Here is a 60948-nt window from a genome sequence, read left to right as displayed (position 1 = left end):
GGTTAATTGAATACTACATGTTTTCCTGTATTAATAAATTGTATTTGTACTACATAGTAAAATAAGAAAAATCAACATAGACTCAATCTTCAATATTATAAAATAATCTTAATGAATTCTAACAACAGTACTCCAATATTGATAGTTAATGAAAAAGTACGAAATATTGTTCAAATTTAAACATAATGATTTGCAACAACAAAAGTTATATTTTGTTTTTATACGTATTGATTTGTACATGTATTTGTATTTTCGCTTGTTTGGTATATTATTGCACCAAATGCATTTTTGACAACTGACTTATGGCCCATCCTGTAGATAGTCACACAAGTACAATGAAAAATAGGCCTGTCATTTATGTCTAGCGATTAATCAATAACAAGTTTTTAACACATTTCATTATGGTAGGTTTAGTGCGTTCTTGAGCTCTACGACAGACAGCGCTATTATTAGAGGAAACATGAAATGACTGTTACTATCAATAACTCTCTGATAACATCTGTTGATTATTCAGTCTGCCCACTATGCTGACAATTAAAACTGGGAAGGGGGATATGTTGTCTTTGCAGTTTTGGTTCTTTTTTGTTTTACTCATATTACTCAAATAGTGGCGTTTGTTGGTTTAGATGTTTCTTCCAATTCAATAGTCGATGTATCGAACGGTTGATTTCCATGATGATATTACGAGTGTGGCTCCTCTTCTTTGTGCATATATTTCAAACATATTCAATGTGGCCGTTCAATAGTCGCAAAAGTAAGTAAGCCACAGAAAAAAATTGTATACTTTAATCTTAAGAAACAATAGTCATTCTGAATTGTATTTTCTTATTTTATTTTATTTATATTTATAAATATAATATATATTTATAATATTTGTATTATCTTATTTTCTTCAACTTTGCCGATTGTGAAAACATGTAAAACTCAATGGCTATAAAAGCAAAATATAAATGTTGTTGTTGCAAAATCATTATTTTTAAATTGAACAAAATTTCGTATTTTTTATTAATTATCAATATTGGACGACGATTGTTAAAATTAATTAAGATTATGTTATAATATTGAAGATTGGCCTATGTTGATATTCCAAAATTTAATGACTACATTGAAAATCAAAATAATGATAGCTTTATATTCTGATATAGTGAGAATATCTTCTGCAAAATACGATAAGAAAATACATTATAAAATAATCTTAATGAATTGTAAAAATTGTGCTCTAATATTAGTGATTAATACCAAACTTTTTTGTACACTTTCGATCAATATTGGTTTTGTTGTAATTATCAATGTATTGATTATATTAAGATTATGTAATAAATATTACGAGACACTTTTTAGTTTAAGACATTTTTAGTCAGAAAATTTGATAACAAGGACAAAGTTAAAAAAAAGAAAAATTTGAACACTGCTTTAAAAATTGTAAAACACATTTGCAATCATATTCCATAAAATAATAAATGCAATGGAACCAAAATACATTTTTAAAAGAGTCTAGTTCACTATTTGCAAGGCACTAAATGTAATTTTGTAAGGACATTTTATTTAAAATTAAAGATACAAAACGAGTAGTTTTACAGTGATGAAATTTACAATTACTGGATATATTGCGTACGGTATATCGCTATCAAGAGAGTGTTGTCAGTAAAGTCTGTGTACTTTATGTTTGACCTTAACAATGACAACGCATGGTTACAAGCGAAACAAGTGATACGTGTTTATAATGCCATTTGGTATGTACCAATGTTTATGTATGATATTTATTTAAATTTGACAGAGACAAAACGAGTAGTTTGACTGTGATAGAATGTATAATTACTGGATATATTGTGTATATCGCTATCAAGAGAGTGTTGTCAGTAAAGTCTATGTACTTTATGTTTGACCTTAACAATGACAACGCATGGTTACAAGCGAAACAAGTGATACGTGTTTATAATGCCATTTGGTATGTACCAATGTACCGGATAAGCAAGTGTCTTGAAGCTGAAAAGATCTGGTTGTCTTTAAAATATTTATAATGCCCTACGAGATAAGACTGCTGGCAATACTGCTTAAATCTTAATATTGTCTTCAAGATTAGTGAATGGGAGTCTATGATAAAAAATAATTATGTAAAATATTGGAATAAAATTTTAATTTTGTTAACTTACAATAAATTGTAAACGATAAGGACCACGCGTACATTTTTAATTCAATCTAATATCTCATTAATTTCCAGCTAAAAAAATAACAAATGTTAAGAGTAGAATCCTCAGTTTCATAGACAAGCAGTGATCAACGTACAGGATATGTGTCCAGTATCCAGGCTTGTACATTAGACATACTATTGTAGGTCAAAATTAGATGGGGAGGGGGTCATATTCATGTAAATTTACCGTTACATTTTTGATTCAGTTTAATTTGGAAAGTGCCATGTGTATGTAGGTTTACACTAGAATCGAAACCTTTTACAAGTTTACAGAAGTGTATCTTCGTAAACGAATGGTAGGGACATTTGTTCAAAAGTTACATTACAATAACGCACAAATTAAATTTAATTAAATTTGTTAATGCCTTTGCGCAATATTTCATTGTACGTTTATCCATAGTAATGTATACATTTTCTACAGTAATAACATTTTGCAATTTGTTAAAAGCTCGATACTTTTTTGCTATTCACTTACTTGCTTTTCTTTATGTTTGTATTTTAATATATCAAATTTATAAATCAATATAACAAATTCACTGAACAAGTGGTTTACATTTTGGCATATCAACAACCATGCGTTTATTTTTGAAGGATTTTTTCTACAAAAAAGTGGATTTTAAAATGTTACTTACAACTATATAGATAATTGTTGAATATGCAACAAACAGTTGAGCCCCAAGGAAATTCCAAAAGAGCTGCAAATGGAATTACTACAATACCGATTAGCGAATTAAATTTACTCCCGAAGTAACAGCGCACTGGAGGCGTTAGAGGAGAGAAGAGTTTAAAAGGAATCAAAACAACGGAAATTTCAGCTGGCGCTGTATTGGTAATTGGTAAAATTAAGTTCCCAACGCTGATTGCCAGCATTTCAGTAACCAGTGAAACTTGCATTTCTTCAGGCAACTTTGCCTCACCAACATTACATTTTAAACGATAAAATAAACATTTGATATGACCTAATTTTGTTTTTATTTGTATTGAGCTATATAGCAATGAAGAAACGAAAATTGTACACAGATATGCGTTTTATAAACGGACTATTACTATGGGGTCTCTATGTACATAATATCTTCATTACCTTGTTATTTGGTATTAGATTGTTCGTCTTAAATAAAGAAAGGGTCATTAAATGAACTATGTAAGATAAAAATACAGGGTGGCGCAAAATTCACTGGACAGTTGGTTAAAAGAAGAAAAAATAACAGCATAATCATTTGGCGTACTTGGACCATATTTTTTTGAAGGAACAGTGACAGGAGATAAATATTTGGATATGCTTCAGAATTACGCGGTACCAGGACTCATTACGTTTGCAGAAAACTTTCAATAACTGTACTTTCAACACGATAGTGCTCCACCACATTACGCCACTGCCGTTCGCGATTATTTAAACGAACGTTTCCAAAGAAAAGTTATTGGTCGAAGGGCAGATATTGACATGCCCCCACGTTCACCAGATATCACACCAATGGATTTTTTCCTAATCAACGACTCTGTTTATTCTCGAAAGCCTCATACTATTGACGAACTGAAAGATTACATACATGACGCATTTTATGATTTGGACAATGATCCCACACTATGCCGTAGAGTATGTAACAGTATTCCAGAAAGACTTCAAAGACAAAACAAGACTAAATGAACAAGAATTAATGAAGACGGAAAACAATTTGAATATAAAAAATAATTGTAAGTATTGTTTGTAATAAAAAATAATTTCCAATAAATCTAGTCTTGTTTCAACCAACTGTCCAGTGACTTTTGCGCCACCCTGTATAAGGATTCATTAAGGATTACATTGAGTAATGGAATATTTCGTGAATGGCTATGAAAAGCCCTAAATATCATTAAAGATGTTGGAGTAAAACTTGTCAATCAGTTGACTGAACAATACAAATAGTGCGTAGATATTACTAATGAATTGTTGTTCAACCACAATCTCATTTGAAGAATATTCTGTATATTTTAGTACAATGAAACCTGGCCTATATGCGTGAACTAGAATAGAAAAGCTATTGATACACATTTTACATTTTCACAATTTTGCAGGAAATCCCCTATTTTTGCCTTTTTATTTTCTCTGGCATACACTGTGCTTAAGGAGGAATGTAACATGTTGAGGTAGAATCTTTTGACTCTTTGATTGGGATAAATGCAACAGACAGTTGTTTTAAATAATAGTTATTTGACGACAACATCAATTTACTCATCATATTTTCTGATCAGGAGTACTCTTTAATTACAAAAAAAAATTTTTTTGGCAGCAATATCTTAGAAGTTTAACGGGCTTTAGTATGTGGCTGAAAATAGCAGAACTCTTTTGTGTTAGCTACACCAAAGTCCTAGAGACTAATCGTAACTTTATGATGTAAAATAATTAATGCTGGAATAAAATGATCTATTTAATATATTCCTAAATTATTGTTATTTATTAAGTCATAAAGGAAACAAAGTAGTTCATAAAAGATAAAATTTTAAGTAAGTCAATTATAAAGAAATGCATTTCCTTTTGTGTATAAATCTAGTTTACAGGAACTTTGGATATTGTATTACGGGGCAATTTACAAAACTTTATTCGGACGATATATAAGTATTTAACCTTCTGTCCTCAATCAATAATACCTCGTGTAGTTTTTTCTTGAAGTATAACGCCTTCATATGGTTTTGAGTTTATGGCCGATTTTTAGTAAGATGGCTCTTCATAAAGTGATACATCCTTCAAATTAAATGGGTGCTCCTGTTGGGTTTATATTCTACAATTGTATAATTTTAAATTTAACTTCCTACAAATTTAGCCACACCCCTAGTTTTGCTTCATAAAATGTCCACAAATTTATTTAAAACGGGTGTGTATAATTGATCACAGGATTTGCTTTGTCCTCTAGGTTGTGTTCTGGATGTTAATTGGAATCTGATCCACCAGAACGCGCCACTGTTGCTCCGCCGCAGTGCGCATGGCTACGAGTTGGCTAGCCCTGATTCTGTAGTCAAAGTTGGGAACTATTTTCTTGGGCATCGCCTCACCGGAGTCATCAAAATACCATACGAGGAAGAGATCTACGCTGCATGTCCTGGGTGACTAAGAGCTCATGTTTGTTTAACAGATTAATACTCTTAAGTTGATATTGTATCCAAATCTTTGTAATTTGTTATTTAAATTTGTTTCTAATTTTGTAATACGTTTGGATAGCACAAATGTGTTACATAATGGCAACACATTGTAAAATCAACTAGAAAATAAATAAAATCACTAAAGTACAGTAAGTATTCAGCGTTACAAACGAAAATCTATACAAAAGATAGATATATAATTTAAATTACAAAAAACATAAAGTAGTTAATTAGTCAATAAATGAGAAATTCTATTTTTTTTAATTACGTGGAAGGGGACGGCAGACCCAATGTTTTAACAGGTTTTGCTGGAGTTGCATTCAAAATTTTACACGAATAGGTCAATTTATTCTCAACATTTAGACAGTCAGACAGAATATAGAGTTTTGCATCCCCCGGACAGACAGAGATGAGTTTTTATTGGCATTCTGAGTGAGTTTTGTTGGATTCAATAATGCTCAACAAAATTCTATCGATAGACAAGCACTATAAATAAACTCATTCTTGTTAGCAATATCTATAAATCAAGGAGCTGGAAAACTCTATTTCTGTTTGTCCGTCTGCTTTTCCATACGATATTTTGAAATCGAACTGATATTGAAATATTTTATGAAGCTTCATTATGGTACATGTCACTCCGTGAGGTTTGGCTGAGTGTTTATGAAAATTTGTGCATTGGTTTTATGTATAAACATGATGGAAAAAAGAAAATTGCAGAATAAAAAATTTATGACAAAAATGAGTACAATCATATCTCATTTTAACCCGTGACATGTTAACACTGAACATATGATATCTCATACATTCTCGTGCGTAGATTTTAGTTATTGTTCAAACCTTCATTTATAAATTGATAAGAAAAAGCCCAGGATTTCAACAGTTTATATTTTTACTACCAGAAGATATACATTTATTTAATGTGCAGTCCGTCTGTCTATCTGTCCACAGGACTATAGCTATAGACTTTAAATTTTCCATGCAGCCTCCGCGTAGCATACCCCTACCTTGTTTTAACAGGCTACAATGTAATTTTGATAACTTAGTTGTATTATTAATTAAAATTGTGTCAACAAACTGTTCCTAATACTTCATAGCATTAGTAAGTAAACTTAGATGGACGTTTAGATATGGAAACACACTCTACGGTCTGAAAGAGCCTGCCCAGTTCGCCACCTTCAAGTGTCTACATCGGCGGAACATCTTGCGCATGGACAAGCAAATGTTTAAGTCTCACCTGTTGAAGTGCACACAACCGGTAGCTACCTTGATTCGCAAAACGGACCGTTGTTGTGGCGACGGGCTGGGGATGGAGTACGAGATTGGTTATTCAGTAAGTAATAGCGATGAATTGTAAACGTAATACACTTTCATTTCCAGCCTAGCGTTATTAATCGTCGTACCAAGATCGCATTTACAATCTATAAGCACGTAAACCGTTTTTTAAACCGATAGAGGAATTCCTCTTAAGACAGAAATCTATCATTAACCGCGTTAGTTATTGGATGAGTCGATATAGTAGAGTATCAAAAGGATCAAAACATGGAACGGTAAATTTGTCCTATATAAGTTTATTTTACCTTGATAAACGTGTAACCAACCGTAAGGCATGTAAATAAATGTTAAATTTGTGTAAGATAGACCTATTTGGTGAAACGTGGTGATTTTCAGTATCTTTATCCAGTGGTATGATGGTAGTATAGTTGTTATTTATATATCTTACGGTTGGTTTTATGTATGTCAAGTTAAGAAAAATATGATATATTAAAAAATATTCCGTTTATTTGTAACCCTTTCGATGCCGGCCCATTTGATCTCAGCTAAAACTAGATCTGTATGTGATAATTGTCAGAAGAAACTTCTCTACCGATTTACAGAAATACCAGGTTTGTTCATAAAAGACAAATCAGCCCTGGGCTCGTAGATTATACAAGCTGTCCTGAAGTTAAAATTAATTGAAATTGAGATGAGCTGATAATGAAAGAGAGTTAACAACCTGACATCTGATAATATAAATCTAAAAGGTAAAAATGAAGCTAAACATAGATTAACAATCAAGTTAACGGCTTACCTTATTAACGTGAAATAATACCCTTTTGTTTTACTGGGAAATAATATCTTTGCCTTCATTTATCGAATTCCTGGAAAATGGTTTTTCAAAAAATATTACATCAAAATTAATTTGTTAAATATCTGATTAGCGTTTGGAAAATAATAAATCACGATAATGCGCCATCAGGTTTTGTGTAAGACAGATTGAGTCAGACACAGTGTGGTATGTAGTGATCAAAAGTAACTGTAACACGTTTTATACCATTTGATCTCATAATTTAACTCCGGAGAACTCAATAAATTACTTTCAACCATGAGAAATTGCTCAATGGAGAAATTGCTTGAGGTTGTAGAAGTGATTATTTTTAAAAACGTAAAAGGAAAATAAGAATTGTGTAATATAATATTTTGAAGTTCGTATTAATCGTTCAGGAAAGTAAAATTGTCTAAAAATGTATTTACAAGATGTTCAAACACTTTTTAAAAGAGCTTTTTATGAGGCATTCCTAGAATAATATGGGATAGTACAAACTTTACCCAAGTTAATCACCGGGTTTGTAGATTCGGTAAGTACGTTGTAAGAACTTTTTAATTTCGGTTTTCCAAGTTAGAATAATGCTAAAATTTAAAGAGTTATAAAAAGTCTAAATCTAAAAAACATAAAATGGTGCGTTCTATGCAAGTTAGTTAAAATTATTGTTTTGTGCTCTCTAAATTGTTAAAATTGGCCTCTCTAAATTGTTAAAATTGGCAGCCTTAAAACATAATTTAAATGTGAACTAAAGAAATAAATTATTCCCATCAAATAATTGAGCTTTTTGCCAAAACTAAATACAATATTTTTGTTTTAAAATGTGGTTTAATGTGCGTGAAAAAAATACGGGTTGGAATTGAAAGCATAAATAAAAGATACTCCACAAGCCTATACAAATTGGCATAAAGATTCGCCACAAATATCAGCTTAATATATTTATAATAGAACCAATACAGTCATGTACTGAGATTCTGTATTCTATTGAGATAACAATGAAAACTACTGCAACACGATTTAACCTATTACATGATCTAAATATAAATATGCATTATGTAAACCATTGGATACAATTCCAAAGTATAGTGACGACAGTAAATTATCCTCCCTCAGACGCTAGAGATATCTGTATGCTTCAACAATAAATGGAATATTGCATTTTCCACATTTTGTGTTTATACCACAGGGTACACTTAATGTAAAGGGATGAAGTTGTTATCGTAGTTTACAACCAGTGACCCCATTTTGTTCTTGGTCGATTCTTTACTGCTACCCTCATATCCAGAGCATAGCTTCTTCTCAAACATTCCCATGTACCTTACCTACTGTGTTTGTGAGCAATATTTTAATTTTATTCATTGCAGTTTTATAACTTATAAACAAATGCCTATTTCACTGATTATGTGATGATTGCCACTAGAATAATAATAAAACATTGATTTGTATTATATACTTTATACAATTTAATTACATTAATACTGTACACCATAACTTAACAAACATAAAAATATAATTTTGTTAAACACATAGATGTATAAAAAAATATAGTAAATAATAAAATAGTAATTTTCCGACTTAATGTGACGTTACTGTTTTTTGGCGATAACATAATGCCAGTACTTGTAGAGAACATTGTATTAAGAGACCCGATTTATCCTCAATGACTCTAGTGCAGTTGTGCAAGGAGGCTAACGTTAATGCTTAACATTATTATTCATCTGTAATATAAATAAAAATTATACGTAAGCGTTTATGGAATTTTAAGGGAATTATTTATACATAGAATACATAGAGTTAGACTTTACTTAATTCGTTAATAATTTATGCAGTTCAAAATTATATTTACTACTGCCCTCAAAACCTTTTACGGTTAAAACTATAAACATGCATGTTCTAGTTAAGCTAAATATATTATATGTAACACCCATCAATAACGCGTAAATCTATAAATATACGAATATAACGCAAAGACCAAATATATGTCTTTATTGTTATTTATTATATTATTATTGTAAGTTTTGAATATTTACTTCATTTGGATATGAGTATAAAAAAAGGATATGTATCATTTTAGGGCACTCCAAATTGCATTTACCTATAATGTTAGCTATAATCATTACACAAATTCTACTGACAATTCTATTTTTTAGTTTGAAACTTTATTTAGTTCCTGTCATAAAATTTTATTGGAAATAAAAAACAAAATTTTTAAGATTTTTAAACGCATGTTTTATTGTTTTTGTAGGATACAAAAACAAAACCCCTGGATAGGAACAATGACTGTTTTGGACTTTTCAAATAATATTAACTTATATATTTTCTTCGTCGGGGTAAGAATGCGAACGTTACTAGTGCATCGAGAATAAGACCGAGGAAATACTATATTGGACGGAAGTAGACACTCTTTGAGAAAAGTAGGCTTTTTGTGGTAAGGAATGATATTTTTGGAAGCCGTGACCATTATTCAACTATTCATTTAGATTCTTTGACTTTCCTTTCAAATATTTCTTTAAAAGATTAGAATGAGCTAACTGAGTAAAAAAATTATGATTAGCCCCCAATAGGGGTTGAAATGGGTTTGAAACTCTGAATAAATATTTTTTCCAATTTGCCAATGTCCTACCTAATGAGATAAAATTTTAAACATATGTGGCTCATGACTTACAAATCAAACATCCAAAAGGGTTATAATATGGTTACATAACCCTAGAAAAACTATATATTTTTAAAACACCTCAGACCAAAAGAAAGTTACAATTAACGGAAGTAGAAGCTTTATGAATGAATAGGACTTTTTAAATAACCGTAATGTATATATTATCTTCATTGGGGCAAGATTGCAAAAGTTTATAGGGCACAGGGAATAACTTAAACCGTATAAAGATTAAATTGGTTGCTAAGTAAGGACTAAATTAGAATTATCACGCCAAATGTTAATTGAATAGTTATATTCGTTTTCTGCAAGCAGAAGGCAATTGTGCAGTAGAAATCTATGGGAGAATGTGACGTGTTTACGAAGAAATTATTATGACTGATGGTGTTGTGGTGAGCAATAGTATTTCTAGGAAGGACTTGATCATACCCAGAATCTTCAAAACTCCATTCACCTTTTTGCTTGAGAATGTTTGACCATGTATCTCAGTAGCGGGAAACATTCAATATGCAGCGTACAGAATGTTAACTTGTTTCACGACGCATAGTGTGTTGACGATCCACGAGCCCGACTTTATGCTCTCTTCCTGTGACGATGTATCTCTTTGAGGAGGAACAGCTTTACATAGTTCGGCCCCTAACGTTACGATAAGCTCCCGTTGACCTAAACAAATTTCATAAAATAACTTTAAAGTTTAGGTAAAAAATTGTTGATGTATTGAATTCCCAGTTATGTCAAAATAATTTAGTAATATAGTGTTTATGACAATTGCTGTAATTAATGACATAGTTCTGACAAAGTTATATATCAGAGAAACGCTAAAAAAAGGCATTTCGATATGATTTTTTGTACTTGAGTGGTGTATAAAGCCAAAGATTTCGGCTGACATCCACCAAAATCGTCGAATAATTTCAGCTTTGACATTTCTCGCATTGAACCTGGAGTTTGAAATTCTGCCATCATTAAACTTTTTAGGCAATTGTCAAAGTCTGCCGTCGTGGCGTGAGATCCGAGGTTGGAAAAATGATCCTCGTTAATTATGTACTTCTTAGCAATGGACAGTGAATTAATACCTATCATAAATATGTCTACTTCCGATTCAAAATTGTATGGAGCTGAATACTATATCATATATAATATCTTACCTGAATGCATTAATCTTACTACGGGTTTATAATTCTTCTACTATATTTCATTTCTTACTGAAATAGTTGGAGCTTGTGAATAATATATAAAATGCTGAAAAATGTGCGCATTTCATTGGTACTCATAAAAATGGTTTTACTCTTCCACATCAGGGCCTCATAAAATTTCCCTTTAAACTTAAATTTAAGTTATTCTGAAATTTAACAGGAGATTGGGATATTTTACATAACAAATAATAATTTGCAGGAGTATTACTTCTTCCATTATAAATTATATGCCTATGACGTACCTGTTAATCAGTCAAAGCCGCAGTTAATTGCTAGTATAGTATACATAGAATCTGCTTTTATATTTACAGATGAGGTTTGATTTTGGGAGATCCGGAATATTTGTTAAATCTATTAATTATTATAGGTTACACCAGAGTCTAATCCTTCAGTTCGTAATCCTCAAACGTACGGTCTCATGTGGATGAAAATGAATCAACCAGACGCCAAGAGGGTACCACAAGAAGGTGTAAGTATTGAATTGAATTGAATTCAATATATATTGATATATTATAAAAAACCCTGACATTTTTTATAACATATATAATTTGATTTTAGATGCATATGCGTTAGTTTTATATTTCTTCTATTTATACTTTGCACTGTTAAACGAGTCTTTAGATTGATTTTTAGGCTTTTATTATATTGTTAGTTATTTGTAAGTGCATTTGTTACTAAAATGTAAATTTATCTGGAAAATACTTTTGGAATTAAAAGGATTCAATTATAGTTTGTCTCAGCTATTAAATCATAAGAAAGGAAGATCTATCGTTAGAGACGAACTCCAAAGAATCTCCTCGCCTTTTTTTTCTTTCATTGAATAATCCTGGTGGACGATAGAAGTTATATTTTCATAAGAAGCTGATTGTGAAAATCGATATTCCGTGAGATATTCATGTGGCTTTAATTGTTCTTGTTTTTTTGTATGCACAAAGCAAATAATCTGATGAAATAGATTGTTTTTTAGAGAAAATATCATTATAAGTTGTTAATTTTTGCTTATTGTTGGATCTATACTATGTGCTTATGTGTTCATATACTGTGTCTTTATACTATACCATGTATGTATTATATTATTATAATACATGTAAACATTACATTATATCATTTATTTGTCCAATACTATTTTTATTGAAAAGTTGAAGCACTATAATAATTAAATATTAATAAAAATAACAATACATTGTACAAATGGTTCATATTAATGTTTTCATTTGATTTCAAGGATTTCAGTGACTTAAATGCTATGGACATAATATTTTAAATTAAATTATTACGTGGAAGACAATTAGAAAATTATTAGGAAATTAGATAGTAAATGAAATGTAGTGAATTAAAAATGTGTAATAATAAACTATTCAGCGTGCTACACTGTAATATGTGGGGTCCTGGGATATAGCCTACGTGTTTGTATCCATCTTTTTCTTTTACGCTCGTCTTGAGTGTTTTCTTAAAGACAAAGAAAAATAGAATACAATTTTATATGTATGGGAGTTCAATATAAGGAGAAATTTCCAACGTTTAATGGTCAATGTTTAAATATTAAGTCTTGTTACCTACAACCTGAGAAAACAAAAATATTAATTCCAAGTGAAACTGCATTACTTAACTTTACTAAAACTACTTTGATGCGAATGGCACCCAGCCGAGAGTAAGTGCATTTGTATGTAATCTGTCTATTCTGCACTACGGGTTACTATTGTTGATGTATGAGGTCAGCTTCATTACACATTTGAGACATTCTGTTTCAGACTGTTTTCAGAGTTCTGTGTAATATAACATTTAAGTGTTCTGTAAACTCTGTACAACATGTGAGAGAGAGATGTTTTCAGATGTTTCCTTATAAATAATTTTCCCCTTGTCATAACAACCAGCAATAGGGTTGTTGGAAGTCATAATCAACCGCCACTTATCACGGTAAAGTTGAAGACCGAAGACTTGAAAGGAATTGTAGGCATATAGCCCAGGTGTTTAAAAAGATATATAAGTGGAAATTACTGCTTTAATTGTCTTATTAAACTTGTTTTATCTTTAATGAGTTGCTGAAAATACATTTGTGGTTAAAGAAATGAGTCGGAAAATAGGAATAAAAATACAAAAATTATTATCTTTTTTGGCTTGTTATTCCTAAATAATATGGTATCAAAATCAAGGTTCCCTTCTTTCCCAAAGGTAAAACATTAATTAAAGTTATTTCAAATTTTTTAATGCAAGTAGCTAAATTTATCTCACTATATTAACAATATGAGGATGTTATATACTGACATTAAAATAATTGTAGAAATTGCAAGTTTAAAAACGTATTATGAAAAAATATTCTCAACACTTACATTTAAGTAATTTCTTTGGAAACTTTTTAAAACGTCTGCTGTGAGAAACCGACTCTCATGCATATAGTTCAAATTTTCTTTAGCTAATGTGACTTTTACAAATTTATGTATAAAACTCTTCTTATTTTTTATTTAGGTGTAAAAATAATGGGCTAAAAATTCTTATAGGTAAAAAAAAATCTACATACCTTGAGGAAAAGTGAGTTTTTTATTTTTCAGAGATTAATAATATTTAACGAATTTTCACACCTCATCTGCCGAAGACATCTTTATGTAAACAATTTATAAAACTTTAATTGTAGGACAAAGACAAAGACAAAAGACAAAGAATTTATTCATATAATTGAACATAATGTTTTTTGTACAAGTCGATTACAAAAAATTCATACGTGTGACTACAAAATACTCTAATTTGAATTCAAATAATGTGAATGGACAACTGTAGCAGTAAATTAAAATTAAAATGGACTTGCTGGTCTCACAACACTATTGGACCTATCGCCTCCCCAAGGCTGTAGAAAGCTGTCTCATTCAAAATTCGTTTTAATTCCGATTTGAAGAATTTTAAATTTCAAGTTTGAGTTAAATTTTGAGTTTTTAACCTGGTTTTCTATAGGCAAAAAATTAAAAATCTTTGGACTGTAGTAAAAAATGGAATTTTTGAACAGACAAGTTTGAATCTGTCGGATATTAATTTACCTTTGTGTCGGGTGAAGTGCTCATGTTGAGCTAGAGGGAAAAGATTACGGTATTTGAAAACAAAAATTTATGATTTGTAAAACAAAAGATTGGTTAGTGTGAACATTTTCTTTGAAAGAAACAGCTCTCTACAGCCTTCGCCTGGTCTCAGTCCCCAAACAACTCTCAAAGCTCTCTTTTGTAAGATGAAAATCCTATTAAAATTTTTGAAGGTCGAGAACTCCCAGAAAACAAGACCATATCTTAGCCTTGATTCGACCAAGCCGAAGTAAGCCGTGGTTGCTTCCTACAAGGAACATTTTGAAAGACACTTCAGAGCAAAGATTGGTGAGTTGATCTGTTTGGACAAGGATTCTATATGAGTTTGCCATTTCATGAAGAAATCTATATGAACACCTAGAAATTTATAACTGAAACAATTACTGACATTTTGATTGTTTGTTGAGTATATGTTCGGAAGATTTAAGCTTTTATGAGATTGTAACTCCATAACCTGTGTTTTTGACGTGTTAAGAAAAAGCTTATTTACTGTGAACCAGTGAGAGAGCGAGGGTGACACTTCAGAGAACTGGTAGGAAAGGGAAACTGAATTTTTGTTGCTGAAACTCAGGCTAGTATCATCTGCAAAAAGAGATATTGTGGGACAGACATTGTTATTTTGATTTAGAAGGATTGTGTCTGGAAGATCATTAATGAGAATCAAAAATAGAAGGGGACCAAGAATCAAGCCCTGAGGTACACCTGTTTTGTCGATAGAAAATTCGGAAAAACACTGATTGCCGTTATCCTGGATTTGGACATATTGGATACGACCTTGCAAGTAACTTTTGAACCAATCAAAAGTAACACCTCGGAAACCGTATGTTTGTAATTTGGAAAGTAACATTTGATGATCAACTACATCAAAGGCCTTACATTGTCACAGAACAAGCCTAGAGCCTTCTCACCGGCGTCGAGAGATGAAAGGATCCTTTTAATCACTGCAGCAATGGTTACTTCAGTGTTCGTCTGTGGTTGAAAGCCATATTGAAAAGGAGATACAATTTTGTATTTCTTTAGAAAGTTAAACATTCTATTGTGTACAATTTTTTCAAAAACTTTGGAGATAACTGGGGTGATGGCTATTGGTCGGAAAGAAGATACATCGCAGGTATTTTTTGATTTGGGTATAGGAACAATTTTGGTTATCTTTAGATCGGTAGGGAACTTTCCTTCTGAAATTGATGAGTTAAAGAGATAGGTTAAAATCGGAGCCAAACGTACTGCGAAGTCTATAAGAAAAGGGGCTGATAAGTTGAAAAAATCTTTTGATGTGCTGTTTTTCAAGGCTTTGATGGCTTTTAATGTTTCGGGTATGGTGATGTCGAAAAAGAAAAAAAGTCTCTAAGATAGTGGGTAATGGTGCTGTTGGTGGATAAGAGCCAGAATTATCTGGTACATTGACTTTGAGTTTTTCTGAAACATTAATAAAATAATTATTAAGAACATTTGCAATTTCAACTGGATTTTTGAGAAGTTTACCTTCAGCCTCGAGTTCAAACTCCTTGTTAGCTGATTGTTTTTTCCCTTGTCTACAACTGTTGATGGTGTCCCAGGTTGCCTTTCCTGGGTTTCGGCTTTGGGAAATATACTCTTGGGCGTGTCTAGATTTGGATTCCCTCAGAAGTGCTTGATGTTCTTGCTTCAGACGATTTTAATGGGCTCGCAGCTCTGGTGGACCTCTCAGCTGCAGGAAGTAGGCATCTTGCAGTCTTCTTCTGCTTTCCAGAACTGTTTCGGTGATCCAATTCGGTCTTCTAGAAGCTGGCACGGTTTTCTTCTTAATAGGGAAAGAAAGATTGAAAAAATTGAGATAGTGTCTGAAAATTTTGAAAACATAGAATCAACTGAATTTTCTTGGATACACTGCTCCAATTTTCATTGCAAAGATACTGATGAAATTTATTCTTGTTATTCAAACTGAAGTTGCGAGTAAGAATAGTTTTATTTTGATGTTTCTTTTTATTTGGAAATGTATTTGATATTTGAATGATGGTGTTATGCCTGAAGAAAAATCTTTAGGAGGAAGGTCTGTGAAGATATTGTCCAAACACGACCCACCACTGGGAGGAAATCTGGTTATACCACGAACTGTTGAAAGAAGACTGTGACCGTGAAGAAGATCTAAGAAAAGTGGAGAGTCGCGGGACTAAACGAGAATGTCAACATTGAAGTCGCCAGCCAGGATAACACTATTTGTTTCTTTGTTTAGTTTTGCTAAAAAAACAGAAAGATGGTCGAAAAAAGAGCTAAGAGAGCTTGCTGGGGACCTGTATATGATGACCACTGTGATTTTGAGTTCTGGTAAAGTGATGGCTGAAATTTCTAAGATGAGCTCGGTACTGTGCATTAGATCCTCGCGAGTTTTTATTTTCCTGGGAAAGTCATCACGCAAGAATATTGCAGATCCTCCCCGAAAAGATTCAGATCTGCTGAACGATGTTACGAGTTTGTACCCTTGTAGTGAGGGGTTTGATGCCTCGTGACTTGTTAGCCAGTGCTCGCTAGCACACAAAATGTCGACGTCTTCTGCATGCAACACAGTCTCGACCTCCGCACATTTGTTCCCTATGCCCCTTAAGTTTTGATGGAAAATTTTAATACCTATTATATTTGAACTATTGCTACTTTGTGAATTTTTTAAGATACTTGAACTTGTCCTGGGATCTGTTAATCTAAAAAACTATTGTTTGATAATGTACACAATTTTGGTGATGAAGCTGAACTGCAGGAGGGCAAAGGGTTCAAAGGTTTGGGTTCTGGAAGGAGTTATCTTTGTGTAGAGGAAGTGGCGCGCAGGCCGGAAGGTTGGGGACTACAATTTGGGGTGTGAGAGTCGTGTGTAGGCAAAACATCAGATTTTGATACATTTTCATTCCATTTAACAATTATGTTTTTAATTTCTTTACAAATTTTAGCTTTTCCCTCCATATGAAATTTTCCCTCTTTTATTAAATGAGCTCATGGTTTTAACTCCCAAATAAAGAATTTTTACATTTGTAAACCTAGATGGCAACTTTCTTATTTCTACATTTACATACTTTCCTTATGAACTCGTTTGCTTTAGCCAATGGACTCACATCAAACCTAGGTGGGATTGTTGAAACTATTACCTTTAGGTTGTTAGCAGAGGCCAGCAAATCATTATGGGCTTGTACGAGTATTATGCTGATATCATCATACTTGTCAACACTGTTCGTACATCCAATTACAATCAAAAATTCATTATCCTTCAAGCCATTTGAGTCCATCTTAGCACCTTTCACCACTTCTTCCAATGGAGCTCCAGATCTCACAAGTCCAGGTTTCACCAGGCAGGTTTTTTTGTCCAAATTCCCTTGCCAAAATTCTTGACATATGACGTCCGTGACTGTCACTATGTACTGAAACTGCCATACTCTGACTGAACTTCTTCTTCCCATGTCTCCTACGTCGCCGGTGGGTTTTCCGGGTTGAAGAAAATGGAAGCGAAGGTGTTTGGTTTTCTTCAGATACGGGCGTCTTGTCAGCTAGTGATATGGAAGCAAAACGGTTTGAATTAAGCAATCTGTCAGGTCCATCCTTTCCATAGGTGTTATTTTGTGTTTCTTCAGACTTTTCTTGCAGCTGTGATATGTCAAGCATAAGATTTTCATTAATGTTTCGGAGAGTTTCTACTTCGAGATTTAAAATATTAATATTGTCATTTAAGTGTAATGTTATTTCTTGGTGGGTTTTTAATTTATCTTTTACCAATTTCAGTTCTTTTTTCAAGGTCTGTTACAATTTTCTTATGGTCATTTACTGAGATAAGGCTTTCATTTTCCATTTTGAAGGATTCATCCTCAACTTGTTTCCGCAGCAACTTTTCCTTAGCCAAACAACTCTGTATGTACTCATGCTCGTTACTCAGTGAGTCGTTTGGTAACTTCTAGTTCTTTATTTTGCTGTGAAAGATGGTTTATGTAATCAAGTACAGCTATACATACAGGCAAAAGTTGAATAATTATACTATCCTCTCTATAACGGTCTTTACATAAGCTTAGGGCAGCACGCAGCTCCACAGCATGGTCCACAACACCTGAGTCTAAGTTTTCAGTTAAAGAGCTGAGGTCACTATCAAGCCTTTTCTTTCTTTTAATCACAGATCTTCTAGTAAAAGCCATAATTTACTATGCTTTGATTATTATTATAAAACATATGGTGGCATAAAATAATGATGTTTTAATAGCGCCATATAGAAGCCCCTTCAAGTATTAATGAGCAACAAGACAAACCAGAAGTAAAGATGAAGCAGTCTGAGAATTGAAGGCAGTTTTATAATTGTGTCTGTGGGAATGTGAGGAAAACAGTACGTAGAGACAGCAGGTTGGCGTCCTGCTTGTCACAGTGCGCGTGCGCAGGCCTGACTGTGCGTGACAGTCCGAGTTCAAGCAGCAAGTACAGCTTGATAACAGATCCCCTATCTAATCTACTGTCAAGAGACACTTGCTAACGTCTTTGTAAAAATAAAAGAACTTACAGATGAAGTCAAAGTTGTCTCTGAAACTGATTATGTTGTTATTATTTTTAGCTTAACCAATTTATAACTGTAGTCACTTAAATACGAAATAAAGTTTAAAGTTAAGGAGCAAAAATTCCATCAGCTTTTAATGTAGGTCCAGGCCTACCAACAATAGGAGTCGGTATGCTAATATATACCATATATATATATATATATATATATATATATATATATATATATATATATATATATATATATATATATATATATGGCTTATATACATACATGTTTCACGTTTTCAAAATATTGTTCGGTTTCGAACGGCGGTGCAAAAATTAAATAAATTGGAGTTATACATAAAAATCTGTGCTTTCTTGAAATTAAAAATAAAACAGTAAAACCAGCATACTCAAAATTTTCAATAAATTTACTTTAAGGTGGTATGCCACATAGAACACATTCGGGGTCTCCCAATATACTGTTAGGACACCTTAAATATACTTATCTATATATATAAAAATGAATGTTTGTATGTTTGTCCTTTATGGAATCGTGAACTATTGGACCGATCATGATGAAAATTTGTACGTATATGTATTTTTCCACGGAGAAGGTTTATAAGCTATGCCCATCCCTTTCCCGATTCAGGATTCCGCCCCACTGGTTACAGAAATACCCATAAGAAATGCATTGCAGCAAACATATGTTAACGTCTTTTCAAATTTTTAATCAGCTGTTCTTTGTAAACATATATTACACTTATAGTTTTAAAGCATAGAGTAAGCTTAAGAGAAACGACAAATTTTGTTTAAACTGTTTTTGCAATCACTGTTAAACATAGACTTTACTATCCAGATAATACAATTCAAATTTGACGTAAAAATTCACCTTTAACTGCAATATTTATTTAATATAAACCATGCTCATGCTTGATCAGAAGAGTAATGCAGATATCATAATTACTATCTTACGTTGGCTACAAATATAAAGAATGTTATAAAATCAACCTTAGTTGTTTTTTTTGACAGAAGTATGGTTCTCAAAACTCCGTGTGTACATATTCTCTCGATCGAGACAACAAAGCAAGCTCAATCGTGGCATCGGAGATATAACTAATTTAATCTAAAATTTATTATAGTAAAAAAAAAATTTACTAAGTAATATAAGGACTTCGGTTCTTAAGATTTGCGTGCGAAGCCGTGGGTAACAGCTAGATAGAGGCAGGAATATGGTACATACCTTTATAATACGCCCAAGAGGCTCACGATGGAACGACTATCAATTATCTCAGCAATGTTTAGAATGTGATAGAAAAAGAATAAGTGAATATAGTGTACTGTTTTCAACGGGAAATTGCGTGCGAAGCCGCGGGCAACTTTTGCAAAAAATTATTGAAATGCGCAGCAAAGCGCGCCGGGCCCGCTAGTTCTGTATATTTCAAAGCTGGCAAATTACAATATTATGAGGGGTTTCAAGTACAACACTAATAATTTTTTACTTAAATCCACAGATATGAATTTATATTATATTGAGTTTTCTGATGTGAACACTGAGGCATTCATTCGGGGCGTAACAACACTAGAAACATGCAACTCTTGGTTAAATACCATATAGAATTGAGTTTATCGCTTTAGTTCCTTACGCACAGAGAACAATAGAATAATAGAGAAGAATTTTACTACACAGTTTTACAACTTTCGTGAATATTATGTCAGCATATCGTGACATGATAGAAGTCTGGGCATATAATTCTGGATATCACCCTAAAATAAAAATTCTTACTTAGCAGTTAAGCGTGGGCATGTATTTAATCCAAATCATGCCAAAATCACCTCGTCATATAGATAACGGCTTGGTAGATTGCCGGAAGTATTGAGAAAGACCTATTTGTTCAGAAAAGTGGCTTCTACCGCGTGATGACTTGCTGCTACGATTCTCAGAAGGTGCGGACACTGTACTCAGTGAACATACTGCTAGGAGACAAGATAGCAGGCGCTGAGACTAGGCGGGAGCGGCCTCCGTTCATCATAGGACAGTCCTCACTCTACCCTGCCCACTTCGATGTCCACAATATTTATAAATATGTAAGTAAAACACATGAGAAGTTCAGGAATACATTTCTTAGTTTAACTTTGCGTTATAAATCTTTTGCCTCATCTGTATAGTAATAAGCTACTTTTCAACACAGCTGGCATCTGCGAAAGCCATCGTTTTCCTCATAACTAATCCACCTCATTTTCCCCCTTCCAAAAATTTCTTCTTTGATTATCCTATGTTAACACATCTTACCATATGTAAACACATCTTTCCTTATAAATATACAGTATATGAGTGAGTATGATGTGGAGTACTTGGAATCAAAACTCAAAAACATCAATTATGCCTTATATTATATAAGGAACTTTTTAAGGAAGGAGCATTTAAATTCCCTTTACAGATCTTGGTTCGATTCTTGGTTATGGCATCATTCATTATGGGGGGACTTACCCTACAGTATTAAAATCGATTGTAATGATACAAAGGTTTGCAATAAGAACTATCCATTTTGTAAAAAAATCAGAGAGTATGTCTTATTTATTTTCGCAGAATGATTATCTTACAATTGATTAGTTGTATTTGTTGACTGGTTTGTTGCATACACATAAGTTTTTTGGCAAATATAGCTTGAAACAATTTAATGCTCTTACGCGAACTTCGCGATTCATTACTATTTCAACGCCTAATTTCAGAAAAGAATTTTGTAGAAGACAGTTTTGTTTTGTTGGAAAAGAAAATTTCAATAAGATTATTGTACACTTTGGTAATGACATTTTAAATGAGGAGAAACCTCGTTTTAAAATGAAAGTTAAGAGCGGAATTCTCAAAAACGAAATTAATATATAGTAATGGTATTAGTCTGGATCTCAGAAGTATAGCTTATATATTTTGTGTCTTGACAAAATTTCATAATTAGTAAATTGTTTTAAACTTTGTTCGAATTAAAAATATATTTATTGAATTGTTAATTATATATGGTTTATTGTTGATATTTCTGTTAGAATTTGTTGTATATTGTTGATGATCTGTTAGTTGTTTTCTGTATATTATTGTTGGTTTATATTTGTTTATTTATTGCAGATGTTTTTGTTAGTTGTAGCTTTAAAGAATGTATTGTTGAGTTTTAATAGTAGTTTATTTATTTATTGTTGATATTTTTGTGAAAATTGATAGTTAAATAATTTGCCACGGAATTTACTGTTCAGATACGTGTTCTGTTAAATATAGAAAATGCATGTTGTTACTTTATTAAAAGTTAAAAGTGTTGATATAATGACGAACTAATAATTGTTACAAGACTGGCTGACAACTAATATTGTATGTTGTAATTAATTTTGTTTCGTATATTAATAGTATTTCCGCGCGAGCTCTGTGAGCTCTTGGAATTTTAAAAAGTATTGTGAACTTTCTATAAATAAAGCATTTGTGTACTCTCTACTGTCTACTGTCAACTGAGTTCGATGTTTGTTTTGACAGTCCTGTGTTTAAACAGCTGGTTTTAACGCAAAAATAAATTATAAAATAGTATTACGTTTCCTTTTTTAAAAGAATTACTACACATTAAAATGTCAGAAAATATTGAAAGAGGCTCAACTTTTTACATCGTGATGAAAAGTATCGTTCAATACTCGTCACGCTATATTGCGTAATATGTCACTTTCGAAACTAGTAATAAAATATACTGTTTCTGTCAATCCATGTATGATATACACTAACTTTACATGCATTGTTTGATTTTAAATAATATTTACTTTTAAAAATATACGTACAAGTTGAATTATTAACTCTAGCAAGAAATAAGAAGGACAAAAAGAAGAAATGATATATTGAACTACATTTCTGTATTCGAGAACAGAGTTCCAGATAACAGGTTTATTATTCAGTTATGATACTAAAAGAAATAGCAAATTGAATTTGAGAAATAATGAGTTTTTATATGTTGATATTTTCAGTAACAATTGTTTGATTATTTTTATTTAGTTGTTTTCTATCATAAAATTGGAAAATTAAACATTATTTAACAATAAAAATGTGCTTTTTCCTTGAAATTGATGTTAAATACTAAAATATCTTATTTACGTAATATACATACAGATTAGTTCCACAATTATTAACACTATCAGTACTAGAAACTTACTCGTGTGAATTGTACGATGATAGTATAGTCTGAAATCATAGTCGCAAATATACGATTTTAAAATATGTTACTATAACCAAAAAAAGGTATTATTTTATCCTTAAATAGTAATTACTTTAAGGTGGCGCAATCGGTTTTGGGTTAGAAAATAATTTTTTCATCTTAAGCTTTTTAATATCATACCCCTAAATACAATAAGTATCAAACATTTTATCAGTTCCCGTGAATTTACAACCATTAAAAGTAGAACACTCCGAAAGCTATGTAAATAGACGAAGTAAAAGCGGCTGAATATAAAATATGAAATGTGGAGTACATTTTACAGCATTTACATGTGTGATAACCCTAGTAATTGACAAGTAACTAATCGGTTTTTAAAACTAAAATATAATTTAAGAAAATTAAATGTTTTTAAATATCTCTTCTGAACAAAGTAAATCTTAGTATACACAAAAATCATGCCACCCCTGAAACTATAACTGGTGTATATGTTGTAAATATTTCTTAAATTGATCTTTAGCAGTTTTTATTTGGGCTTGGTTACAAAATGCTTAGATTGTCTAATATTTCCAGGTTGAGTGTCCAGAAAATACATTCTACTTCTTCCCTATTCAAGGAAATTATCTTAAAATTATATTAAATTTACATAAAATATGTTTTTCTAATCCAAAATAAAATTTCAACTCCTTTACAAATAATATAAATTGATATGCTCTAATAATAGCGCAACTTTAATAGAATGAAAATAATATAAATTTATTCTAATAAATACAGTGATTGCACGGTTAGCTTCTACGAGGTTTAGCTTCTAAGAGGTTTAGTGGTACAAACGATAAAACTCTGTCTTTTTCAGATACAATATTTAAAACTGTCCAGTATACAAAATAATGTACAGTATCTCCCAACTACGCTATGGATCTTATTTTACAGAAAATGCAGTGAAAAGTAACGCTAAATGCAGAAACCTCCTGTCCTTAAGAAGTAAAAAATAGATATTAAATAGAGTTACACTCAGTTCAACCATATGAAGTGTTTTAATTAAGGGAAGAGTAAAGTAAAATATAAACTTAAGTTGCTGAGTTTACTTCTGGTAATGAAGATTAAATAAAGCTCGCGCGCCAGTTCTGTCTCTGTCTTTTATATATTTTAGTGACCGTCGCTTCCACGTAGCTAATCCAATTTAGTTTTCATTTGGCGGTCTCTAGATTTATTTCAGATCAATGAAATAGGTTTTATTTTTATAATATTTTCCTAAACAACTTTAATTTATAAGTGTTTTAGGAAGTGGTAAGTTTGTGTTTATAAATAAATTTAGATAAAATACGTCACTATAAATAAACATACCAGTATATAAAAATATAGATTGTTTTAGATGTCACTGAAATGTTTGAAATTTAAAAATAATGCTTAAGTAACTATCATGCATTGTGACAACTACCACTGGGATTTACTCATGTTAACGTCGTGAACGATCTCTTTGACGCTTTACAACCAAATTAAATTGAATATCAACAGTTTCACGAGATTTTATTACGCTAATTCACTAAAGTTATAAACTGGTATAAAAAGTAACATAAACTATAAAAGTTTCTACTGAAAAGTAAACCTTTATCAAGTCAAACAGGTTGGTTAACAAATATGTTTACAAACCCATAAATAAATGCATTATCTAGAAAAGAAGTAAATTTTATCCTCTCAGTGTAATCATTTAAAATAGATAATCTAGAATATATGTGTGATACACATTGATTAAGATTCGCTTTATTTGCAGCCATCTTGTTTATAGCCCCATAAGAAGAGTAAAACCTTACTTACACAAATTTACCGCCTTATTTTAAATAAAAAACTTATGGCTTGTGTCACGTTTTAAATCGATTATGATTAATAAGGCTCCAAGCGCTTTCTGTTTTCTTATATATGTGTAAATAGGTTAATTATAAAAAATATCTGAAAATATTTGTACTTAATGATTTCAATATAAAAAGTAAATACTTAAAAAAAAACCAATATAACAAGCGATTAGATGCGGATAAATATCTTTAAACCGAGACGTGTCCCATAACTCTACATTCGAAATTAAAATTGGTTTTACGTAAAGTTTGTTTCTCTACGAGTAAACGTTACATATTTCAAAACTTACATTTACGGCCATTATACTTTGATATATTTTTCGCATGTTCTATATGGTTAACTGTTTACTTTTTATAGCCCAACCAGAAGAAGGTATTGCAGAAGATTTTGGGCAGAAGGAAGAGTGACTCGATGCTCACGAAGACGTTTCTGACACGCGGCCATCTCGCCTCCGAGCACGATTTCTTGATGGGAAACTGGCAGGCCAGTTCCTTCTCCTACATAAACCTCGTCCCTCAGTGGCAGTCAATCAATCGTGGACACTGGTACCGACTAGAGAAGAAGCTCCGACGGCTAGCTGACATTGTAAGAGTTTAGATTGTATGTCACTAGTTTTTGCGTTATAGGGTCCTTGGAAGCATCCAGTATCTGTAATGTATAGCGGATGGCAGAACTGTACTCTTGAAGCCTCCTGATATAACTCTCACTATATGACCAATCGGCCTCTGAATTTCTGGCCAAATATAATTTCAGTTCAGCAGCCTGTTTACAACATAAAATTAAAGTTAAGAAGCTTCCTAGCCTTTGAGAATACCATACATTCGGGAACTTTAACGGTTTATAACAGTTTGTCTGGAAATCTCGCTGTCTAAGAAATTACGATCTATGGAGAGTCTTTGTGTCTGGTAGATATTGGGAGCAATGGAGCCCTCCTGATTATGGGAGTTTTGATTTGGGCGGTTTGATTACCGACAAATGGAATCATGCAGCTTCTGTTGGTTATTACCTCCAAAGGGCTTTCTCTGTCGGAATTGGTAGCCTCCAAAATTGGAGATTTCTCGGAGTCTTAGAGCTTCCGGTCTCTGGATATTTTTAGCTTCTAGAATACCCCAAAATCCATGGAAGCTCCTTTAATCTGAAAGATCCCTATATCTATAAACTTATCTGTGTACTGAGAGCGTCCGCGTGGTGTCAGGTAATTGAGGTACTTGTCCACTGAAGCTCCATTTAGAAGCTTCCACTCTATTGTAGATCTTGGTTTTAAGAAGATGTCAGTCTATACAACCTCTGACTCTTGGAAGAGGTGTAACATATTTGAGGATTTCACGACAAATGGCCAATTAGAATGTGATTTATGTAACACAATATTATATTTTATTAGCTAGTTATAAACAACGAATTTATGTCTAGTTAGAATAACTACTCTAGAATGTTTAAATTCGTAGCTTAAACGAATCACTGAATGTTGTAGACCAAACACAACTTGGTGATTGCTTCTGGAACTTATGGCATCTTGACAGTCGAGGACGACCACAACACCACCCGAGAAATTTACTTGGATCCTGACAGAGAACTACTCCCAGTCCCCGCTTATTTGTGGAAACTGGTGTTCTCGCCGAAGAACAACACCTGCATCGCCTTCGTCATATCCAACAACCCATTTGAAGCTTCTCGGACCGAACCTTTCTGCCAAGACATCTGCCATGAGCACAACTGGCCAGAGGATTACATTTACGAGTGGAGAGGACGCATGTTCTGCTGTTCTGCTGACGAGCTACGCACTGTCATTCCATACATACCCAAATTCGCTTGTTACGGCATCCTTGATTATATACCAGAGCAAACACCAAATACCGTCCCATTTAATTTCTGGTTCAGGACCAAGAATAGATTTTTATGACATCATTCACTAATTTATAAATATCTTTTGTATGCCAAACCATTTGTAATGTTCTCAAATCACATAAACAGTATACATTGATTACCTGGTTATTTTCTACATCGCAAAGTGTTATTTGGATAATGTAAAAACTTTAAATTTATGTAGTGTTATATTTAGGGAAAAATACAATATTTTCCTCCAAAATAAATTGAACAAAACAGATAAGTTATGACATTTTGAAAAGTCTGTAAGTAAATATTTCTTCATTAGTATCTGCAGCTAATTTAAATAGTGTTGAAATGTTAGAACATACCGTTATTTATTAATTTAAGTACTAATTCAAATACAATGTGTGGAAAATTTTTAAAATAAAGAAGAATTAAAAAAATAGTAATGATTAGTGAGATAATCATCAAAGTAGGATTGAAAAAAGGTAATATATTAATTGTTTATTTATTGCTAGTTATGCTCAAATTGATTGTAAATAGATGAATTTATTTTTAGAAAGTAAAATACTTTAGTGAACCAAAACCTTTCAAATGCTACGAAAGATGGTGAACATAATTCATTACATTGTAGGGTAAAAAATTTATTGAAAGCTAAAAGTTAAATTAGTTGAAAACAATTCTGCAACAAAAATTCAGAGTTCGATGATTAAATTTATTTTAAAAAGTAGTAGAAGTCCCTGTAGCATGTAGAGTCTACAAAATTATACAAGGAAATACAATGTAGGATATTACGAATAAAAATAACATTGCATAAACAGAAGAGCCTTAATGTTCATTTATTTAATGTGTTAGAAATTACTATATAAGTCACGCAACACATATCATAATTTAGAAATCAGTGAAATATTTTAAACAAATTTAATGGAGAGTAGCAACACACTACATAATTATTAAGTATTATCAGCATTACCTATAATTCAATAAAACGGTCATTATATTATTAATTGTTCTTTTTTGAGAATTACAATTACAATTTATTGAAATTCGTATCGGCAAATTTACTGGAGTGATTAAAATAAACGCCTACATTGCAAAAACAGCAATTGAAACTTTTTATAATTAGACTCTCTTTGAAAGAACACTTTTTACCTAAAAGATAATTTGATGACGTATCACTAGACTAGAAAGCCACGCTTTCGTCGCATCACACAACGGCGTTACAAATACCTCATTAGTGGTTTTTTGTTTACATTAATTTCATCAAAGCTGACATCTCAAAAAGTATTCGGTGTTCCTCTTGAAAATTTTAATTAACTTCACCCACCTTAATGACATTTCGTAATAAAACTCCCACTTTTCACTTTTACTAAAAGCTTCCATTTAATACTGTTGATTATTGCAACAAAGAAGGTGTTACAATTGCATGAAAACATGCATTTACGATATTTTTATAATACATTTTTAGTACACACATTTCTGACAAGCTTTATTGTTAACATTAAATACATGTATTTAAACAATTATGAACAAAGAATTAAATTTTTTGTTTCCTTTGTTAAGTTCAATTTATTAATCTCACAATTATTATAATGATAATTATAGACTGAAAGGATTTAAGGTTATGAAGTTTGAATACGAATTATTACTGTTTTATCTTATACAGATAAAGTAATATTAATCTTTATTTTAAAAAAGAGCAAATATTCTATACTAGTAGTTCACATAAACCCTACCATTCCAAGACTTAATCAGGACCGTTACTGGACGTTACTTCCTTTTCCGAATTTAAAATTTGTTAGTTAGAGCACATCTTAAACTAATAAAGTGAATATAATATAATATTACATCGTAATATATTATTGGAAATATGATACATAATTTAATATTATTATTCTTTATAATAAAGTAACAATATTATTATTGTATACAGTTTTAAAATGTACTATTTTACGTACGTTTTTATACTTCTTACTTTTGTTGACCTCACTTTGAAGCGGTTGTTTTTAATAAGCTTTAAAACTATCTATCACACGACCTAGCTATACAAATTTAAATGTCGAAATACATATCAGTGGCATGCAGTGTTTGACAAACTTTACACTATAAGCAATTTAAATTTGTTTTCTGTTTTCTTTAATGTAAGATTGAAGGTTTATTTTTATTAAACTGCTTGACAACCAATACACACTATATTTGCTACAGCTTACATGAATGTATAAGAAAACATTAAGGCTTAGAATTTTAGATGAGGAAACCGTATAACTGGACATATTTAAAGCCTAAATAATGTATACAAACAAAGAATGATAAGTATGCAATACAAGAAAAATCAGTTAATCATCTAAGACAAATTGTCTTCTTGTATTAATCACTTGTATATTGCCATATTGCATAGCTGTTACCCACGGCTTCTCACGAAATTTTTAGAAACGAAGTCCTTATAAAAAGCAGTTATGATGTAATATGATGGGAGTCCTACAAACATTTTAAAACGTAAGTAGGCATACATCAGGTAGATATTATTAAGTTCATGGTAAATAGTATCAGAGTTTAACTTAATTTTTATATCATGTTTTATATTATATCATTATTATATCAAAAAGCTTATATTTCCAGTCCTTTTCATGAATTTCAGGTCTAAGATATTTCCAGTACCATAGTAGAGTTTGCCTTGTTGTTCTGACGAAGAAAATATATATATACTTACATAGGACCGAGATGCATACTTTGGTTAAAAAGTGCCTACTTAAGACCGTTTAAATTCTCTTACCTACTATGTCACAGGTTAGCTCGCCATATTGCCTCGATTAAAATACTATATACGTTTGATTATATAGTTCTCGGAAATCTATTTTGGTCAAAATCGTGTTGGCATAGTTGAGCTTGCCAGGACTGAAAAGCCTATTACGATCTAGGGGGAAGTCCTACCTACTTCTTATGTACTTCCGGTATAAGGGGGAAATCCTTATTAAGAGTATGCAACATTCCAAAATAATCGTTATTAAAGTTTTGCGTTATACTTGTTTTTTGGACTGTAGCCAGGGAAAGAATGAATCGTTAAGGTATGTTGGTATTCATTTCTCTGATTTTCCGTAAGCCATTGCTAAAATGTAATATCATAATGTCAAGGAAGCCCACCAGTTTAAAGTAACTTATGTGAAAACATTCATAAATTTGGTTATTAAGCTTAGTTTTATAACAGTATTTAATGCATTAGATGAATTTAATTCGTCACTGGCGCAATCTGGAGTAAAATTTATATATTAATGTTTTATTTACTATCTGCATTACACTACTGATCAAGCACTGTTTACTTATTATTGATGAAATTCAAATGTAAACATATGTTTAGAAAGTTTTTCTGAACTATAGCTGTCAACAGCTGTCAAAATACGTTTTGTTCTTATCATAATAATAATAATAATAATAATATAACTTTATTGCGATAACAATAATAAAATTGCATACAAACGTCACAGAGTATTTAAATAATAAAAAGTTAGGCCTACACTTCATTCACTCACGCACACAGTCACACAGTCACATGTTTCTCTCATTCACTCTCATCTTCATTCTCACCAGACAATCCTGCCACTGCCACACCAGAACCAGAGGATTGATCGTGTTAGTTTTGAATTTCGTCCCAGCGGCTCTCCATAAACTCGTCAACTGAGTAAAACACCCTCGACACCAAAAGGTGTCTTAGTCGAGTTTTAAATTTTTTTTGGTCATTCAATTGTTTGATCTCTTCAGGGAGCTTATTGATTAGCTTGACACCAACCTCAGACGGTAAACGTTCGAATGTTGCAGTTCTGTGTTGTTGAACGCGGAAGTTGTCCCTGCCTCTAGTCCCATACTGGTGAACGTCCCCGCCTTGAACCAAGTTACACTTAGAACGGCAGTACAGGACAACCTCCAGGATATAGAGACAGGGCAAAGTCAGCAATCCAAGCTCCCTGAAGGTGTTTTTGCATGAATCTCTAAAGTTCAATTTTGAAATGATTCGGACAGCTTTCTTTTGACTTCTAAATACACGTTCGAATTTGTATTTAGAACAGCTGCCCCACAGTCTCAAACCGTATGTCAGATGTGGATATACCAAGCCAAAGTAGGCCGTTCTTAGTATATCCAAAGAGCAGAATTTTGCAAGCTTCCGTAAGACATAAATGCCTGAGGAAACCTTTGAACAAATGCTGTCAATGTGATCGTCCCAAGTCAGCCCTCGATCTAGGTGCATTCCGAGGAACTTGGTGGAATCAGTTTCTTCTATTAGAACATCATCCGCCATCACGGCAGCGAAGTTGTCAGGTTCTTGCTGCCGAAGAAAGAAATTGACAACGCTTGATTTGGAACTGTTGGTCCTCAGATTTAGTGTTGAAAACGATACTGAATACATGAATTCAGTTCTAAAAATGAGTTGATTTCTAATTCATGTTTTGTTTTTGCTCTGATGCAGAGAGTTGTATCGTCAGCATACTGAACCATCTTCGCTGTAAGGATCGATGAGTTCAATCTGTTGACGTACACAAGGAATAGGACAGGTCCAAGGATAGATCCCTGTGGGACACCGTAAGTCATTTGAACCTTTCCTGACAGGGTATTCGCAATCTGCACACACTGGCTTCTATCCCTGAGGTAAGACGAGATCCATTCGTGCGGCAGACCTCGAACACCACATGTCGTCAACTGGTACAACAGTGTTTCGTGATGTACACAGTCGAATGCTTTAGAGAGGTCTAGAAATATGCTTAGCACATGTTCCCTTCTCTCCAGGCCATCGACAACTGTATCGATTAGGTCGATCATAACATTCGAATGTAAACAAACTAATTTTTCAGTTTGAGTTTGACTTTATTTGGTGAAATGAATGTGTTATGGGTGGTAAAAAGCACTCTAAATGTTAATTCAGACCAAAAGCAATACCTGTTCCAAATTTCAGCACAATCCGTATAGCAGTTTCAGCGTGATTCGAGGACAAACCTCCAAACATCCAAATATTCAAACATTCAAACTTTCGCATTTATAATATTAGTGGGATTACTGAAGTTCCGTACACAATAATCTTATTTAATTATAAACATACCATTAAATACTTATGTTACTAATACAGAGAAGCAATTTCATTTAGTTGACCTCGTAATTATCATTTAACAGTACCTAGTATTATCAAGTTATTTTTGGATGTTACAGAACCGATTGTACAAGTTGAAGAACTTGTTAAGTCGTCAAGGGCTCAAAATATTAATTTAAAAGCCTTATACATTTTTCCAGAGCTTTCTGGAAAGCGGTGTTGGTTAATTTTCTTCTTACTCTTCTGAGACTATATAATAGTTTGGACAATTAAAGAGCTTCGCTCAAGTTGCATGCCACGTTTCAAGACTATTACGATATTTTTTTTGTATTCAGATATAAGTTTTATTAAGTAATTGTTCTCAGTTGGTTCAAAATCTATGCGATTTGTTTAGAGATTTTTTCTGTTATCCATCAGATTAATAGCAAAATGTTCGCCAACTTTCAGAAAAATAAATGGAGTGACATATACCATTATTCAACTCGATCTTGAATACATAGTTACAAATTATTGTAATTTTTATTTCTTTAACTAACAAAAAGAAAGTATATTGAATAATTAGAATAGCATATTAGTTTATAATGTGTTGTCAAATTCATTTTTACGTCCAACTCAAAGCTACCGGAAGTGTCTAAATCCACATATTTACCATATAACATTTAAGTAAGAGCAATTAATTGCTTTAATTATGTTTAATAATTAAAAGCAATTCATCCCGTACCTCAGAACTGGTACCTCATTAAAGCGAATTTGCAAGTTGGTATATTGCCTATTAATTGCTAGTGGCATTAGGATAAGAGCAGATATTAAATGTTTTTAAATTTCTACTTTTAAGGTAGCTATGTGTCTATTTCTTAGGAGGTACACGAATCCTGTACAGACTAAGAAACACTCCTTTATCAATTTCAAACTCAATTATAATTTAATTTCAATCTAAATGAGATAGAAAATGCAAAAGAGATTATGAAACTGACTTTTTTCCACTACAAAGGTTTAAAAGTGTATTTGTGGTAAAAAATTGCCTTTCCCTCAACTTTATTGTTGTTTTTAGAAACCACTCATATTTGCTATAATAGTGCATACAGTAACCCCATAAAATAAGGATGGTCATCACAGTTTATTTCTTCATTAGGTTCCACAACAAACTTGGACTGCAGCATTTATTTAGAAAAAAATCTTTGTATTAAAAGGCACAATCTTGAAACTATCTAAGGAATATTGAATTGGCCACACTACATCAAAACGAACAGTTTCATAGTAAGTATTATTCTATGTAAATCTTTGAGGTACGACGATACCGTCAATTCATATTCTTGTTAAGTCCCAAAGAATCCGAATCTATCCTAATCATGTAAAAAATAAAAAAATTTTTCGAATATATTTTTAAAAGTTATTGAAGATTTGATTCTGTTTGTGAATTTTCAGAATAATAAAAACTAATGTATGTTGAACATAAAGATACACCACAACTTAGCCCCTTCAAATAGTGCTTGGCTATTTAATATTGGAACTGTCACGTAATTGCACTTTATAATGTGCAGGCACATAGAAAAATGTTTGTTTACAAAATTTAATTGAAAACTTCTTATATTTGTAAATCTAAACCATTCTCGAATTCACCTGAAGGAAGACCCACAAAAATGTATTACAAATCGCTCCATCCGTTTAGGAGGAGTTCAGTGAAATACACACGAACACATGAAATCTCTCACACACACACTCACACACACACACACACACACACACACACACACACACACACACACACACACACACACACACCACACACACACACACACACACACACACACACACACACACACACACACACACACACACACACACACACACACACACACACACACACACACACACACACACACACACACACACACACACACACACACACACACACACACACACACACACACACACACACACACACACACACACACACACACACACAACACACACACACACACACACACACACACACACACACACACACACACACACACACAAATAAATATATATATATATGCGCGCGCGTGTGTGTGTGTATGTGTTTATGTGTGTGTTGAGTTGGCCTTGTTGCCACGATAAAAACAATATATGCTATTAAGCATCAAGGCAAGATTATCTATGACACAAATACACAAGGAATGGAGTAAATTACAATGGGGGAAAATATAGACATTTACACATATTTTTACTGTGCCAACAAGGCCAACTCAAAATTGGAGTTAGAAATATCATAGTTCGAACCAGAAGTACTCATACACGTGAGAAGCTGTGATTATCCGACAGTAATCAATCATACTGTAAACAAAGCGAACATTAATAATATTATTTCATTGTTGTAATGCAACTGTAAAGATGAATACGAGATATTTTGCTACTTTAGAGTCGAGTGAGTTCTAGTCCGGAATGATTTTAGAAATAAGAATAAACCTATATGAAAACCAGAGACCCTTATTAGGTCCATGTAAAATTTAGTATAATTAAACCTGCAGTATTTATGTGATACAGTAACAACATAATCAAACATATAGGCATTATTAGATTTATATATAATTGTATATATATATATATATATATATATATATATATATATATATATATATTAATCAGAAAACAAAGTTATATACAATATAATATGTATAGAACTTTTATATATATATATATATATATATATACACTCTTCAAACTGTAGATGGAAAAAGTAATGTTTGCAGTAATAAGATCAATTGATTATTAAAGCAGTTGGATTGTTGAGAAGCGGGTAGCTGTCAGCTGCAGGTGACTATGATGGAGCAGACTTTCGATATTTGGTAGCTATTTGGAGGGCAACAATACTCATATACTACAAAATGTATTATTCCGCAACATGATGCAGAACATTATGTAAACTATTCTATTCACATAGTGCACTTATGTCCTAAACATACACAAGAACAGTAATTATAGTTTCGTTAATATTTGGATTACAAATATAAATACTAATTCTCGGAAAATTGAAAATTTTAAATCTCAAAGTTATGTGTTTTTCCTGACTAAAATTAACACGAAATTGGTCCATTATATTTGGTATTAATGTTTCAAGGTGAATAAATTATGTGAACAGTTATATCTCTAATCTCACTTCACGAAGAAGACAATGTAAGCGTGTGACGGCTAAAGCATCCACTAAATTCTGTCTACATAATTATCGTAAATATGGAATTGTAATACGTAATCAAGTGTATTTACGATTTTAGGTAGATTTCATAGAAAACTGCGTATTTACATGAAGGAATTTCCAGGAAACTTTTAAAATTGTTTTCTCAGATCACGACGCCCTGAAAGCAAAAGAAATATTTTCCAATATATATATTGTGTATATATATATATATATATATATAAAACTTTATATTTGTGTTAAAGGTTCTATAGTCAGTTTCAGTGTTGCCTTTGAATAACAGTTAATTCCTCAAATACTGTCATATTATGATCCATTTAGATTGCATTAATAATACGAAACCTTCTAGAAATAGTTATTTCTTAACATATATTTACAAAAATCCTTGGATATAAAAGGTAATTTAAAACTTTTTGTGTTATATAGTATTTTGATAAAAACAGTTATTTATTAGATATTTCATAAAAAAATTAAAGAGGCGCCATTTAAAAAATATTTTTAATAAATTAAAAATATTTTTTCTGACATAATACCTTCTAACATCAACCTGTTTACTAAGTTTTATAACAATCATAAAGGCACACCAAAGTTAAAATAGTTTTAATAAAAGAATAAAATGGCGTATAGCTGTTAAACGAAGTGGAAATTGAAAGAAATATATATTTCATTTTACAGTTAGAATCGAACCTAGATTCTGAAAATGCATAGCCAGCTTAAACTTTTTGTTACACCTTGTTTATCGTAACATCATAGATCTTGTTTACTTTCAATTTTTCGTTGTCTTTCAAGGGTTTAATTTAGTGGGCATTTAAATTTTGGAGAGGAAAGGATATACATTTTTATGAAGAGTTTCTTCATTTCGATCGTCTCCTTCATAAATAGGTTGTTTAAGGTTATATAAATTAGAAATATAAATCCAAAGGATTGTGTTCAGAGAGCGAGCAGACCATGGAACCTCCTGTACCTGTCCATCTTATCTGGTAAATACAAGTAAGTTCATCTGGTGCTTCTCGAACAACAAGATTAAAAGACGTGCTTGGAGATCGCATAGATCTACCAGACTCAGTTTCAGTCCATAAATTAAATTTAAACCGCTGCTGATGTCAGGCCTGTCTTGCACCATGCGGATTTTGATCGGCCCGTGTGTACTGGTTGTAGAAACTTGAACTTGATATTCCATCTTTTAAAAAGGTCGCCTTGCCTTGCTTGTAAACGGAACTGAAGAGACAAAACATAGATTGGATGTTTGTGTGACAAGTCGTCTGCAAAGGTTTCTTGTGGTTAGTGACCGGCGAGAAAACGACTCGGCTGCTGTTCACTGAGAAACGCTCTCTAATACTGCTGTTCAGCCCTACGTCCAATACCATTTTCTCTGCTATAGATACAAATCCTGTCGGCTTGCTCACGGAATGAATGTCAACTTAGCTTTTCCAGTTAACTTATACTGTAACTGTAAAAAATGTCAACAATAAAAACAGATTTAAACTAACATTCTGGACTATCGAGTGGCATGGTGGCTTATGCTTCAAGTTACTACAACAACGTAAAATACAATATACTGGTACTATAAGCAGTGGTGTTGAAATTGTATTGTATTAAATTGAATTAGGAAATAACTAGTAATAAATAGTACGCTGTGTTGATTTCAAAACTTCTCTGGTTTAGACTACGATATTCGTGTTATTAGTAAACATGTCATTTAAAGTTCTCATACCTTCTCAATGTCTCAGGTCCAGAACATATCGAGATATTCAAAATATCATCAGAGATCTTATCCTGAATAACGGGATGTCTCTTGGCATATCTGAGGACAAGAATGGTTGTCCTCCAGATACAAACATACTTATTAGACTATGCTATGACACACTGAATATTCAACAGGAGTTATATTCAAACTAATATTCAAACTTTTGAGACCAGTACGTATTTTAGCTGATGTGAAATTTATCTCTTTAGTTAGTGTACGATGCCATCTTTTTCAATATATTTTAAATATATCTTATTTATTTCCATTACTTTACTATCGTATCTTGAGATATATTAAGCACAACACACATAAACAAGCTACATTTGTTAAACATTACTTGTTGAAGGTGATCATACACATCGGTAACACTGATAAATAAACCTTCAAAGCGACCGTTACCTAGTGTGCTGTGGTGATGTGTTACCACAATATTATTCCGAGAACCATGGTTTTATCAGTAGCCTCTGTGGTTAGTTTGTAGTACTTTGTTCTCCAACATTGTTGTCAGAACAACTTTAGCTGTGTATTTAGATAAGCTGCAAAACAAATACTAGCATAAATTGAATTATTAATGTAGATTGAGATAGCGCGGAAATTTAAGCAAACAAATTAAATAACATTTTGAAGTAGATTTCGAATTCAAACTATTGCTGTACTGTTTTGGTGTACAGTTGAGTTTACCTTAATGGTTATATTCACCATCATTAATGTATCTTATAAAAAATCGAAATTATAGTCTGTAAGTAAAAGGTGAAGATAGGTTTAATTACAGGGCTAATTAAATATAGTGGGTAGAACCACAAAAACTATTTATGTAACTGCTTAGGTGGCTGCAGGTATTTAAAAATTTAGCACATGTGTTCTATTAAAAGATTTTGCACGGAGAAAATTTGTAAATATCTTAGTAGCTTTTAAAATAAAAATATATTCAATCTAACAAATCTAAATATCTTTGTACAAGTTTCTATATACTTATTTGCCAAAATTTGTATAGACAATCTATACAACAAATATTTACCTAGAATAGTACATCAACTATTGAGCCAATAGCATAGAGAACTAATGCTGAACACAGTTCTCGCACAGCTATTCTCCACAACTGCCCTGAAATACTCTGTTTAGTGAACCAAAATCGGCATAGAAATTACAGCAATAAATGTTAACCGAGTAACCGAGCATTTAGAAAACAAATTGAGAACCAAAGGCATGAAATTTGATGTACAATAAATGACTAAATACAAATAAATAAATATATTTGTGTGTGTGTGTGTGTGTGTGTGTGAGTGTGAGTGTGTATATAATAAGGCGTACGAATTCACATACTTATTTAATGACTACAAACAAAAACAAGATAGACTAATAAATATAAATGTAACAATTACTAAAAAATATATTTATGAGATAGAATAAAATACGAATAAAATATCAAAGCAGTGGTTTTGACAACTTATCCGTCGTGTTCAGAACAGTAGGGGAAACTACTTCCTTTTCTACCACATAGAAAAAATCCTGACCTACAATTAATTTCTTTTGACCAAAATTGACATATACGATTTTCGAAAAAAAAAACAGTATTTGTGGATATGTATTGTACAAAAGGTAGAATTGTGGCACACCTGATATTTTACAGGTTTTTTTGAGACTGCACACAAAATTTAGAATCGGTAGCTCATTTCATTTTCGTCGTGTTCTGCGGACAGATATCCGGACAGAAAAGAATATAAAAAATTGTGATAAAAATTAAGTTTCATGTAAAATGAAAAGTCTAAAAGTAAAAAACTACCAAAAGTCTTACCATTGTACATAAAATCATACGAAATAATAGTGGACGGGTTGGTCTAGGTAGAGAGAACTGGCGTAATCGATGCAGCAGACATCAGGGCCCATAAAGGGGTAAATGTAATGAACCTCAAGTAGATATATTATTCTATAAAAAGTAAAAAAAAGAGAAAAAAGGGCCAAAAATTATCACTTACAGGAATATTTCTAACTCTAACCCAGAAAGTGCTGTTGAAGCAGTAGCTGTGATTGATTGGGAGAAGGCAATGCACATTGATGGGATTGATAATGTTGGGCGCTTTATCACTATCCATATCAACGGTGTATTTCATTCATATGCTTCAATCGTATATAAGAGAGTAAGCAAAATGAAGGCCTTGTGAAAGGATTTGGAAGTCAAACAATGTATTATTCTTGCACCCACAAAGAGATATTACAGATTGTATTCTACAAAGATCCTCTTGGATAACAATATTTAAGTAGTAGAGTTTAGTCTCCTTCTCTGTTAGGTATGTTACTGAAAGAATAAGGAAGATCTTCATCTGAGTATGCAGTAACAGATCAAAAGGTGGAATCTGCTATCAATCTGTATCTAATAGTCCTAACATTGTCACTTGTCGGAGTATCTACTCCTTTATTCAACTAAGCCTTCTCAAGGACTCTACGTGAACAGGAGGTGAGTGGTTCATTAGTATCGGCAAGGTGGAGGGGCTATGTTTTGGAAACAGGAATTTGAACCGTTCAGAAAACCACATAGGACGCAAAGCTCTCCATTTGGATTACAGTGTGAAACCATTTTAGTGAGCACGAATTTCTTAAGCTTAACCGAATTAGAACTTCGGGATATCTTGTCTCTCGTCGATCGCGGGAAGTAGCGCGAGACTCTTAAAGCACAGTCTTATTTATAAATATCCATTTTGCCACAAACACGATACTCAAGTGAAGATTTAGAAATTGATTTATCTTCTAGTAGCCTACAGTCCAGCCAGCGTCGGAGACTAAACTCTACTACATCAACGGTATGTTTATAGAGTAGATTTCATCGTCTATATTTTCCGGGTATTTATGATCCAAACAATAAAAATAATCGTCCTAGAGAAGCAACATTCCGTAAAGTGCAGATTTGAACGAATTTTTATTAAATAAAAGCAATTGAAAATGCATTGGTTTTTAAGTATATCAAAAGATGTATTTTTCAATATTAAATAGGATTTGTAATAATAACACGACCTATAACTTGTAAGTTTATAAAAAGTTATACTGTTTTGAATAGATCCGACTTTGAATTTTGTGGCTATGTTATCAATTTATAGATCGGTTGATTTTTCTTTAAACTCAACCAAAAAATTACCCAGTAAAATATGTAATTTGGTTTAATATTAACTCACTGAGTGATGTAGTGTTTCATAAACCCAATCCCAATAGCTAGAAATTTTAATACAACTGTAGACAGTTATGAAAGAGATTTAAAATGTATTAGCTTCTGCTGAAAATGCGTAAATTACCCTAAACAAAGCTACCGTTGTTATATATATATATATATATATATATATATATATATATATAAATTGACTAATTGATGTTTAATATCAAGCGGTTTTCACAAAACATGTATGCAATGCAATCTTAAATTAAAATTGTATGATATTATACTAACAAAATCTTGTCTGAGTAGACTTCGTTTGATATATGTCATTCTAGAAGTGGGGTGTACCGTTTCCTCTTTGTTTTTAAATCTCTCTTTGTATAAGTCAATGAGAGATGTCTCACAGATGACTTCGAATATTGTATCTAAGTCTGCATCATCACTCAGAAGTTTCCATTATGTGTAGAGTTTTTCTTCGACCATAAATTCCCCTACGCCATTTTTTTACTCTCGTGGACTTAAAAAAGCATTCTTAATTGTATTTCTTGTCAGTAGCTGTGCTTTAAATTCCATTTACCAAAGCTGTAAGTCATTGAAACATTTGCAGCCTCTCGACAGCACTTATAAAACATAATTTCTTAGAGCATAGATGTTCTCAGACATACTGATAAAAAAATAAATTAGAAACATGATAAAAATAGGTTGAATTATTAGCTGATGTTAAAAAATCGATAGTATTTTTAAACATACAGTATTTTCTTTGATTATTCAAAAAGTGTAATCAGACCTTCATTTTCAGAACAAATGTGTAGGTTACAGGCAGAATTAATACAGGTTATTAAATTCCTACTAATGCTAGTATATATTTCTAAACATATAATACTTTTTAACGCATGATAAACAACTGTAGTACTGATAGACACAATGGAGTATCGAAAAACCCAACACGATCTAATACTTTGCCGAAATGAGTATGTTTTATACTGGTTTACTACAGCTTTGCTGGCTCTTTATTAATAGTTTTACCTCAAAACCAAAAGTGTTCTTCCCTGGACCAAGAACGCGCAAGCGTTATTTAAAAACATCTGAATATAAACAAAATTGCAATTGTTATTCAGGCAACTGTCCGAACAGCATCGAAAAAAGGCAATGTCGGAATTGTTTCTCTAGATCTAGTGTCAATTGTCTCAGTTGTGCTAAGATAAAGTGAGAATTGTTGATTTATTTTTTATAGTAAATTAAAATATTTATTGGTCTAAAAACTTTAAATACTAATAAAATGTTGAACATAAATCATCACACTAAGACTCAAAATTAAATAAACATTGAAATATTTGAAATACTAATTAAAATTTGTATAAACAATTTAAAAAATATAATTCCAGAGCTCGGTGGAAATTAGATACTTAGATGTATTTAATGATAAATAGGAATAGACTCTGCAGCAAGTAGATCCTATACAATTATTGAAACAGTACAAATTATTTACTTAGCAAATTTAATAATTTAGAATTTAATGGACTAATTTTATAGACGTTAATATTTTCGAGCATTATGTTTATTTCAACAAAACGAACACTAAGATATTCATTCTTCCTTCGCAAAAAATTTTCAAACGTTTGCTTATTGATTATTTTATATATTAGGCTCTCTTGGAGACAAGATATTTGATCTAAATCATAATTTGATGACGTATCACTGGACTAGAAAGCCAGGCTTTCGCGAGTGAAACAGCGGCGATACAAATACCTCCTCATTAGTGGTTTCTTGTTTACGTTACCTTCATCAAAGCTGACATCTCAAAAAGTGTTTAGTGTTCCTCTTGAAAATTTTAATTAACTTCACCCACCTTAATGACATTTCGTAATAAAACACTCACTTTTCACTTTTATTAAAAGCTTCCATAATACTGTTGATTACAGCAACAACGGGAGTGCGGAATTGCATGACACTATTTATTTACAACGTTTTTTACCATACTTTTGTTAGTAAATACATTTCTAACAATGAGGCAAGAAATTTATTGTAAACATTAAATACGTTGATTAAAAATGATTTATTATGAACTCGGAATTATATTGTTTATTTTCTTTGTTATTATACTTCGTTACATAGTATAATATGATGTGAAGTACGTTACTATGTTTGACTAAAGGCCTTACCCTAAGTTTTTAAGTAAGACCAATTTCTCTGTTTATACTGAATCGTTACAAGCAATTCATCCCATAGCTTAGAACTACAGACCTAATTAAAGCGCATTTTCAAGATGGTGTATTACCTATTATTAAATATAGTTTCAGACCTGAGAATAAGATCAGATATGAAATGTATTTACGTTTATACTTTGTATGACAGCTGTGTTTGTAATTTGTTAGGATGTCCACAAATCCCAAGACTAAAATTTATGAATTTAAAACCCAATTATAATTTTATAGAAAGTAACTGGGATATAAAAATGCCTAAGAGTGTATGAAACTTAATTTTTCATTATAATTGCTTTAAAATATATTTTTAAAACAATATTCTTAAAAGTGCCTTTTACTCAACATGTTGTTGTTTTTAGAAACCACTCATCATTTTATTTGCTATAATAGTAAATATTTCAACCCAATAAAAGAGAATGGTCACCACTGTTTATTTATTTATAGGATTTCTACAATAAACTTGGACTGCAACATTTATTTTTAACAAATATTCTGTGTATTAAAAGTCGCTATCTAAATTTCTCTGATGAATATTGATTAATTATTCATACTCAGATCAGATCGCAGGTTTTGGCCAACTATCGAACGATTTAATCGATTAGAATACTGGGCTTGCCACTTCGCTCTTCGTCATGGAAATTGTTTTGATTATTTTTAAAATCACTACATTGTCTAACCTTCCCTTCTTTCATGACTGTAGGTCCATAAACTAGGCATAACTCCCGATGAATTTCAGCAGCCGACAAGCCCGTTGCACACATGAGTCGTATAAAAAAACTTATTTCATAGCTGGCGGGGTCATTGTTTACAAGCACGGACAAGCAGACGACACCTGAAACTAAATAAATACTGCTATAGTTTTGCAATGAATTAGTTGCTGGCGCTGCTGGAGTAAAACTGTGTTCCAAAGCACTAATATTTAAATATAAACAAACGGCTCCTACTTTATGAATACGCCATATAGAATTTTTTATAAACATTAGTTTAATTTAAAAAGTGCCGTTTTCGTGACAATACAACTTAAATATGCAAGTAAGAATCGATTCTCAAGTTTAAGGATTAAGAAAATAAATTTTCATTTAAGAAAATAAATTATTATATTCATTAAATTACATTATAATGACACATAAGGTAGTCAAAATTAGGAAAAGAGACATAAAAATAGGTCTAGTGGTTTTTAAATAGGTTTATGATAAGGGATTTCAAACTATAATCAAATACCATATGATATTTAAAAAAATTCAATACGGCTTCAAGGTCCGTTAAATGTTACTTTTCTAGGTTACATTTACACACATCAGGGTAACTTAAACGAAATATTCATTTAAATAATTTGATAGTTTTGTTGAATTATTTCCAACTATTAGGAGATTCAGCGTGGAAGAGAATTTCGGAAGTTTTATAGCAGAAGTCATTGATATACGAGAGCTAGTAAATATTTGAGCTTGATAGAAATTTGATACCAAAGTCAAAGGGGAGAAGTCTGCCGAGGTTCTCACGGTACAGACGACAAATTCCGAATAGAGCACTGTAATAAATGAAAAAGTAAATACGAAGAGGAGATCGTATTTTAAGTAGAATGTTATTGAGCGTACACCTACTTGGCGTTTGGAGTAATCCTTATTTTTTAAGAAATATTGTAAATTTAAATCTTATGCGGACCCTTTATTTTTCACTTATAGAGTCAAGACTAAACTATGGAATTGAAAACTGGGGAGGGACAGACAAAGTGTCCATTAATACATTAATAGTAACGCAAAATTATTTTGTGCGTATAATTACCTTCCAACCAAAACGTGCCTCTGCTCTTCCATTATACAACCACTTAAAGATTCTTCACTTAAGTCATTTATTTGTCTACAAAGTCTTAAAATATTTTTTAATAGAAGTGGAAATTATGGCATCGACAGAGCCTATAACAATACTAGAAGTGTGGCTCGCGGGCTCTACACTCGTCCTAAAGTAAAAAAATCGATTTTAAAAAAGAGTTTCATTTTTTTGGGCCCCAAAATTTACAATTAATTGCCAAATTTCGTTAAAATAAACAATAAAAACTGCAAACAATTTTTTAGCTAAAGTTAGAAAATGGTTACTGACTAAAGATGACGTAAGTTATTTATTTACGATTTTATCGTAAGCTGCAATTAAAAACAGGTAGAATAGATAGATATAGAATAGATAGAAACAGGTATCATTAGATTAAGTTATTTTCCACACTTTAATTTGTATGTAAAATGGAGTATCTTTTTCACTTAGAAGTGGTTGATGAAACAATTCTGTGGTGTAATACTTTAATTTAATTTTACGTTTATTATGTTTTTAAAGTATATATTATTTTTGTATAAATAGTTATTTTTTTCAAGCATAGATTGCGAGTGCTGTGGTGTCGACCAGGTACACAAGAAGATAGCTATGTAGACTGACTGTCAGTGTAAAACACTTAGTTAAGTTTTCTTTGCACTAGCCATCGCTACTTGTTCAGATGGCTAGTATTTCCACCATTTCATTTATTGTAAATTTGTACAAAGTTTGGAATAAAATATTTCTTATTATAGATTTTTCAATACGTAATAACTGCATATACAGATTTGACTAGTAGGACACGTGAAACCATTGTTTTAAAACTGAGCATTATAGAAACTCGTGAAATATATATATATATATATATATATATATATATATATATATATATATATATATATATATATAAATTTAGCCAAAAATTGTTTGCAGTTTTTATTGTTTATTTTAACGAAATTTGGCAATTAATTGTAAATTTTGGGGCCCAAAAAAATGAAACTCTTTTTATATATCACGAGTTTCTATAATGCTCAGTTTAAACAATGGTTTCACATGTCCTACTAGTCAAATCTGTATATGCAGTTATTACGTATTGAAAAAATCATTTATATATATATATATATATATATATATATATATATAAATGACGGAAAAACACACTTTACAAATACTGCAATTACTCCTCCCCTGCAGAGGTGTAGGACTCTACTCAGCGTCTCGTTATGCAAGTCTAAAGCAGTACGTAAATCTTATAGAAGGTTTGTCATTTGGCAGTCCGATCTTGTTAAAGTAGACTCCCTACCTACTAAAAACCAGTTCACTTCGCCAGCGTATATCCCACATGGAACTGCCGCCAGGCATTACTTTGCTTCGTGTATGCCTCATTTCTCTATCCTTCAGCCTGTGATTTTCATGATTCTTGCCGTCATTTCAGTTGCTACGCTCCAGTTCTCCTTACTAAGCAGTATGACGTTAACAATGTTTCCTGGGGTCGATCGCAACTGGCATTGCCTGTCCATTTCATATTTCTCGGGGGCGAAGTGAGGTCAGTCTAAAAAGATACAGTCAGTCGCTGGGCATAGGAGTGACGTGTCCAGCTTGAACTTATCCATATACCATCTGAAACATACATGCCCTTTAAGGAGCTCAGTAAGGTAGAAGTCAGTATCCCCATTCTTCCTCGAAGTCTAGGTACTGACGTTTGGGATGAGTCTGTGGGACCATGTGCCATTTATAGATAAATTCCAGAGATTTCAACACATCTCCGAGGTCTTTCTCTTTTCCTCCCCTTAATGGCAGTTCTCGTGTATTCTAAGAGAACGCGTATCAGGCGATAGATCTCTCGCTCCTCCGCCAAAGAGAGAGAGAGAGAGAGTGAGAGAGATAGAGAGGGGGGGAGAGCGAACATAAATAGGCGATCATAAATAAATAATTCAAAATTCAGTTAAGCTGATGACTGACGGTACAATAAGTCACCGATGACACAAGCTCATAAATATCCCGCGTTATGTGCACAAACTGTTTTATCAGTCTGTAAATCGCACAATTGCCATATAATTTTATTCAATCTAGATTGACTTTTCAGTTATCACCTGTCCCTGAGGTAGGTTCAGGTAGTCAGCTGCTCAAAGTGCAAGTAGATAAGCGGGCGTCGCGACTTTCACACTGGCAGAGGGGAGCCGCACTCTGAACTCTCTTCGTCAACCAGAAACATGATTATCGGGCCGGTAATTATCAAATTAACTGGAATTAAATTACTAGTGGCCTTGGATTGACAATATAATATTTAAACTTAAATTTATTATGATAAGAGGAAACATCATAGTTTAGTTTTACATATATATGAATAGGTTATGTGGTTACGTACTTGGTATACGACAATAACTGTAATTGGTATACAACAATTAAAATGTATGTTAACTTTTACCAAATAATGTACTGTAGATTTAAGTTACGTGAATGAATAAAACTCATAAATAATGCAAAATTGATCATGTTGAGTTCATACTGGGCAGTTATCAGTTATAGCTATTTTAACGCAATTAAAACTTCAAGAATCAATTACCTAAAGTTACATGAACAAATTACACATAAATAAATTATCAATAACACTTCATCATTTACTATATATTACAAATGAGTTAAAATGTATTCTATCTACAAGCCGGCCTGGTTAAGCAGGATTTAAAATGTATGCTTTAGGAGTTTTCTCTAAGTGTTTTACTTTAGAAACAAAGTATGTAATATGAACACAGTTCTTACCTCAAAAGTTTAGAAAATCCCCAAAACATTCCAGCAACGGTTGAGAAGACCAGAGGGTGATCGCTATTCCTCACAATCGACATACCTCGACAGGCGGAACTTCAAACGCCAACGGCAACGGCAAAGTAGTGGCTAAGATCGTCGCTCTCTCTAGGTCAAGGTTGAGCTTCGCCTATCGGTAGGCGTATCGGTTCACCAACAATGCAAACATCAGTACTGTGACACTAATCATACTCCCATCTTAATAAATCGGACAACTTTGGGTGCGCTCCAAAACTGATGATTGTTACAATGAGATGATCAGTCTCATTTTCCGTGTAGTAAATAAAATGAGAGTTTATAATGTCACCACATTGTGATGAAATCATTTAGGCAAATTAGTAAGACACCAATATCATCTCTATTTTTAGTTTGTATCTCGGAGGTAGATATATATATATATATATATATATTATTTATACAGTATATATATATTATATATATATATATATATATATATATATATATATATATATATATATATATATATATATATATATATATATGCAATTGAACATTTAATGTAATTACTGTAGACATATTAAGATATTTCAGTCGTTTCAACTTCTTAACATTATATTAAAATATATGAGATCTAGTCTGCACATTGTATTAGCAGATAGACTCCAGTCATTAGGAGTGCAAAAAATAGACATTTATACTGCTTTTAAAGGTGTAATTATTATCCAAATTCTAAACAGTACTCTGCATTGAAAAAAATCATGTTACTCCTGATTAGAAATGTTAAGGCGAGTTCACATTTGATTGAGAATTATGGAAATTAGAAAGACAATAAATTAAGATTGTAATACGGAATGCCCTTTTATGCATAGTAGAAAACAATTTGCTTTAAAATATAACGATCCCGCAACTCCGTTTTCTAAGTCTTAATATTTTGTACAAGATATTTTTTAAATATGGTTTTAGTTGGATCCCCAACCCCACACGTCGTATTTTTTTATCATTGAAGACTGTTATATATTATCTATCTATGTTTCACTCTCCATAAATCTTTGGGTTACTAAAAGTAAGATTGTATAGTAAGATATATATTTTTCTGACAAAAACTTGTTAAAAACATATGTATTTCAATGTTGTATATTCGAATTTAAGTGAATAAGAGATCCAAATCAAATTTAATTAAACGAGTTACTTAATACTGCAAGCATTAAGGAACTTGTTTCCTGTCTCCGGCTTTCATGTCTGTACTTTCTTTTTATAACTATGTGTTCCTGCAATCTCAGAATAGACTTGTCACTGCTTGCTGTTAAACCTTTCCATGACATTCTATTCTATTTCGAAGTACTTTTAAAATGTTTTGCGGTTTATTTTATATAAAATACATTTACTTTTATAGAATGAGTTTAAAAAACCACTATGATACAAGAAGTTTGACATTAAATGGGTTTCAACGTCAAAGACGTGTAAATGTGCTTAAGTACGCTTTTGTCACTTCCCACTCCTCCTTCTTAGCAAAGCATGCTCTGGCATCTTACAAGCTTTAGTATACTGCAAGGTTGAATTAATGTACATATACCAAGATACAAATTAGAAATGTAAGTGATACTTTGTTACTGCACTATTGAGACTAAAATAGGAGAAAAACAAAAGCATGAAATCGGTACAAACAATTTATTCTTGATACATATTCTAAATTATTTTCAAATTATACATAAAATCTTCAACAAGAGTATCGTGTAAGATTTATCTAATATTTTTGACGTTTCACTCTAATCCGGCAGCCTCATTCAGTGATTTAATTCGAAAATTAGTGGGAAAAAATTCGTTAAATAAGTCTTTCTATTAATATTAATTAAGTACAATTTATCCATAAAAGACTAAGTAACATTTTTTTGTTCCCAATATTATTACAAAATAACATGTGCAATTAATCCGTATATATAATAAAAAATACACATTGTTCTTTTTATAAAGTATGAAGAAGAAGTAAGTTGTAAATAAGCAAGTTTACTTAAATATGTAAATGTTAAAAAAGACCTTTTTACTTTTTAAACAGACTTACCCAAATTCATATTTAAATAAAATATATTGCAGTGTTGGTTTCGAGTAAATTTACAGTAGTTTAAAATTTATGGATCAAACTTAAAACACTGTATTTATTATTATGTAATTAACGAGAATAGATGCAATAATATATTAATATTGTAATGTAAAGTTTTGACAAAACTTAGAATAAAAATTATATAATAATATGTTAATTGGATACTTGAATAAAACAAGTACTTTACTGTATTTAATTACACTTACGATATTCAGATAGTTTTTATTCCATGGGGAACGAAAATATACACGTTGAGGGTCAGATAAGTGACCGGAAGTGGAGAAGTAACGGCGCCAAGTAGTGGGAATCGATACTGTAGTCAAGGTCAGGTAGCGCAGCAAGTCATGGCAGGGCAATAATACAATTTATAGCTTTCGTTAGGTGTGATTTACTGCCTCTCTAAGGTCAATAAAAATTGTAACGCATGACTGCGTTGTTATACTAAAAAGAAACCACTAAAATAAAAATATATCTTGAACTTCACCAATAATCCCATAAGTCTATTCACTATTCTGAAAATCAGATTCTTGGTTAAGAGCTAACTAATATAATATTCGTATTATGTATTTTAATTCTAAATTTTTTAATTGTTACAATAAAGATATGAATTTAAAGTAAACATAAAATAACTTCCTCGTAGATTTTTAGTTTTGAAGAAAACGATACAATGAAGTACCGAAGGACTCAACATAGGCGTAACAACATGCTTGTTAGGCTAAAATGTTCTATCTTTATATGAAACCAACCAATCCAACAGAGTAAATTTATTGCATGTGTTGGTAGCTTACTGAAATGTATCATATACTAAAAGTGTACTCTTTTTGTTTACTACACGATGGACGGAGAAGAAAATGAATTTAAGAAGGACCTTTTGGGTAAGTACATAATAATTTACATTTTAATTACATTCTTAAATCTATGAATTCTTGTCTGCAACAAAAAAAAATCACGATATGAATTTTCAATATTTCGTGCATTAACATAGTTTTATATTCCTCAAATGCACCAAAATAGAAGCATCTCAAATTAAATTTAAGATTTCCATTTTAACAATAATGATATTTAAATATATTTGGATATTATAGGTGTGCCTATAAGGAAATTTTAACTGATTCCCCACGTAGGGCACAAGTTGAAACATAAAAGCAATGGAAAATCTAACTTAAAGATATACGTAGTAGCATATGTAACCAATGAAACAAACACAGTAATGGGTTAAACAAAGTAAACCTTGAAAACATTAACTCATATGGCATAAATATAGAGATATATACATACACAACGCCGGGTCTACAAGGGAAGTTTCGCTTTCACAAATATAGCGAGATTAGCAGTTACCCGCGGCTTGACATAAAAGTTTCAAAATCGAAGGCCATAGCTTTCTTAGTGAAAGTATTTAATATTCTGGAGCTCTGCAATTTTTTCAAACATTACTATACATATATAGTATATTTTATTACAGTATCCATGGTTGAGAGATTGGAAGAGAAAGTAAATGTTGACTGGTTCTATTTTACGTTTTAGTTTATCAATAAGTACATACATAAAAAACCATAATTTGATCAAAAAGTGTCAAATTCTGTCTGTTTAGATTACTTTTCTATCCAAGGTATTCCACGTGCCCTAGTTGGGTTTAAGTTTGGCCCCAACAAAGAAAATATATATCAACAAAAACTAACTTCGATTAAAAAGCGTCTACTTTCGGCTCGTTTAATATAATTGTTGCCTAAAATTTTTCAATTGCCATTGTGATAGTTTGCTGTTTTGTCCCGATAAAGAAGATATATAACTTACATACGACTAAAAAGTTATAGCGGTCCAAAGGAGTCCGATACCACCGACTAAATTCACTCCCGCTTTAATATGTTGACAGTTCCATCGTTGAGTTTATCCAACTTAGACTTATTTGCGGCATGTGGTGTTTTTTTGTGCTATAAGTAAAATTGATTTGTATCCCGATCAAGAAAATATGTGCTTACCTAAGTTTAAAGAAGACCTTTTAAAGTCCAAATGTATATAATTATTTACAGTAATATTATTAAGGGAAACAGCCAGTTTCAATAACCTTAAGTGTAAAACATTAACAGCTTTGTTAATCAAGTTGGGTTTTAGAACACTATATAAATATTATTTTTAATGTACGAGATAGTTTATTTATCATTTTTAGAATCTAAAATAAAAATTAGATAATAACTTTGTCTTTTCATTCTGAATAACACTACTGATCAAGCACTGAATAACTATTCAATATTTTCTAAAAGGTAAATGTAAAGAAATGTTTCTGCCACTTTGGTAAAATTCAACTGAAAAATTTTGTCAACAGCTGTTTGTTAACTTTAGATTATATGTTGTAAATATTATGATTATTTTCCATAATTATTAAATATTCTGGGAAACTGTTTAAATTTTTCTCACATATTAAACCTTTTATTTGGACTTCTAAAAATATATTTCAAAACTAAAATTAGACAAATTACTCCAGACGTTCAGTCAGCAATAACGATGAAAACGATTGAAATTATCAGGTTTTTAATTAGAATGTTTTCTAGACAACTTTTCTATACTTGCTGTAATTAAAATATTGATGTATCACAGCTACTAAACTGCCCTAGTTCAAAACAAAGTCGACAATACAACCATATCGATATACCTGTATGTAGGATAGTTTAGAAAATATAGATGCACAAATAGACTAACAGAAAAAGTTACTTTAATTTATAATACGTATTGATGTTGCATTTTACTACCACGCTACAGGGCTTATCGACGTTCATCAACTGCTTTACACATACAGCCTTAATGAATGTCTGTGTAAAGCATAGAAATTTGAAACATATTACATAGACTTAGGAAGTATGACTCTCAAAGTTCACCTATCGTCGAATGTAGTAGGTCTGGGAAACGTGCGACCATTAAGTGTAATGAAAAATTATGGAACGAGGAAGAGCGTTCTAGTTAATCATTTCATATTTATATAAAAAAATAATAATATACAGTGTGACTTGAACTGTTCATGTAAAGTGTTGGAGTAGGCAGATTTTAATAAACATTTAATAACTATTTTATAACTATTTTATTTAGGTGAGCATTTCAGTTCAATCATATAAATAGTTTATAACTTCATTACACGACGTTCGTTCCACTTCTGATATTTTCATAATCAGTTTCTATTTCATTAATAGTATCCTTTTTCCTGCATTGAATTTTTTCGCAGTCTGCTTCTTCTTATATTGTGGAGTAATTTTTTGTATCCTCGGTCTGCCAATAATATCACGTTGATAAAATAAGAATTTACAAAGGAAATATATTCAACTCGTAACATAAATATGATTTGAACAGTAGTATGGATGGGAATAGGAATAACTGAAAATGGTTTCTTTGGACTCGGTGGTAAGAAAATAGAGTGAAAATGAGCATCCACATATAAAATTGATTATTTAGTACGTAATGATCTGTAGGCGGCGAAAATACGGAAGTTGCTCTAAGTTTGCTAAATTAGTGAAGAAAAACTTTGTTACTAATTTCCATAATATGGAACCAGAGCCAGGAGTGCCAAACCTGTCACAGTTGAGAGTTATCAGTTGTTTGTTGATCCTGGCTTGTGCAAGCGTATCTTTAAAGTGGTCGTGTTCGCTGACGGATTTCGTTGAAACAAGTACCGTTGTGATTTTAATGAAGGTTCTCAAATTGTTGGTTTATCACCATACGTGTTATTTTCTTAGTTCACTTTAAATACTTTCTACAAACACCATTTCTTTAATATTCAAGAAAATTACACAATTAATTTTTGTATTTTTTTTTTTATTCAAAGCCATGTGCCAAATTTGGTTTCTTTAGCAGTAATAGTTCTAGGGGTATAATTCTTTTATAAAAAATACAAAATGGCGACTAGAGACTCGACGACGTAGTTTTCGACTTTATTATAGGACATTTGTGGTTTAAATGAAGTTTGTGACACCGTTTTGTGATCAATCTGTATACATTGATTAAGCAATACATTGCATATATGTATGTATATGCTTATTCAATATGATGTTAGCTTGTGAACACAATAACTAACGTATTTCTTTAAATATCCAGATTTAATTTTCTACAATTCAGAACTTGTATGATTACCTTGGATGAATTCGTTGGCCTTTCTTGACCTATGAGTGACTCAGCTAATTCAATAGTTACACAAACTGTTAAATTTTAGGTATATTACGTATTTATAAACATTTATTCTTGCTTTTCTGATAGTCTTAAGGTTTCGTTATGGCGACTATTTCAGATCAAACAAGCATTTTAACGTAACTGATTCCTATCATAGCCCCAAAACGATACATATTGAAATATATTGGTGATTATAAACAATTATTATTCTACTAATCATTACACAATACTTGCACATAGCTTGGATGAGTTCGTTAGTCATTCTTAAACTGTAATCCGTTTCAAGATGGCGGTAATTCGCATTTGGGCAACATTTTCATATTGATGATTTCACAAGATATATAATAATTGACTGTTATCATAAATTGTAAAGTTATTCCAAGCTAAATTTATTGCTAAGGTTTCAAGTATAGAATTGTAACATTTTAAGTATATATGTTTACAAACATAATTTTGGATGAACTGCGGCAAAAAAGGTACATATTTATACATAGAAACTTATATGTTTGTAACAATTATTGTCTGGTAAGGGATCAATATTTACAGAATTTATATATTCTTAAAATTGTTGTGATTATATTAAATTTAGTGTTGTTCGAATTAAAAATTTACAATTATGATGCTTATAAGTCTTAATTTTGACATTTTAAGATTATAGCCCTATTTGAAATCTATTTATCTTTAGGCAGAGCCGGAAGACAAATTTCACTGAATATTTCAATTTTAAAAGTAAAATTGAGATGCTGTTAAAATATTTATTGTAAAACAACCCCAGGACATTTAATAATTTCAAAATATTTGATTGGAAATGTATTTCGATACATATTTAATCTTTTGGATTAAAATATACCAACATTTAATTCTAAATTTATTATGTTTAAGTTCAATTAATAAAAATATTAGATTATATATATTAAAACTTATATCTAAACCTTGGTAAAGGATGATAAAAACATAGACCATATGGTGGCGTAGTACCTGAAGTGCAAGTTACTACAGCAAAGTACAATGTACAGTATATAGCTTTCACAGAGAACGTGTTATAATTCACCGGGTCGCCAACTTTTGCATTCCTTATTGTATTTCAGCAGTTCAAATCAAATAAAATAAAAATCTTTTATTCTCAGAGAAATTAACAAAAAGATACATATTGACATTTTCATTGCCTTAATAATGCACAAATAAATTAAATATTTGGTTTAAACTTTAAATATGTGTAAAACAAAGTTATATATCTAATTTAATTATTATTAGAAAAATATTTTCACATGGGCCTGTGCGAAAGAATGAGTCACCACAAGGTACTCAGTTAGTGTTTCAAACCGTAAAAGTATGTCTTAAAGGAAATGAAGTAAAGACAAAATAAAGTAAAAATACATTTTTTATAGAAACGAAAAATAAAATTAAAATAAGCATTTATTAGATTAAGTATATGAATGGAAATTGTCATTAAAAGGACAAAACTACCAACTGTCGGAGACCTGCCAACTCACGGACATGTCTTGTGCAACTCTTTGTTCACAGACGGATGGAAAAACTGCGTAAAACATTCACCACTCCTTAAAGTTGAGGTTTGTTATCTATATTTATAGCATCGACGTATTAGTTGCGCATGGCCTCTCCCAGAAGACACACACACACACACAAAACCACACGCATGGATACATAAAACTAATACTCGCGCACACTTATTTTAGATATATATGTGTGTGTTTAATATATTTATTTATTTATAAATAACTTCTTCGCACTCACTATATTACTTATATCCTAATACATAATTTACAATAAAAAATAAATGCAATCATACTCGAAATACACTTGTCTAAACAAAACCTATATGATTACAGTGTATTTCTAACATACCAACAAACACGCACTCACGCGTAAATTTTAATATGCCTATTACACAAATAAGTGTATAAATTATTCTGCCTCCGATTCTAACCCATACGATTTATTGTCTATAATTTGATGTAATCAATCATTCAGTACAATCTCTTCCCACGATATTTAGCCAATTTAATATTCTTCTTTTTAAGGAAAACATTGTTATGTAATTTGTATTTTTATGGAATTTGTTGCAAATTATGTGTGCAATATAATAAGTATTAGTAGGAGGGAAGGTTCTGATTCACCTCGGAATTTTAGTCCGTCCTGTAGTAGCATATCTTGTGGAATGTTCATGAAGCATAGAGCCAAATAGGTTTGGTTGATTTAACAAAACGTAGATAACAAGTGCTTTGATAACATCCAAAACTTGCATTTTACTATACAAAGTATCCGAAGGGTATCTTCGACACCTCCCCAATGCTGCCCAAGATACCTTCACAATACATTTTTTTGTGACGAGAATCCCCGCCCCGTGCTAACATCCCCCCTCAATAATTCACTGCACATACGCGAAATATGTCATCCGAACTTCTGTAACTGTCAGTACTTCATATAAGTGTTGAAACGCGAAAATCATTGTCCTTAATCTCTTAATTATATAACTAATGTGTGCCGTCCACGTCAACCGATTGTCAAACATAACGCAAAGATATTTATACCCATTAATACAGTCAGTTATGTCACACGGGCAATCAGTATTACGAGTAAGGTCGTCGCATACATGGAGCTTAATGCTAATAATTGAACTGTCGCAGGATTCACGTAATGATAAAGGCATACATTTTGTTTTAGCGACGTTCAACACATTTGATCAAACCATTTTTGTTATTCTTGACATTCCTTGAGCTTATTTTACGAAAACATCGTCCCACGTTTCCACCTGTATCATCAGCAAAAAGAAGTAAGCTACCGGAAATATTGATTTTCGAAATATTATTCAAATAGATTAAAAACAATAATGGTCCAAAAGTACTCCCCTGGACTACACTATAGTTGGCGGGCTTCAAACCACTATTTACTCCATTAATCGTTGTAAACTGCTCGCTCTCTGTTTGGAACCAGTTAAATGTTGTTCAACGTACGTCAGTCAAATGCCGTTTTTGAATTAGATTTTTCCTTTCTACAGTATGAAATGGTTTTGCTATCTTTATATATAAATAAACATCCGTTACCTTTTCTTAAACCCAAAGTGGCTTCTTTCAGTACTGAGAACCGTGCATCGGCCACATTGTCAGATCTCCTGAACCCGAACTGGTGATCTGACAAAATATTTAGTCTCAATATAATATGTAAGTTTATTTTTTACAATTTTCTCTAACACTTTAGAGAACAAACTAAGTAAGCTAATTGGACTGAAGTTAGATTTTTGTGTAATAACGTTGCTTTTGAACAGCGAAATCACTTTAGCAACCTTGAGAGCATCGAGAAACTTTCCAGAACGAATGCTACTGTTATTAATGTGTAGCAGATGTTAACATAACAGCTGAAAATTGTCTTTATGAAAGGAAGCGGAAATGTATTCGCAACCAGGAGCTGAGTTCCCTAGCCATATAATGAAATAAAACTTTGAATGAAATATCGGGTGGTGCCATAGCTAATGTTGCAAGTTTCCACATCAAATTATATTATACTGGTACTATAAGCTCTGTTTAAATTATTGTTTAAAATGTTTAATCTCAACATTTATATTTCTATAATAAACAGTATTTCATGTCCAATCCTTCCTGCATTAAGACTTTGGTCTTTCGAGAGGCATAATGGCTGCTGTTGCAGGTTACTACTTAAAGTATATTACGAATATACTGGTGCTATAAGCAGTTATAATGAACTTGATGATTAACAATTTATAACATACGCTGATACATGACATTTAAAATCGTAAGCTGTAATATAAGTCGTGTTAGTGCAATCGCTGTATATATATATTATTAGAAAAATATGTTTACAAACTTTGAGAATAGGTTCCTCATACCGATGAAAGAAAAAGGTTCAAGTAATATATGTCCGGAATTCTGTTATTTTCGAGTTATTAATGAACTTTTAAATTGAAGCGATTGAAGATCCAAAACATATACACTAATATCGAATGCTTGGAATGCCCTCCTCATGCTTTTAAACACACAACAGGGATCTACCATTTCAAATCGTTTCGAAAGCTTCCATGAAGTAATTGAAGAGTTTCTTCAGGTCAGTTTTCTCATGCATAAAACTATTGCTTAAGGTGCTCCCAGGGATAGTAATCAAAAATATTGAGTTCTGAGATCGAGCAGATCAAGGAACAGGTCCTCCTATATCTATCCATCGCGGTAGATACCAGTGAATGTATCTCGATGAATGAGAGTAAAAGGCCTGTTTTGAGAACGTATGGACCTAGAGACACAGGTCCAACCTCCAATTAATTTTAAACTTGGTTGAAATCGAATCTGTATTTGCAGCATGCGGAATTTGATCGGCTGGTTGTGGAAATTGACATTCCATCTTTCAAAAACGATGCCTCATCTTATCTTAAAAAATCTGAAGGGAGAAAAATAGGTTGACAGTTCGTGCGATAAGCCATCTGTAAGGGTTTCCCGTGGTTAGTGATCAGTGGGAAAAAGGCCCAGTTGAATATTATATAGATTCATAGGTTGTTCCTGAAGTATCTTCTATGATGAACTTTTAGAACTCCACATTTCAGGGTCACTTGTCTACAGTTTATATAAGGATATTCTTCAATAGCCTGTTGAAATTTTTCTTACTGGTTAGGTTTACGAGCGACTTGAACAATAGTATGGGATGCTACGGATTCTGTCTCAACAACGCGACGATAAACAGCAGGAAAAGTTGAATGACTCGGCTGTCGTATATCGGCAAACGCTCTTTAATACTGACACTCAGCCTAGCGTCCATTATCATTTACTCTGCCGTAAATGAAAATCATGTTGCCTTGATCACGAAATGAATAGCAACGTCTTCCAGTTAACTTGGACTGTAACTGTAAACAATCGCAACAGTGAAAGAAATTTAAACTAAAACTATGAATAATCGAGTGGTATGGAGGCGTATGATCCAAGTTACTACACCAATGTAAAATAAGAGTATATTGTTACCATAAGCAGTGGTGTTGAACTGGTTTTGTGATATAAGTGTCGTTGGTAAACATGTCTTTTTAAATTCTCTTACCTTCTCAATGTGTTAGGTCTAGAAAATATCGAGATAGCCAGAATATTATCAATGATCTTTCCTTAATGATAGAAAGTCTCTTGGTATATTTGAGGACTATAATGGTTGCTATGCAAATCTCTTCGAGATACAACCAGTCTCTTTAGATTAGTCTATAAAACTCTGAATATTCAACAATATTTTACTTTAAAGGTAGGATTGTATAAAAGCTGATACCATTTTCTACAATATTATTTTAGACACATTATATTATATTGTATTTTAAATTCGTTATTCTACTATCATGCTGTGAGATAATTTAACTATTTACATAACATAAACAAGGTACAAATATTAAAAATTAAGTTACATGCTGAAAGAGACAACAGACACCGATAGTAATGCTAAATAAACCTTCAAAGCAACCGTTACCAGAGTGCTGCGGTGGTGTACCTAAATATTATTCCGAGAACAGTGGTTTTATCGGTAGCCACTGTGGTGATTTTGTGGTAATTTGCTCGCCAACAACGTTGTCAGAACTACTTTAACTGTGAATTTGAATAAGCTTGAAAACAAATACTAGCATTTATTAAATTGAACGGTTTAAGGTGGAGAGCATACGGATCCACTAGAAAACCAAATAAATAATAATTTGAAGTCGATTTTAGTTCAAAAAATTTTACATTTTGTTGGAATGAACAAATCTCTTTTTTTACGGATTAACTTTTACTAATCATTCATGTGTCATATCGAAAATGGACCTGTACTGTCTAAAAGTAAATGGCGAAGGAAGGTTCAAACTTTGGGTATGTTCTGAAAATGGAACCTTAATTCAAAACTGTTTTTCACAAAACTGCTCTTGTGGTTGCAGGTATCTTCAAAATTAATTAATACATACATTCTTTGAAACCAGTGGTATAAGAAGACAGTTTGTAAAGATCTTAGTAGCTTTACATAAAAAAACCATTTCAACTTACCAATCCTAAATATCCTTGCACAATATTTTAAGTAGTTTTTGCCAAACATTTTATAGACAACATATATAATAAATATGTATCTAAGGTAGTATATCATCATTTGAGCCAATATAATAGATATTCAGTACTAGAAGCGGTTATTGTACAAATACCCTCTACCACTGCTTCAAAATGCATTTTTACAACCAAAATCGGCATAGTAACTAATGCAATAAAATGTTAACAGAGCATTCATTAGGCGGTTTGAAAAAAAGTTTTTAAATCTTATAACTATCTCACAACAGTTCTCTTAACAACAAACTAACAAAGTAAAATACATTTAAAATTATATATATATATATAGAAGTGAAATACAGCTGAAATTATATATATATATATATATATATATATATATATATATATATATATATATATATATACCGACTAATAATCTCCACAAGAACAAGTCACTTGCTTGTGGAATGCCATTAGACGGATGAATGCGCAATAATATTAAATTACTACAAACAGTAAAAAGTTAGAACAATAATATATCAATATAACAATAAAAAAAGTTTTTTTTAATAAAAAGATTTTTTAGATAAAGATAAAAATAGGATAAAATAACATAAAATCGGTTTTATTAGCTTGTCCAAGGTGCTCAGAACAATAAGGAAAGGTCGCTCTTATTCTCACCACAGAAACAATCATGCCCTTTAATATATAAATTTTAACAGAAATTTAAATATATTTTTTCGAAAAATAGTTATTAAGGATATTTATTTTACTCAAGCTAGATATTACACTCCACGTGTCCACTGGCTTCGTTGGGATTACATGCAACATTTCTGATCTGTAGCTTATTTTATTTTTATGTCCTGCGGACAGGCAGTTGGACATAAAATTATAAAAGTAGAATTTGACATGCAAATTACGCATCACATAACATATTTATGTAAAAATGAAGTTTCATGGACAATCTAATTACTTCATAAAACATCTTTCTTGGCATATCTACCACAAGATACATTCAGGTTTTTGTAAATTATGTTAGGATAGATAGGCTATTGTGTTAAAAAGTTGAGAGTTTTTTTTCAACCATAATATTACTTATTCCAGGTTTTTTACTTCCGAGGACTTCAAAGGTAAAATACTCTAATTGTGAAGGGAAACAGGATTTTTCCGGACATTTGCCATCGTTAAGTGAAACAAGAAAACAGTAACACTACGTTTCGAGATCTGCAATCTGATCTCTTCTTTCAGGTAAAGAACTAACCTAATACATAATTACAAACTAGGTTAAAATAAAACTGTGTGTTTTTCGAAAGATAACACACACAGGAAAATATTTAAATTATCAATCCAACCATCAAAAATCTGTCAAAGAAGGAGTAGCCTACTCGTTGTTTGATTAGAGCAAAGAGCTTGTGCTCAGATAAAGATGGACTAAAAGAAGAATTTAAGAAAATTGAATCGGATCTCAGAAGCAATGGATACCCTCAATTAGTAATTAATAAGTGCAAACGAACCAGAAGAATCATTCCTGAGTCAGAAAAAAACAGAATTGTGATAAATTTGCGTTTATGTCAATCCCTTATGTGCCGGGATTATCGGAGAAAAAATTAGAAGAGTAGGTAGAAAGTACAACATTAGAACCGCGTTTTTAAAACACACAACACTCTTAGACAAAGTCTCGTAAAAACAAAACCAAAAAATGGCACACAGGATTCCAAAAACTGTGTTTACAGTATAAAATGTAGCTGCAATAGGGAATACATAGGCGAGACAAAAAGACCACTAAACATAAGGATAAAAGAACACAAAGAAAACACGAGAAAGGGTTTCACAGAAAAGTCAAAAATTGCACACCATTGTTGGTCCGAAGACCATCATATGAATTGGGATGAAGCCCACATAATACATCGGGAACCACATTTCTTCAAAAGGAAATTAATTGAGGCAACATACATTAAATTGGCAGACCAACCAATCAGTCAACCATCAGTAGAGATTAGGCCGCTTTGGTTGCCAATTCTAAAAAATGAACTAAAGAGAAAACCAAAAGTATCAAACGGATCGGATATTTGTAATAAACCACTGCGGAGTCACAATATGGTTTTAAGAAGTTCATCTCGCATGAACCAATAATAACGAAAGGGC

At 31.8% G+C, this 60948-nt stretch overlaps 1 protein-coding gene across 2 annotated transcripts; it reads left to right on the top strand.

Annotated features, from left to right (window-relative positions):
- The first annotated feature begins 502 nt into the window (after positions 1-502).
- Positions 503-28196, top strand: LOC124359297. Of its 2 annotated transcripts, XM_046811922.1 has the most exons (7): positions 504-754; positions 5080-5269; positions 6431-6635; positions 11599-11700; positions 20678-20866; positions 25165-25392; positions 26279-28196. In XM_046811922.1, exons 1-7 carry the CDS (start codon positions 673-675, stop codon positions 26705-26707), a joined length of 1425 nt encoding a protein of 474 aa, XP_046667878.1. In that variant the 5' UTR covers positions 504-672; the 3' UTR covers positions 26708-28196. The 2 variants fall into 2 exon arrangements, with proteins under 2 accessions (XP_046667879.1, XP_046667878.1); XM_046811923.1 differs by lacking the exon at positions 20678-20866 and having other exon boundaries at positions 503-754.
- The last annotated feature ends 32752 nt before the right edge of the window (positions 28197-60948 follow it).

Source organism: Homalodisca vitripennis, chromosome 4 (assembly GCF_021130785.1).
Source record: "Homalodisca vitripennis isolate AUS2020 chromosome 4, UT_GWSS_2.1, whole genome shotgun sequence".
Classification (NCBI taxonomy): Eukaryota; Metazoa; Arthropoda; class Insecta; order Hemiptera; family Cicadellidae; genus Homalodisca; species Homalodisca vitripennis.
The sequence above is the reverse complement of the archived record's forward strand: the minus strand, read 5'-3'. Positions and strand labels throughout refer to the sequence as shown.

Coding starts and splice junctions, on each gene's coding strand:
- LOC124359297 (XM_046811922.1), top strand. CDS start 673: ATGATGATATTACGAGTGTGGCTCCTCTTCTTTGTGCATATATTTCAA. Junction 5,270..6,430: donor ATCTACGCTGCATGTCCTGG/GTGACTAAGAGC, acceptor ATGGACGTTTAG/ATATGGAAACACACTCTACG. Junction 20,867..25,164: donor TCCACAATATTTATAAATAT/GTAAGTAAAACA, acceptor TACTTTTTATAG/CCCAACCAGAAGAAGGTATT.